This window comes from Apodemus sylvaticus, chromosome 1 (genome assembly GCF_947179515.1).
Source record: "Apodemus sylvaticus chromosome 1, mApoSyl1.1, whole genome shotgun sequence".
Taxonomy (NCBI): Eukaryota; Metazoa; Chordata; class Mammalia; order Rodentia; family Muridae; genus Apodemus; species Apodemus sylvaticus.
The window spans coordinates 182,057,650-182,120,688 of record NC_067472.1 but is presented as its reverse complement, the minus strand read 5'-3'; the positions used below and the strand labels follow the sequence as shown (position 1 = coordinate 182,120,688).

Genomic DNA, 63,039 nt, shown 5'->3' with positions numbered 1-63,039 from the left:
GGCCCTATAACACAGAAAGCTGACACTCAGTTTCTAATACACTAATGGGAGTGTGAGGGAAGGGTTACCAGGAGCCCAAAAGACTCCAAGGGAGCTAGCTGCATAAGGAAAAACCCAACTAACTACAGGGAGCTCTTTGCACAGCTTACAGAGCTCAACGGCTCAAGAAATCTCTCTGCAGTGTTTCAGTAGTGTCTCCCTCTGGGAATCGTTGCGCTAGCCAGCCAGGTCTAGCTGCCTTGGGGGGCCCTTGTCAGAGGTTTAACAGGTGAGAGTCTATGGCTCCTGAGGCACTGTGTGGCTTTCTGTTCCTGAGGAACCTATGCACTCCCTCAGGCAGTGGAACATTTAGGCTCCTGTGTTTGCCTGCGTTCCCTAGAAGTCAGTGAATCCTGTAGAAGTGCTGTGGAGGGTTTACTAGGGAAGACAGCTCAGACATGCCTTTCAGTCAGTAGGGAATCTCTATTAGCTGGCCAGAGACTACAACTGGGTGCTCAGGATCCCAAGGCAGCCCCAAGCCTTTCTCAGGGTGAGTTTTGGAACACAGAAATATTCTGGGTTGACACACTATAGTTAACAAGAACAGTTACCTAGCATAGGACTACAGAGGCCAAAAAGCAAGGTCAGTTTAGAGACCTTCCTGGAAAGATGGGCTTCAATGGATTACGTCTTTGTTTTCGTTTTTGACAGGTGGCGCTGCCTGTGGTACTTCCATCATGGAGTCAGTTGTGCCAAAGCTGTGCTAAGCCCTGTTACAGAAGTTTGGCATAACCATTAGTCTTGGATATGAATCTTGTGTAACCTGTATGGCTTGCAAACATTGACAACTACAATTGTATTCTTCCTGGCATCTGGCATCATATTGTTTCTGATAAGGGTGTAAAAAGTCTAATTGCTTGCAATAAACTTGTTTCAGAGTCAGTCTTGGTGAACCCCCCCCCCCCAACGTGGCCTGGTTTTAATTCCCACAGAGATTATCCGGAGACCTGGCAAGGGCTGAAGCTTACCTCTGTCTATAGTTGTTTACTCTTTGTCTGTTGGGGAGAGGCCCTCAAGAGTCTTCCAAGTTTTGGTTCTCTCAGGCATGTGAGTTTCTATTTGCTCAAAAGCTCAAGAACCCTGGCTCCTTCCAGGAGGGAATCCTTTAGCTGGGAAAAAGTGCAGTTCGGTGCCACACAACTGGCAGAATTAACACCAGCAGGACCAGCATCAGCAGCTGTTCACGTGGCCACAGACAGAAAACAGACGCTATAATTGTAAACTGAAGCTGGGGAATGACCTTCAAAAGTCTGCCCCTAGAGACTTACTTCCACTTTCCAGGCCCCAGGCCTCACAAAGTGCCACAAACCTGGAGCCAAGGGTTCAAAATGGGAGCTTCAGAGGGGAGCATTTTAAATTCAAACCATACAAATCTGCTCAAAGTTAATTTTATTAATTCATTTGATAGTTTTTCTTTTTCTCTTCCATAAACTGTGAACTTTAGGAAAGCCAGGGTCTTGTTGGCTTGACTCGCTGTGTGGCCCTGAAGATCCAGCCTGGGCATAAATCTCAGGATGTTACCATGATGTGATCAGCCACACTGTTCTAATAGCTTACGTTCAGCCTGGGAATGAGACCTGCACAATGGGCAGTGAGTTAACTAGTTCAAGTGCAGGGTGGGGGAAATAACAAAAAGGGCCATTCGCTGTAAGCCAGGATCTTGGTTCAAAGCATCAAACACAAGAGCTTGAAGAACAAGGTGTGGCTGGATAATGCCCCTTAGAGACACTGAACCAATCAGATTTAAGCACTGGAGGCACACCCACTAGACAGTGGCCAATCATAATGAAGTGGTGGGCAATAGAGAGACCACGCCCAGTGACTCAGATTGCCAAGGCCAGGTCAGGGACTGAGAAGCAAAGAGAAGATCTACAGACCTTGAGCTGGTGATTAGCTATGGGCTATGAGGGAGGAAAGTGTGGGTGTGTCTGTATGTGATAAAATAGGATTTAAAAGAAGAAAAAGTAATTGAGAAAGACAGGGAGGGAATTCCAGGGAGCATGGGGAGGGGATACAGGGCCAGCAAAACTATTCCACAGGAACATGGAGGTGTGGTGGACTCTAGATGGTGCCATAGCCCTGGCTTAGGATGGCATCATCTGTGTTTTGTGCCTCATTTGGCTTGGTAGGTCCATTATTATTATTTTTTTAAAAAGATTTATTTATTATTATATCAAAGTACACTGTAGCTGTCTTCAGAGACACCAGAAGAAGGTGTCAGATCTCATTACAGATGGTTGTAAGCCACCGTGTGGTTGCTGGGATTTGAACTCAGGACCTTCGGAAGAGCAGTCAACGCTCTAACCACTAAGCCATCCCTCAGCCCCTATTTTTCTTTCCTTGAGAGTAGGGATTGAGCCCAGATGCTTGCAGAGCTGTATCTCTGAGCCACGCCTCCAGGCCCTCATTGGTGGATTTTAGGCAAAGGTTCTGATGGTGCTGTGTCGTACACACAGCCCCTTCCTGCTACTGCAAGAGTCACATTCTCAGCTACTCACGAACATACGGCTACACATAGCCATATGTTCTACCACCGGGAGAAATCTTCAGCCTCTTTTTAACTTGAATTTCTTTTCTTTGAGGCAGGGTCTTCTTACAAAGTTGCTCAGGCTGCCCTTCAACACGTTTTGTAGATCAGGTGGGTCTTGAACGTCCGGCCCTCCTTACTCATTCCACTGAGCGTTCGGGTGACGACAAGCCACCAGGCCAGCAGGCCTGCCTCAGGCTCTCTTGGGAGCTCAGATGCCCTCTTTACCCTCTGTGCACAGCTTTTATTCACCCAGATCATTCTCCTTAGGCCAGGATCCATGGCCGCTGGGACCAAAATCAAGGACCTGGAAGCTCAGAGCATACCAGGGCGACAGGCCTATCAGAGATTACCCGGGTCAGGGCCAGTCATGCTGATTGCCTTGCCCCCCCCAGCGAAGGATTATCTCTGTCTGTCCATCACCTCGTTCTGCTTCTGCGTCCTGCTGGCCATCCCAGCCCTGCTGTTCTCCCTTAAGGTGGGTACCATCTTCATCCCCGTGTCCCACGGGGGTATTCCCCTCCCTTCTCACCATCCCGCGACTCCTGGCTCCCGCTTAGCTCCACGCTCTCACCCCACGCTCTCACCCCGTGTCCCTCCTGGTTGCTTCTTCCTCACCTTCCAGTCCTGATAACAGATTCTCCAGGGATGCTCCTCCCCTCCCCCTCTTCCTCCTGGGATCCATCTTGCCCGCTTGCCTTCACCTCCGCAGACCCGGGAAGCCAACATGGTTGGGGATTGGAGGCGTGCCCAGAGGAACTCCATGCTGGCCTTGGGTTTCAGCCTCGCCAGCATCCTTGTGGGATGCATTGTGATGGCCAGCTCTATTACATTAGTCTTTGAAAGAGAGGATACGACATCCTCCTGAAGGCTCGCCCACCTCCGTCAGGGAGTCCGGACTGTTCTTGGAGCCTCTGACCTTGGACATCAGCAGCTGCCTGTGCTGAGGGAGCGCTCGGTCAGGCAGCGTGCTAAGAGCAATAAAGCTTTTGGGCTTTCTGTGCTTCCGTTCATCTGCTGCATGTGTGCTGCATGTGTGCTGCATGTGTGCCCTGAGGCCCCTTAGAGAGTGAGTGGACACTTATTGGCGACAGTATCAGGTTCGGTCCTGAGGCAGATGGATGGGGTGCCTCTATGTTTGGTTAATGCAAAGAGAAGACAGGCATGGCGGCTGGTTTAGCATCTCTTCTGCTGCAATCAACTCAATGACCAGAAGAAACTTAAGGAATAAAAACTTTGTTTCAGCGTTCTGGTTCCGTAGGGAGTCTCTATGACAGGGAAAGCAGGGCATGGGGGAAGCAGGAAGGCAAAGGTCCTATTTTTATCTGTATGCAAGAAGTGGGAGTGGGGTAAGTGGGAGTGGGGTGGGTGGGGGCGGGAGGGAAGAGAATGGGGGAGATAATGAGAATAAGCCCTCCTCAGCGCCATACTTCCTCCAACGGGGCTCCGCCTCCTAAAGGTTCCAAACCTTCCCAACCCAAGGCCACCAGCTGGGGACCAAGTGCTCAAATACAGGAGCCTGTGAGGGTCATTTCTCATTCAAACCACAGTGATCTGTAATCCCTGTATTTGGGTGCCTGAGGCAGAAGGATGGTGAGTTTAAGGCCAGCCTGGGTTATTAGACTGTCTCAGAAAACCAAAATAAGTATAATGTAATGCCAGCACTCGGGAGGATCATGAGATTGAGAACAGCTTGAACTATAGACATTTCCTCAAAAACAAGCAAAAACCTAAAGTAACACAACAACAACAACAACAACAACAACAACAACAACAACAACAAAAACCTCTTTCCTCTACGGGTTGGGTTAGCCTGGGCAAGGCTCTGAGGTCCGTTCTCAGCTCCGTAAACAACAAAAAAAAAACCATAGCTGCCCATGGTTATTGCAGAATATTTGGTCACATTGTGAACCCCAAGATTGTAAACAAGTAGTTGCCGTGTAGCTCAGCCCTAGCACACCCCTTTAATCCAAGAGCTAAATAAAGTCAACCCTAGGTTAAGAGCAAGCAACCAGGGAGCATAAGAGAAAGGAGCGTCTTTGAGTTGAAGGGGATTTAAGTAGCGTGTGACCCGCCCAGCGCTCGGATCGCTGGGCACGGCGGACCTGGGGGTGCAGGGGGTGGGGGCGGTGTTAGAGTTGGACTGCACGCATTCCCACGGAACCGCCAGACGGGTGTCGGGCTTTGAGAGGCTGCAGAACCCCGCTCTGGGGATGGGAAAGGGCAGTCCTTGGGGTCGCCCAGGGAGCCGGCAGGGCGGAGCTTGAGGGTGACAGTCTTGGATACTATGGACTCTGCGGGATGTTGAGGAAGAGCAGAGAAGCCGGTGGTGGTCCACAGGGCTGAAAGGGGCAGGGGAAGAGCTTCAGCTGGGTCCCACCGGGACGAGAGCGCTGGGAGGCCTTCCAGCGGGAGACTAGACACGGGCGTGGCTCTTTAGAGGAAGTCCTGCCCCATTGTTCCATCATGGCTGGTCCAGAAGAGAAGAGGCAATCCATGGTTTTAGCGTTTATTGTATTATTGTAGAGAAGGAGAGAGAGAGAGAGGAGAGAGAGAGAGAGAGAAGAGAGAGAGAGAGAGAGAGAGAGAGAGAGAGAGAGAGAGAGAGAGAGAGAGAGAGAGAGTATAGAAGCAGAGGCCTGCCATGGCTACTTGGAGAGGGAGGAAGGGAATGGGGAGAGAGGGTGAACCAGGGGCAAGAGAGAGAACAAGAGAGTAAGAGAAGAGAGCAAGAGAGAGGGGAGGGGGCAAACAGCCCCTTTTATAGTGGGCCGGGCCTACCTGGCAGTTTCCAGTAACCATGGGGAGGAACACACCTAGCTGTTACCAGGTGACTGTTGGGGTGGAGTCCAGACAGAATACCAGGGGCTTGGGGCGTTGCCATATGTTACTGATGGCCAGAGAATTATGGAGTTGAGGGCCTCGTGTCAGAAGTCTAGTGTCTGGGAGCATGGCCAAAGGGCCCGTCCCTTGTAGAATAACTACTGGGTCTCCAGAGGTTAAGCCTCACTCAACCAGAACACAGACTGCCTTTCACAAAATCCCACGGAGATGGAGAAGGGACTTTTTCCTTCTGGGACATCAGTGGAGTAGGAAGGTCAGCTGGGTGCTTTCTCTGCCGCGCGGAGCTGGCGGGTATCCACCCCAGCAGCTGGCTCCTGAGTCTTCATTGGCAAAATCAAATGGCTGGGATTTTTGTTTTTAAAACAACACATGACTGTGTATGCTTTTAATCCCAGCACTCAGGAGGTTGAAACAGGCAGATCTCTGATAGTCTGGGCCAGCCTGGTCTATGTGGCAGATTTGAGGCCAGTCAGAGCTACCTATGAGACCCTGCCTTGAAAATGAAGAAACCAAACCAAACCAAACAGCCTTATATGACATTGAGAAAGAATGAAATACAAAGTCACTGGCTTGTTTGACGTCATCCTGTCTAACAACTCTTCAGTGACAGGAGTGTTGTCTGTTCTGTCTGGTGTGGGAACCACTAGCCAAATGTGCCGGACCTTGTGCAATGTAGGAGGGCAAGCTTTGGTTTTGTTGAGTTAAAAGTCAATTTAGCTTGTTGTGGTTGGAAGCTACCATAGTGGATGGTGGTTCTGGAAGTGGTAGTTATGAAAAACAATGAAACCAGGAGGCCAGAGTGGCTCCAGGGAGCCCTGATGGGCAGCTAATAGTTGGCCTGAAGAAGACAGAGCCATAAAAACATCTGGGGTCTGGGGGTGTGGCTCCATGGCTACAGTGCACGCCTAGTGGGCAGGAAACTCTGGATTCTATCAGTAGCACCCTAAAACTGGATGTGGTGGCCACCCTGTAATCCCAGGACTTTGGAGATGCAGGGTGGAGACCCAGAGGTTCAAGGTCATCCTTGGCTACATAGAAGTTTGTAGCTAGTTTGAGACCTTGTCTAAAAGAAAGGAAAAGAAAATGTAGAAGACCCAGGGCAGTGGTGGCGCACAACTTTATAAATCCCAGCACTGGGGAGGCAGAGACAGTCAGGTCTCTGAGTTCGAAGCCAGCCTGGTCTACAGAGAGACAGGCTAGGTCAGCCAGGACTACACAGAGAAACCCTGTCTCAAAAAACAAAAAAACAAAAAAAGAATTGTGTGTGTGTATGAGTATGAATATATGAGTGTACGTGTTTCTGTGTGTATGTGTGTGTGTGTGTGTGTATAAGAGTATGAATGTGTGTCTGTGTGTGTGTGTGTGCTCGTGTGTGCAGGCACATGCATGCATTTAAATTTAAGGCAAGGTCTCATGTAGCCCAGGCTGGCCTCTACCTTTCTACATCGCTGAGTATGCCTTTGAACTTTTGATCCTCCTGCCTCTACTTCCTGAGTGCTTAGGCTACAGGTATGTACCACTATACCTGGGTTATGTGGTGTTGGGAATTAAATCCAGGGCTTCATACCTGCTCCAGCAACTAAGATGCACACTCAGCCCAGAAATAAATAATAAAGTATACATAAATATTTATTTATTTTTGTTTTATGAGTGTGAGTATTTTGTTTGCCCATGGATGTACCCAGGGAGGCCAGAAGAATGTGTTGGATTTCCTGAAATTGGGAGTTATGGATGGTTGTGGGCCATTATGTGGGTGCTGGGAACTGAACCTGGGTCCTCTGGAAGAGCAGCAGCAAGTGCTCTGACCCTCTGAACCATCACCAAGAAGTTCACATTTTATTTATTTATTTTTGGGTGTAGTGAAATTTATTGATGGTATTCCAGAGAGTAGGGAGGGCTCCCTAGATCCCTCCTGTTATTATGGGGATCTGGGATGGAAACTGCGAGGGAGCTGCTCAGTGTGGGGGGCCGAGTTGGGACAGTGTCTCCTCAGCAACCCAGAGCCTCTCTCTTGTTCTCAGTGTCCTTGCTGGGGTGGGCGGTCCAGGGCTTCTTACTCCTGGGAGGCCATGTAGGCCATGAGGTCCACCACCCTGTTGCTGTAACCATCATTGTCATGCCAGGAAATGAACTTCCCAAAGTTGTCATTGAGAGCAATGTCAGCCCCAGCATCAAAGGTGGAAGAGTGGGAGTTGCTGTTGAAGTCGCAGGAGACAACCTGGTCCTCATTGTAGCCCAGGATGCCCTTCAGTGGGCCCTCGGATGCCTGCTTCACCACCTTCTTGATGCCACCATACTTAGCAGATTTCTCCAGATCCACAATGGATACATTGGGGGTAGGAACATGAAGGCCATGCCAGTGAGCTTCGTGTTCAGCTCTGGGATGACCTTGTCCAAAGCTTTGGCAGCCCCAGTGGATGCAGGGCTGATGTTCTGGGCAGCCCCACGGCCATCACACCACAGCTTCCCAGAGGGGCCATCCACAGCCTTCTGAGTGGCAGTGATGGCAAGGACGATGGTCATGAGCCCTTCCACGATGCTAAAGTTGTCATGGATGACTCTGGCCAGGCAGGCTAAGCAGTTGGTGGTGCAGGATGCATTGCTGACAATCTTGAGTGAGTTGTCATATTTATCATGGTTCACACCCATCACAAACATGGGAGCATCGGCAGAAGGGGTGGAGATGATGACCCTTTTGGCCCCACCCTTCAAGTGGACCCCGGCCTTCTCCGTGGTGGTGTAGATGCCAGTAGACTCCACGACATACTCAGCACCAGCATTGCCCCATTTGATGTTAGCGGAACCTCGCTCCTGGAAGATGGCGATGGGCTTCCCATTGATAACAAGCTTCCCATTCTCAGCCTTGACTGTGCCATTGAATTTGCCATGGGTGGAGTCATACTGGAACACGTAGACCATGTAGTTGAGGACAATGAAAGGGTCATTGATGGCAGCAATCTCCACTTTGCCAGACGCAGAGCAGAAGGCAACCCTGGTAACCAGGCACCCATTACGGCCAAATCTGTTCACACCGACCTTCACCATTTTGTCTACAGGACGAGGCTAGCACAGCACAAGAAAATGGGACTGTCTCTGGAACAGGGAGGAGCAGAGGGCCAAGTTCACATTTTAAAATAAGTTTGTTATATCTTGTGTGTTAGTTCCCAAACCCCAGAGGACAGTGACTCTAGAAGGATTGCTGGTGGCATTCCTCAGAAACCTGGGAGATGGGTTTCTGCCTACCAGAAAGGACCACTTCCCTTGGCATGGACCTGTGGATCCATATCAAAGTTCCCTGGTCTTTAGTAACATGTCCTTGTTGTGAATATCAGAGCCCCTACGCTAGCCTCCTGTCCCCTCCCCCTCCTGCCCCTCCCCTCCTGCCCCTCCCCTCCTGCCCCTCCCCCTCCTGTCCCCTCCTAAGCCCCCAGGCTGTTTCAGATTCCCTTCCCATCCCCATTCTTTATGACTCAAAGGTTTTTTTTTTCTGCCTTGATCATCTCTCTCTACTCTTCATTCAGCTCCCAAGACAGCCCTGGCCCTGAGAAATCTGCTCCCCTCTCTGCTTCCCCACCGGAGGTAGCCATGGCATCTCTGGACTCCCCAGATGCCTCAGGCTGTTCTCTCTCCTGTGTATACCTGGACTTCAGAGGCACCCAGGGAGTGGCCCAGTTCATGGTTTCACTGCCCTGTCAACCCAGCAGGACAACTGACAGAACAATTCACGGGAGGGAAGATTGGAAGGGTATATTTCCAAGTTTCAGAGAGATTCGAGGCTGCGAAGGCAGGCACAGCTCTGCCCACTGCAGTGGACGTAGGGGTAGCAGGTGGCCCACACGGCCCAGACTAGGAAACAGCATAGGCCTGGACCAGGCGCAACCTTCTCAGTTCTGCTCCAATGTGATGGTTTATATATGCTGGGCTCAGGGAATGGCACAATTAAGAGGTGTGGCCCCATAGGAATAGGTGTGACACTGTGGGGTGGGCTTTAAGATCATCATCCTAGCTGCCTGGAAGTCAGTCTTCCACTAGCAGCCTTCGGATGAAGATGTAGAACTCTCAGCCTTTCCTGCCTGGATGCTGCCATGTTCCCACCTTGGTGATGATGGACTGAACCTCTGAACCTGTAAGCCAGCCCCAATTAAATGTGTCCTTATAAGACTTGCCTTGGTCATGGTGCCTGTTCACAGCAGTAAAACCCTAACTAAGACACCCAAGTCTCCCACTTCTCTTGACCAAGCTCTACTTCCTAACTTCTCCACAGTCTTGAAGACAATGCTACAAGCTGAGGACCAAGTGTTTTAAAATGTGAACCTCTGTGTGTGTGTGTGTGTGTGTGTGTGTGTGTGTGTGTACATCCCAGATTCAAACCACAATACATTATTTAAGATAAACATGGGCTAACAAATTGGATCAGTGGGTCAAGGTGCACGTGGTCAAGGCTGACAGCCTGAGTTTGATTCCTGGAACCTACACTATGGGAAGAGAGAATCAAGTTCCACAAGTTATCCTCTGACCTCCTCCACACCCGTGCTATGCCATGCATACACAATACACATAGTAAATAAATAAGTGGAAAAACAAACAAAACTCAATTTTTGATATATTTTTTTTGAGACAGGTTCTCACTATGTAACTCTGGCTATCCTGGAACTCATTAAGTAGACCAGGCTGGACTTGAACTTAGAGATCTGCCTGCTTCTGGAGTGCTGGGATTAAAGGTGTGAGCCACTATACCTTGCTTCAATTTTATTTTTAAGATTGTGTTACTATGTAGCCCAGGTTAGCTTTGAACTTGAGATCCTCCTGCTTCAGCTTCCCATGTGCTGTGGTTCCGGGCAAGTCCCTCTGGCAGAATCTGTATTTTGTAAAGATGTTGAAGAGCTGAGGATACCAGGGTACCTTTAACTAAACAATGACAGGGAACCAGAGGCCTTTTTCTGCTTCCGTGTGGGAACAGCGTCGGGAAGGCTGAAGTGGTTGTAGAACAGGAAGAGGGGACCTAGAGGCAGGGGCAAAGAGGCCATGTCACTGGGTCTTGGGTGCTTGGGGACTTGGGCTGGGCAGGTGAAGTCAGAGCAGGGCTCTGAGCATGCAGTTCTCTGAGTCCAACATTCACACGCTCCCTCTGGTCAAGTCTGGGGATTAGAGTGTATGGGGGTAGGGAGTAGGTTGCTGGGTTGTACAGACAGAAAATGGTGGAGGCTGGACCAGAGTGGGAGCAGAGAAGGGAGGCAGAGCTGGAACGACGTAATCAGAATTCTGGTTTCTTTGGAAAACGAAATGAAACGAAACAAAACAAAACACGGAATTCCAAACATCACATAATCACAGAAACTCTCTGCTGTTGGCAAAATCTTTCAGAGGTTATCTGGATGCTAGGCCATTGCTGGTTGGTTGCGGTTTGTCACATAGTCGTGGGCAAAGAGACAAGCAGAAGAAATTAGATACCCTGATGTCGACAAAATACCCCAAAGAACTCGGTGCCCCTCATCAGCAGGAAGTAGTCTAATGATAATGTGGTCCCTTTCCCGTGCCCTTTTCTCTATTATCTAGCGACAGGGGGTCAAAAGGGTGGAAAGGGGGCGATAGAAGATGTCTAGGGTGTAGAAAGGGGAAGGAGAGGAAAGAACCCACAAAGTAGCAAAAGACAGATCTACAGGTAATGACCTTGAGACTCTAAAGCAAGGGCAGCCCAGCAGTTATCTGAGGAAGTGGAGGGCTCGGCTCAGGACCTGTCCAATCTGACTGAAGGTGGGACAGGAACAGGATTCAGGGACCTTGACTGCTGGATTCACAAGCTTGGGGGGCAAACCTTGCCCTCTGTTCTTTCACCCACCACCTATGCCTGTGACTGTTCTGAGAAGGAGTAAGATGTAAGATTCTTCCTGGGCCTGCAGCAGCCTGGAGTGAAGGGCATGCCTGGGCCCTCTATCTTATCAGTAAGTCTCAAACGCTGACTGAAAGTCAAGGTCACTCTGAGGTGCACACACTTAGCAAACATTCCCTGGGGCCAGCCCAACAAGGCAGAACACAGAGTGCATACTGAGATATCGGGAACCTGTCTTCGTGGGTGCACAAAGTGGGAATGAATCAGCTTGGGGCCTTGGTGGAGAATGGCGAGGCCTGGAACGTTACTTTTGTGTTGCTGTGACCAGATACATGACAGAAACAAGCTACTGAAAGGTCTCTTTTGACTCATGGGTCAGAGGACCCAATCATTTGCTGCTTGCCCCCCCTGCCCCCCTCCCCCCCCCCGTGGGCTGGGGCAGAAAGTCATGGAGGTGGGGTGAGGTGGGGTGTGTGGTGGGGATGAGGAGGGGGCTACTGAGTTCAGGACCGAAGGAGAAAGCACCTGTAAAGAGACCTGGAGCCAGCTATAACCTTCAGAGACATACCACAGGCCACCTACCTCCTTCAGCTAGGCCTCCTGACATTTCTAGAACCTCTTCAAACAGTGCCAGCAACTAGGGACCAAACATTCAAAACATGAGGATTCAACAAATGGGGAGGGGGTGGTTCAGATTCAAACTTAACAGTTGGGATGGGGAGAGAGAAAGCAACAATGAGGGCGGAAGAAGAGAATGAGAGAGGGAGTGAGATAATCAGACAGACAGACAGACAGACAATTAATATGGGCTGTGGTACAGAAACTGAGGGAAGTCCTTGATCCACCCTGGGCCAAGAATGGTCTTAGAATGATCATTTTGTTAATTATGTTTTATTTATTGATCTGTTTGTGTATGTGCACACATATACACACATGTACACCCTACATGTGTATAGAGGCCAGAGAGAGTGTTGGATCCTCTGGAGCTGAAGTTCAAGGCGGCTGCGAGCTCACCCAATATGGGTGCTGGGAACTGAACTTGAGCCCTCTACAAAGCAGTATGTGTTCTTAACTAGAGTCATCTCTCTAGTATGCTGCTGGTGTGTGTGTGTGTGTGTGTGTGTGTGTGTGTGTGTGTTACTGTGCTATCAAGAATGAAATCCAGAGCATTGAACATACTTGGCATTGAACCACACACTCCAGCTCTCACTGGGGGATTCTAGGCAGGGGCTCTACCACTGAGCCACGCCCCCAGCCCCTCCCTGGGGGATTCTAGGCAGGGGCTCTACCACTGAGCCACGCCCCCAGCCCCTCCCTGGGGGATTCTAGGCAGGGGCTCTACCACTGAGCCACGCCCCCAGCCCCTCACTGGTGGATTCTAGGCAGGGGCTCTACCACTGAGCCACGCCCCCAGCCCCTCACTGGGGGATTCTAGGCAGGGGCTCTACCACTGAGCCACGCCCCCAGCCCATCACTGGGGGATTCTAGGCAGGGGCTCTACCACTGAGCCACGCCCCCAGCCCCTCACTGGGGGATTCTAGGCAGGGGCTCTGTAGCTGAATCTTCAGCCCTGAAATGAACACTTGAAAAGCAGAGGTCCTCACTTTCCTGAAGGTTCCACTTTTCTGAAGTGGAAAACGGTGAAAGGAAGAAGGCAGCAGGAGTCTGAACTTTATCAGGCCTAAGAAATGTATAAATACAGGAAACTTTTTGTCAAATTTCCCCTATAATCCACTTAATATTCTCTTTCTATTTAATTGTCTCTCTCTGACTCTTCTTTCTTAAGGACAGAAAAATACATTCACTTCTGACCACTGTTCTCAAAGAAGCCTGTGGCTTCCGGTGAGCCTTAGGCTCAGTGAGACATGCAGTGATTGATGCCCACCGTAGGGGCTGCATCCTGCACACCTGCCATTCGAGAAGGCTTTGCCCTTGAACTGTGCCAGAAGTTTCCCATCAGCCTGAGGCAGCATTGTACAGCACCTCCATCCGCAGCCCATGGGCTACACGGTCCGTCCAAGCTACCAGACGTAACTAGATACTTCAGCTCAGTCCACATCCAGCCCGTAGGTAGAGGCCCATGTGTTCACCACCTAGAGACGGCATTAGTACTGCTTATACAGATGATTTAATCAATCAAGACATTCATCCCAAACGTGCAGAATTTGAGTACTGTCTGGAAGGCTGCATAGTCTGAGAAGCTGTGAAACTGACCTTTAGTATGTCTGGCCATTTGTACATTGAGATGAACAAGGCTATAACGTTGGTGCAAATTCAAGCTGGCTGTAGCAGACATTGTCTTTCAGTGGTTGGGTGTCGGAGGTTGGGAATGTTGGAAGAAAGTATGTTGGTTTGGACACTGGCTATCTAGCGACAACATCAGGCAGTAACTGTGTGGGCTCAGGCTGAGGCATGTAGGAGCCGTACAGATTCAGGTTTAGACCATAGTTGTATAGATGTGTAGATTCAGGCTCAGCTGATGACTGCATTGTGGACTCAGGCTCAGGTAATACACATGTGAACGCAGGCTGGGCAGTGGCTGTGGGCATGGGCTCAGGCGGTGGTTATATGCATTCAGGTTTTGGTAGTGACTGTGGATTCAGGCTCAAGGCATCCCCAAATAGGCTCTTTACAGGAGCTCAAGGTACATGCCAATTCATGTAAAGTGACATCTGGACCAGATCCCAGACCGCAAGGACTAAAGTGGGAAAAATCGTGGAATTGAAATACGTTCTCATACTTGGATAAAACTAACTTATTTCTGTTAATTTTTTGAAATTGTTCATCTGATTATTTATGTTAAAAAATGACTTTATTCATGGGCAGCTACCTAAAGATAGTTAGAAAGAGTCTTGTTTCTCGACGGGCATGGCCCCAGCTTTTAGGAGATGGAGGCAGAAGAAGGGTTAGGAATTCAAAGTTATCATGGGCTACAGGAGAGACCCACAAACCCCAAACAAACTAAAGTTTCTGGCTATAAGTCTTCTAAATATTCAGTCAGAACAAAGTAGAAAGCTCTTAATTGGTTGAGCAATCCATCATTCTACTCATTCTGCTAATTTGGAGCTCTCTCTCTTCCTCTCCCTCTCTATCCCTCTCTGTCTATATCTACGACACACACACACACACACACACACACACACACACACTGATATATTGATATCCATCTATTTATCTTTCATTTATTTATCTACAATCTACTCCTCCATTGATCCATTGATCTATTTATCTAAAGCAAATGTGCCAAGCTGCTGAATTGGATGAAGAGTAAGGTGAATGCTCATTTTCCTGTTTCTGTAACATGCAGCTCTGAAATATTTAAACATCAATCAATGTTAAATTAGCTAATCATATTAAAATTTACAATAGCATAACACCAAGTCTTGAGAGAGAAGAGAAAGCCACTGAGGTAGAGGCCAAAGGGGGACACTCTATGTTGGCAGAGGTCCCCAATGTATCTTAGTGAGCCATCGGCTGCCACTGATACTGCTGGTCTCCCAATCTGTGACATTGCTTGCAGACATGACCCCTCACCTCCCACAGCTTCCCCAGGCCCTGGGCAGATGCTGGATGGCTGGGGTCAGGGTTTGAAGATGCCGAGTTGCATCCAAGACATTCCCAAAGGCTAAGGGTTCCAGAGAGCCTGCCTGGTGCCCCAGGCTTGTGAATCGATGCTCACGCCCACCATTGAGCCAAAGCCCATCCACACTCAGTGACAGTGTGTGGGTTACCAAAGGCAACCAAATCCCAGCCTTCCTCCACACAGAGCCTGGTGATCAAATGGATAAAACACAATGCCAGATTGGAACAGGAAGTGTGGTCAGGAGAACGCTGCGGTGCTGCAGGGAGAACTAGCAGAGAAGGTGACATTTGCAGGAGACTGGAAGGAGACAAGGAAGTGCCATACAGATCTCTGGGAAAGGAAACCAGACAATGGTGTTGCAAGAGCCAAGGTCCCGAGGCATGAATGGCTTCAGTTTGTACAAAGCATAGAACTTACTGAGGGACCCTGCTCAGGACTGAGTCAGGGAAGCCCTTGTGGGTTAGTGAGGAGCTGAAAGCGTGTGAGTTGAGGAACCACACAAACTTTTGCATGCTTGGCTCAGATGAGGGTCATCCGTGTTCCTGGGATTTTAGTGCAGTGGCTGTCATTGCACCTGTCTCTCCTTGGGGTTCCTGAAGTGCAGTTGGGACCCTCAGCCAGCTGAGTGTTGGGGAGCTCAGGCTGCCTGCCCTTTGCTTTCCCAGGTGACCTGCTCCCAAGGAGGACATTAGTAAGGTGACTACCTTATCAGTTGCACCTACATATGCCTTTGGAGACATGCCCATTAAGGGAGGCCAGTGTAAAAACCATATCAAAGGTCCTACCATTTTCCCACTGCTGCCTCAAGGGATTCCTGACTGGGATCACGGGGGAGGGGGGTCTCTCACACTCTCTGGCACCTGGCACCCAGCTCAGGTGAGGGCCCTTAGATACAGCCTTTCCCCAATATGCGCCACTGTTTATCTGAGCAGATTGGGGTGGAGATAGGGGAAAGGTTGGGAGCTGTGGGCAAGCCAAGCAGCTAGCGGTTAAGCGTACCAGGGGAACCCTGTCGAATCCCCAGAGCCTCAGTTTCCTGTCTCTGCATGGTGGGAATGGTGGATATAACATGATGTCAGAGGGGACTGTGCCCATACTTTAGGGCTCACAAGAGGACGCTGTGCAGGTGGTGATCTGTCTGGTCCTGACTCTATCCTGGTCTAGACCAGGGTAGAGAAAGTGACAGGCTCTCATTTCCCCACTTGTCATGGGTACTTCTCACCTCAGAGGGATTCTGGAAGGTTCAGTGAGTGAACCTGTGAGAACCCCTCATCACATTACTGCCCTGAAGCAGAGATCCTCAAGAGCTCCGTGTTTGCTTCTCTTCTTGTTACTATGTAGCTGTTAGTCTAGGGGTTCCTGATCTGAGGGACAGGTGACAGTGGAGTTTAGATAGGTTGGAACCGCTCAGTAGAAAGTATCTGATCTGTCCAAGCCTGAAGGTTACCCCAAGGAGTCTCATAATCAGCTGTAATCAGCTGGTTCTGCTCCGCCCCCACCTAACCTGGGTATATCAAGCCTGGTCCAGACCCAAGTGGGCTCTGTAGACCAAAAAGGGTAGAGCACCAGGCACCATGGGGAAGGCAGTGAGTGGCATTCGGGGGATTTTGCTGCTGGGGGGTCGGGGGAGCAGAAGTTCCAGCAGCATCTGACATCGCCTTTGTTCCATCCCAACCCCAGGAGAATTATGAGTTGTACTCGGTGGAACTGGGGACTGGCCCTGGTGGAGACATGGCTGCCAAGATGAGCAAGAAGAAGGGGGGAGGCAAGAAGAAGGAGAAGCTGGAGAACATGAAGAAGGAGATGGAGATTGTGAGCATGGGGGACGTGGGGCCTGGGGAAGGATTGAGGTGGGGTCCGGAAGCCAGGCCTTGGGCAGGGTGGGGCTGGGAGAGCCAGACAGTGAGCATCTTGTTCCATCATCCCCAGAATGACCACCAGCTGTCAGTGTCTGAGCTGGAACAGAAGTACCAGACCAGTGCCACCAAGGTGAGCTAGGAGTGGGTGGGCATGGTGAGGGGATGATGGACAGGAAAGAGGAGTGGGGAGAGAGAAAGGTGTGAGAATCACCAGAGAGCGATGCGTTGGTGGGGGGGGGGAAGTGGGAGTAGACAGAGCAATAGAGGAGAGAGAGGAGGAGGATCATGGGGAAGAGAAGAGACATATGCAGAGGACCAGAGGAAGGGGGAGAGGGAGGGAGGGGGAGAGCAAGAGACAAGTTAGAGCGGGGCGGTGGTGGCGCACACCTTTAATCCCAGCACTTGGGAGGCAGAGGCAGGCGGATTTCTGAGTTTGAGGCCAGCCTGGTCTACAGAGTGAGTTCCAGGATAGCCAAGGCTACACAGAGAAACCCTGTCTCGGGAAAAAAAAAGAGAGAGAGAGAGAGAGAGACAAGTTAGAGATGGGAAGGAGAGAGAGAAAGAAAGGGAAAGAAAGATGGAGGGAGAAAGTGGGAAAGAGAGAAAGGAGAAGAGGACGGGGAGGGAAGGAGAGAAAAAAGAAGGGAAAGGCTGAGCGAGGGAGAGCAGAGCAGATGGGTGAAGTCGAGGCCCTGGAGCCTCCACCGTGACTACCCCTGCCTGTTCCCAGGGCCTGCGGGCGAGCCTAGCGGCTGAGCTGCTGCTGAGGGATGGACCCAATGCCCTCCGGCCACCTCGGGGCACTCCTGAGTACGTGAAGTTTGCCCGGCAGCTGGCAGGCGGTCTGCAGTGCCTCATGTGGGTGGCTGCTGCCATCTGCCTCATAGCCTTTGCCATCCAGGCCAGCGAGGGCGACCTGACCACTGATGATAACGTGAGTGGGGGCCGTGTGGGTGGGCCTGGGACACGGGGCGGGGGGACGAGGACACGGAACCCAGGACTTAAAGCAGATGGGATGTAGAATGAGGGAATGGACACACAAAGATGCGGCTCTGAGACATGGATGACATTGGGCTATGGGTCAGACCTGAGGACATAGGTCACAAAGGACGCTGAGGGTGACTCTTGGGTGGGTAGGAAACAGAACTGCAAAATCTAAGCTCTGGATCCGAGAAGAGGAAATGAGGGCACAGGACAGACCAAGGACACGAGGCAAGGACATAGGGGACACTTAACACCAGACACAGCACACAAAGACACAGACAGTAGATATAAAAGCACTGATGGAGGGAATGGAGATGTGCAGAGGACTTGTTGTGTCTCAGGGTGTACAGAGGACATGGGTGATATGGTCCTGGAAGGGACTTGAAAAGCCCTAGGTCAAGTGACATGGCACTGGTAGTCAGAGGTACACAGACTTGGCTTTTGGGAACATGGAGATACCAATGATGGCATGTTAGGTCTGCAGCGCAGACACAGCAGGGCAGACACAGCAGTGCAGACGTGGAAGTGTGAGATGATATAGGGTCTAGTAGAATTTTGGTTTCTTTAAGAAGCAGAACTATTATAAGAATGTGTTAGCTGGGTGGTGGTGGTGCACGCCTGTAATCCCAGCACTCTGGGAGGCAGAGGCAGGCGGATTTCTGAGTTCAAGACCAGCCTGGTCTACAGAGTGAGTTCCAGGACAGCCAGGGCTACACAGAGAAACCCTGTCTCAACCCCCCGCCCCCCCAAAAAAAGAATGGCCTTTTAATCCCAGGCCTGGGACACAGGGCTGCTTCAGACCGTCCACAGCAGCTGACTACGATTTGCCTCATGCTCTAGCAGGGGTGTGATTTTTGCCAATGGCAGAAAGTTTCGGTTGTTTTGTGATGTCTGGAATTCTGGGGACTTTTCAGAGGGTGTATAAGGCAGAGTTGTGGTGGACTGTTGGTTGGATTGGATGCTGTGGGTTTTGGTTTGTTAAATAATATGCAAACGAGAAACAACAATAAGAAGAAATTAGATGTCCTGACCTCAAAGATCAAACTTGCCCCAAGGAACTCAATGCCCCTAATCAGCAGGAAGTCATCTAAAGATAACGAAGCTCTCTTTCCCCTGTATCTTTTTTTCTCTCTCTCTCCCATCTAGTGCTGGGAGGTTGAAAGGATGGTAGAAGAAAAAAGAAGCCATGAAGTAGCCAATAGTCCGGCTCTATGGATCACATGGGGTGATCCATATGTGATATCTATGGATATCACAGGGGTCAATGGATTAGAAAAAAAAATATGAAATGTGGGGCATAGAAACAGGAAGACCCATGGCAGACACAACTTAGGGGAGGCGGGAATTGATCAAGACCCATGGAATGAGAACCATTTGGGGACATGGAGATCAGGAGCCAGGGACTATGGGATTAGGTATGTGAACACAAGACACAGAACATGCAAGGAAAGTGAATAGGGCATCTGTCGACCGTGGGGACCAGGACTTGGACTGCAGGAATAGCACAGGAGGCTTCCTGGTAGATTGAGGACATTCTGGAGGTGACCCCAAGAGGACCAGGAGACTCTGAAGCAGAACAGTGGCCTTGGGGAGGGGGCTCCTAACTCCTACGCATACAACCGGTGTGTCTCGCTGCAGCTGTACCTGGCGTTGGCACTCATCGCTGTGGTTATGGTCACTGGCTGTTTTGGCTACTACCAGGAGTTCAAAAGCACCAATATCATCGCCAGCTTCAAGAATCTTGTACCCCAGGTGGGTCCTTTAGCCTGCTACCTCTCTGTTCAGATTCCATCTCCAAGACACCTCAAGCCATTGCCTGCCTTCTCCAGGGTGCCCGTGCCATCCGCCCCAATCTATCCTTATTGATGGCTTCCATTTCCCCTGCTAGGACTCCAGCTCTTCCCAGTTTTCACCTTCCCATATCTCCATGACACTAAGCAACTTCTACTATCACCCCTGCCCCTGCCCTACACAGCAAGCCACCGTGATCCGAGACGGTGACAAGTTCCAGATCAACGCGGACCAGCTCGTGGTGGGCGATCTGGTGGAGATGAAAGGCGGGGACCGTGTGCCAGCAGACATCCGCATTCTGTCAGCCCAGGGCTGCAAAGTGGACAACTCCTCGCTCACTGGAGAGTCTGAACCGCAGACCCGCTCGCCCGAGTGTACACACGAGAGTCCCCTTGAGACCCGCAACATCGCCTTCTTCTCCACCATGTGTCTGGAGGGTCTGTGAAGCGCCGTTAACCTGTCCTGAAGCCACACAGACTCCGCCCTCTCCACAATCGCTCCTTTTCTGCTCTGTGCGATGTGTGCCACATGCCTCCCCACCACAGAGCACCTTTCTGATGCTGCTCGCCTCAGCCTGAGCTCTCCTCTTGTTGCCACTGCAGGAACGGCGCAGGGCTTGGTGGTGAGCACCGGCGATCGCACCATCATCGGGCGCATCGCCTCGCTGGCCTCGGGTGTGGAAAACGAGAAGACTCCGATTGCGATTGAGATTGAACATTTTGTGGACATCATCGCCGGCCTGGCCATCCTTTTCGGCGCCACATTCTTTGTGGTGGCCATGTGTATCGGCTACACCTTCCTTCGGGCCATGGTCTTCTTCATGGCCATTGTGGTAGCCTATGTGCCTGAGGGGCTGCTGGCTACTGTCACAGTGAGTTGGGGAGACGGGGGAGGTGCAGGGAGCAGAGAGCTCTGCTTGTCCAGCCATCCCACAAGACGTCCCTCCTAGCTGTCCATCCATTCACCTCCCCAGCCCTCACCATCCGTCCATTCAGTGAGCGTTTATCAGGCTGCTCTGGGCTGCCCCCCCCCCTCCCCGTGTCATACACCAGAGCTCGCAGGTGAATAAAAAAGGTCGTGGACCAAGGAAGATGAGGTTACTGTGGGAAGTCAGCCCAGGCTCAAGATCCGCCCAGAGGAGTGAGGCTCAGTAGTTCATTTTAAAATTTTCATTGTGTTGATGTGAGCTGGGGCACCTCAGAGAGAGTATCTGGGGATACTGGGGAAGGCATGGGCTGCAAACAGCTTGGAGAGAACGAGTCTGTTTTGTTTTTCTGGTAAGAGGAATCCTGCACTCAGTGTGGTGGCCGTAGTACAGGAAGGCCACGTGGGGCTGGTGGCAGGGCCTGGCCATGCCTGTGTCCTTCTATCTCTCTGCAGGTCTGCCTGTCACTGACGGCAAAGAGGCTGGCCAGTAAAAACTGCGTGGTGAAAAACCTGGAAGCAGTGGAGACCCTAGGTTCCACGTCAGTCATCTGCTCAGACAAGACAGGAACTCTCACTCAGAACCGCATGACGGTGTCTCATCTGTGGTTTGACAACCATATCCACACGGCGGACACCACAGAAGACCAGTCAGGTGTGGGGTGGGAGGGGAAAGCGCAAGGACTGGATGCAGTTGGTCTGATGGGGAGCCTGTGGCATGTTTTCCACTAGCGAGACAGATAGCAGGTCCTGGGTCCTGTGAGGGACAGGTCTGTGAAGGGAATCTGGTCTTCAGATGGCTCTCTAAATGATAGTTGGAGAAAGCTCTCTGCCTTGGGATATGAAAAGGAAATGGTGTACTATCCACGCCTGGGGAGGGGACCCGGTTCAGCCTGGACGCAGTAGGTAGGGCTCAGCTCTGGTTTGGGAGATCCATTCCCTCAAGGTCCCAGCTCGGACTCCTGGTTTCCAGGGCAAACGTTCGACCAGTCCTCGGAGACGTGGCGGGCGCTGTGCCGCGTGCTAACCCTGTGCAACCGCGCTACCTTCAAGGCGGGCCAGGACGCCGTGCCGGTGCCCAAGGTGAGAGACCGGAGGACTCCAGAGGGTGATGTCTGGGTGATGTCCTCCGGTTTCAATTCTCACACGACCTTGCTCACAGCGCATCGTGATCGGAGACGCGTCAGAGACTGCGCTGCTCAAGTTCTCGGAGCTGACGTTGGGCAACGCCATGGGTTACCGGGACCGCTTCCCCAAAGTCTGCGAGATCCCCTTCAACTCCACCAACAAGTTCCAGGTGCGTTGCGGTCTGAACTTTATTCACAACATGCTACACCAACTGTGGGCAGTTTATCTCCTGAGGAGGAGCCTCAATTCCTGGTCCATCCTGCTCACAACCCCGCCCACGTGTGACCAGACCACGCCCACACGAGAGTTTCCTCCCAATCAAGATCCACCCACAGCCTCTAGGCATAGCCCAGGGGCAACTCTGTGCCCTCAGGCCCCGCCCCTCGTGTAACCCCGCCCCCACACGTGTCTACGCCTTTGGATCCTCCAAGCTTGATCCAGCCCGTAGCTCCGCCTCTCTCCCCGCCCTCAGCTGTCCATTCATACCCTGGAGGATCCGCGCGACTCCCGGCACCTGCTGGTGATGAAGGGCGCCCCTGAGCGCGTGCTGGAGCGTTGCAGCTCCATCCTCATCAAGGGCCAGGAGCTGCCCCTGGACGAGCAATGGCGTGAGGCCTTCCAGACAGCCTACCTCAGCCTGGGAGGCCTAGGTGAACGCGTTCTTGGTGAGAGCTGCCGTGGACCCGGCAGTGTGTCAAGAAGGGTGGGCATGGACCCCTCCAAACTTCCTGGCCCGGACCTGACCAAAGGGTCAGGGGTTTTTTGTTGTCGTTTTTGTGTGGTCCTGAGGATGGAGCCCATGGCCTTTTGCCCTCGTGTGATTTAGGCAAGATTGTGATTACTAACCCTAATTCCTCCCACCTCTGGTCGAGGGGCTGTTCAGCCCCACCTCTCACCCTTGGTTTTCCTTTCCGTGTCAGTCCTGACCCGTGTCCCCTCTTTTTCCGGCACTTGCTTTTATTTTACTATCCTATGTCCTCTTGACCTTTCGATCTTTTCACATTCTTTGTCTCCATGCTGGACATCCCCCAGTCCTGATTTTTCTGAGCCAGTTTGGCTATGCAATCCGGCTGTCCAGAACTCACTCTGTAGACCAGGATGACTCAGAGACCCTCCTGTTTCTGCTGCCCAAGTGCAGGATTGAAGGAGTGGGCTACCATACCGTCCTTTATCCTTACTTTTGATTCTATTCGACTTTTGTCTTCACTCAAACTTTCCGAACCCCTGGAAACTATGGGAGACAAAGACCCATTGGTCAATTATGCCTTTCTCTTAGCTGTGAAAGAAATGTTTCCTCCCTAAGCTTCCATCCCTCTATTCTCCCTCCCTCCTTTCCTCTTCCTTCTTCCTTCCTTTCTCCCTCCTTCCTCCCTTCTTCCCGCCTTCCCTCCTCCCTCCATCTTTCCCTCTCTCCTCCTTCCCTCCTCCCTCCCCCCTCCCTCCATCCTTCCATCCTCAATTCACCTTCCTTCCTTCCTTCCTTCCTTCCTTCCTTCCTTCCTTCCTTCCTTCCTTCCTTCCTCCCAACAATAGAATGTAGCTCAGGTTGGCCTGGAATTCCTGATTCTCCTACCTCTACCTCCCAAGAGCTCAGATTGCAGGCCTGGCTCTAAACCCCAGTCTCCTTATCTGCTCAGTGGGGATGCACCTTATAATGTGGCTGAGGATGGATTCAGGGTCTGGCACCCAGGGGTCTGGTTATTTCCTGACCCTGCTGGCCCTGTGAGCACAGTGTCTACCCAGCCACCATTCACCTCCCCGTTTTTCTGGTCAGGTTTCTGCCAGCTCTACCTGAATGAGAAGGACTACCCACCTGGCTATGCCTTTGACGTGGAGGCCATGAACTTCCCGAGTAGTGGCCTCTGCTTTGCGGGACTTGTATCCATGATTGACCCTCCCCGGGCCACCGTTCCTGATGCCGTGCTCAAATGCCGCACGGCAGGCATCCGGGTATGCCAGCTAGGGACGAGGATGGCAGATGACAGAAAACCACCTGTAACTGTCACGAATTAAACTACACTGGTTCATGATTCAGCAGTGCTGGGGAGGGATGCTTCCCGTCTGGGCTGCGTGCAGGGCACAGCATAATCAGGGAGTTGCCGTTTTTGTGTCTTAGCTTCCTTTCTGTCTCTCCTGGCTTTAATCTCAAGCAGTGAGTGCTTCAGTGTGAGCGTGCAGAAATGACCATGTGCCTCCACTTGGATCTAAAATCCCACCTGCCCTGCTCGATGGGTCCCATCTCCATCCCTAAACCAGCTTTGGTGGCTGGGGGATAGACTGCCTTGATTGGCCACGTCTGGGCTTACGTGCTTAATTGTGACCAGGGAATTCCAACTGCAGCAGGGGGCAGGCCACTAAGCTGTCTGCCTGGTTTTAACCTGTCTCTAGGGTGCTGTAGCATCAGCAGCTCGGCCTATTCCTGCCCCAGGACCTTTGCACTGACTCTCCCTTCTGTCAGCAGTGTTCTTCCCACAAGTGTCTCCACATAGCCGACTTTCAGTTTTAGGTCTCGGTTCATTATGTCGCCTCTTCCGTGAGGTTTGCTTGTGCACAATTAAGCCACTGCCTCCCTCCCTGAGCTTATGTTCCCCCTCTTAATGTGCTATACAGTTAGTTCACTTGCTTATCTTGAATACTTTTATCTTCCTGCACTGGAACGTCAACTATGTAGAGACTGGGACAGTTGCCTCTTTTGTTCTAGGCCCAGCAGATGGTCATGCTTGCCAAATAATGATTGTATCCACAGATAGCTTCCAGGGAGAATGGGGACATTGCTCTGATCTGAAGGGGTGAAGGGTGTACTGGCTTTTCCACAGGTGATCATGGTGACCGGTGACCATCCCATCACAGCCAAGGCCATCGCAGCCAGTGTGGGCATCATCTCGGAAGGCAGCGAGACAGTGGAAGACATTGCTGCCCGCCTCCGAATGCCTGTAGACCAGGTTAATAAGAAGTAAGTGCCCATCAACCCTCCCCATGGTTCCCCCACACAACCCACACTGACTGAGACCCCAGTGAGACCCTCTTCCTCCTGCAGGGATGCCCGGGCCTGCGTGATCAATGGTATGCAGCTGAAGGACATGGACCCATCTGAGCTGGTAGAGGCACTCCGCACCCACCCTGAGATGGTGTTTGCTCGAACTAGTCCTCAGCAGAAGCTGGTGATTGTGGAGAGTTGTCAGCGACTGGTGAGACCCTGCTGAGGAGAGTGGCAGATGGGCCAGGCTGGCCCAGTGTGTGTGTGTGTGTGTGTGTGTGTGTGTGTCTGTCTGTCTGTCTGTCTGTCTTTCTAACCACAGACTCATCTGACCTACTGCCCTCAGGGTGCCATCGTGGCTGTAACAGGGGATGGTGTGAATGACTCGCCAGCCCTGAAGAAAGCTGACATTGGTGTAGCCATGGGCATTGCTGGCTCAGATGCTGCTAAAAATGCTGCTGACATGATCTTGCTGGATGACAACTTTGCTTCCATTGTGACGGGCGTGGAGCAGGGTCTGTGCCCTGCTAGGGAGGGGACAGGCCATGGGGCTGGGGGGGAAGCTAGTTGGGAGGAGGTTAAGGTACCTACTCTTCCCCCCACAGGCCGACTGATCTTTGACAACCTGAAGAAATCCATCGCCTATACACTGACCAAGAACATTCCAGAACTGACACCCTACCTTATCTATATCACTGTCAGTGTGCCCCTACCCCTTGGGTGTATCACCATTCTCTTCATAGAACTCTGCACAGATATCGTGAGTCTCCAGTCTGATGCCTGGGTCCCCACCCCATTGTGCCCCCACACATACACTCATAGAGAGACACAATGGACCAAGATCACTATAGTTATTTTTAGATGGACAGGCATCCAAAAATAGATGCAGAGGTTGGCAGGAAGGTGGACAGGGAGAGAACCATGGATTCAGAAGACTCATGGGCACTCAGACAAACAGGAATCAGTTAGGTGTAATGCCTGTAACCATAGCACTTGAGAGGCAGGGATAGAAGGATCTCAAGTTTGAGGGCAGCCTGAGCTACATAGTGAGACCTGCTCAAACAAACAAACTAAACAAACCAAGAATAAACAGATGTTTGCAGACATGGGTATCTAGTCACTAACGGGTAACAGACAGATATCCCGCAGCAGACAGACAGCAGACCTCCTTGAGATGCAGCCCCTAAGGCAGCAGACATGAGCTGCTTCTTAACAGGTGTGTTCAACTATTCACACAGTGCTGATTCAGCTGGGCCCTCGATAACTTAGCTAATTGACTTAATGTCCCCATCACTGCCCTCAGGACAGGCTTTCTTCTTGCTGATCTGAGGCACAGACAAGCTGAGTGGCTTGCCCCAGGTCCCTCAGCTAATTAGTGGTCCCAGCTGGGAATCTGAGCTCAGGCAGCCTGTTCCCTAGGGCTGGTGCACCCGATCAGTCCAGTGTGCCAGCCAGCAGTGACTGTCCCTTCACTCATCACAGACAGGAGCAGGGAGGGGACAAAACGAGCTTGAGAATGTGCACATGTACACACACACACACACACACACACACACACACACACACACACATGGTGGGGGAAGAGAGAGAGAGGGAGAGTGAGAATCAAGAGACTGGATCAAAGAAATAGAGCAAGGCTTGGTGTCATGGCACATGCCTGTGATTCCAACACTTGAGAAGCAGAGGCAGGAAGACCATGGAGTTCGAGGTTCTCCTGGGCTACCCAGGGAGTTCAGAGTCAAAGCCCTTAGAGAGAAAGGTGGGTGAGGGGCAAGGGAGAGAGCAGGAAAGAGAGCCCCAGACTGGACTCCCACAAGCACCAGAGGACAGAAACACAGAGAAAGGGGAAAAGAGGGAGCCAGCCAAAGGGGCAAAGCTCGTGGGCGTAGAGCAGACATTTGCCCAGCGTGGTGATGTGCACCGGCAACCCCAGCCCTAAGGACACTTGGGAGGAGAAGGCTGAGAGATCAGGAGTTCAAGGCCAGCTTAAGCTACACGAGACCCAGTCTTCAACAAAACACAAACGCAAGGCAGACATTTGTAGGGAGATGGACACTAGGAGACATGTGATCCAGACATGAAGCCTGCACCCAGGAAGTTGAGCCAGTGTGGCTGTGTGGCCACAGCAGGGCCTCCCTCCTGTGTTTACCTAGAGGTAGGGGTGAGGGGGGTGGGGGTTGGCTTCAGAGTGGAAGGAGTCAGTGGCCCAGGCTACCCTCAGCCCTGCTTCCTTCTGCTCCTGGCTAGTTTCCATCCGTGTCCCTGGCGTACGAGAAGGCCGAGAGTGACATCATGCACCTGCGTCCCCGGAACCCTAAGCGTGACCGGTTGGTCAACGAACCCCTGGCCGCTTACTCCTATTTCCAGATTGGTAAGCCCTGTGACCCCAAACTGGGATGCCCTCCTCTGTGGGCCTCCTGGCTGGGGCTGGGAGCTTGGTTACTCCATGTTCCTGTCTATCCATGGCGGCCTCTCTGGTCTGAGTGTATTAACTCTGTTTCGAGGTCAGCGTCTTAGTCTTTGGGGTTCTCTCTGTTCCTGTCTGCATGCACTTGGTCCGTGTCTTTCTTGTACGTCTGTCCCGTGTCCCTGTGCTCTGTGTGTACTTGGCGTTGTGTATCTGTCTCCATCTCTGTTCCTACACTCCTGTGTCTCACCGTCCCCAGGTGCCATTCAGTCATTTGCCGGCTTTGCTGACTACTTCACGGCCATGGCCCAGGAGGGCTGGTTCCCTCTGTTGTGTGTGGGGCTGCGGCCACAATGGGAGGACCACCATCTACAAGATCTTCAAGACAGCTACGGCCAGGAATGGGTGAGCTCCCACTTCCTCCTACGCAGCGACAGGCACCATTGTTGACAGTTCAGCTAGCGCGTCTGGCACTCCCACCTGTGGTTGCTGGGAGACTTTTGCTCACCACACTTGGCTCCACCTTCAGCTTCTGAGGCTCCCAGATAGGCGTGACCCTCTCTCTTGCTGTCCTGACAGACCACTTCATCTCCTGTTCAAATGGCCCGTCTTCTGTCAATTTTCCTAGTAATGTCATTCACAGTGTTCTGGTGCGTGGCACCTGTTTCACTGAAGGGCAGTGTGGCCAGCTGTGGCCAGATGTGTTTAGTTTGTCTTGAAGAGTAGCAGGCTCCAGAGCAAGAAACTCCCGCAAACCACTGTCACAGTTAAGAATGCAGAGCCTAGAGCTAGCCTGGATTCAAGGTCCCACATCAGTCCTGCAAGCTGTATGGCCTGTCCCTGCCTTCCTTCCCAACCTGTCATCTAAGAATTCATTTGAAATGCAAATTCTCAGGCCCCACCTCAGGCCTGTGGTCAGAAACTCTGGGAGTGGGGCCTCCTGGGGAGTCTGACACCTGCCACGGGGATGTTTTACTGGATGGATGAGAGATGTTACAAAAAATACTTGGAGCCCAGGCAACACCTATAGATATTAAGATGAGTTGTAGATCTCTGTGAGTTCCAGGCCAGCCTGTTCTTTACATAATTGAGTTCTAGGCCGGTAGGGACTACAAAGTCACACATGCGTGCGCAACACACACACACACACACACACACACACACACACACACACAGCAGTTGTGCCTGTGTGAGACAAACATCTTCTCTTGTCCATGTCCCTCCCTTGCTACTCCTTGGTCCCCATCACTTTTTTCTGAAGATCCTCCATTCCCCTTCCCGGGCTCCTAACTTGGTCTTCAGGAAATTCCTTCCTGAGAAAACTCCATGGTCTACCTGTCAGTTCAGGCACAGCTACCGAAACCCTTCTAGATGCTGGGGTCCTGCAGCCCAGCCTGTGACTCCATTCGAGAGGAGGGAGTTCAGGGACTCAGTGTGCAGTGGGTGGCAGAGACTCATCACCAGACTCAGGCTGCCTCTGTCCCCTCCTGGCCTGCAGACATTTGGTCAGCGCCTGTACCAGCAGTACACCTGTTACACCGTGTTCTTCATCAGCATTGAGATGTGCCAAATCGCCGATGTCCTCATCCGCAAGACGCGCCGCCTCTCTGCCTTCCAGCAGGGATTCTTCAGGTGTCCCCTGCTGGCCCAACTCTGCCCCCAACTCCCCGGTGCCAGATTCTACCAGCTCCCCAACAGCAAATGCCAGCGCCACGTGTAGTGAGCTGGTTACAAACCATGGGAATAGGGCCCAGCTCCTGCTCCTAAGGTCGGCCATTCTGAAGTCATGGGTCTGGCACATTTGACCTCCCTAAGTTCCTCCTGTCCTCCAACTCCACATGGTGGGTTCGTCTGTTCCCAGCCTGCCTGAGCCTCCCTCCTCCACAGGAACAGGATCCTGGTGATCGCCATCGTGTTCCAGGTCTGCATTGGCTGCTTCCTGTGCTACTGCCCAGGGATGCCCAACATCTTCAACTTCATGCCTATCCGGTGAGACGCTGTGAGGCGCTGGCAAAGGGATGGGGGACGCAGCACACTAACCTGGGCACAGCCTTGAGCCTGCCTTCCCTTCTCCCTCCCTTCAGGTTCCAGTGGTGGCTGGTCCCCATGCCCTTTGGCCTTCTCATCTTTGTCTATGATGAGATCCGGAAACTTGGAGTTCGATGTTGCCCAGGGAGTGAGTGTGGAGGCTGGGGGCCTGGGGGTGGGGACTGAATGGTTTAGAGCAGGTTTCTGACCTCTGACCCTTCCTATATGATCCAAGCCCTCTAAACCAAAGCCCTTCTGCCTGTAACCTCGTTCTTGCTTGTGCATCCCAGCATTGGGTTTTGTCTCTCCTCTCTCCTCCAGGCTGGTGGGACCAGGAACTCTACTATTAGAAGGATAATCGTCTCCCCATCCACTATCAGCTGGGACTTATGGGTGTCCATCAAAACATCTATGTATTCAATTCCCAGCCCTATGGCATTGTACCCACTTCTGCAGCCCGTGCGTGACTCCACTGGAGGGACTCTACATTTTGCCCTTCTCACCCCAAAGTTCCACACCCTCTTGGAGCAGCTGCACCCCAGCAAAATACTGAGGTGGGAGGGGTTAAACTAAGCGGCTGGCAGTTCCTGTGGAGGTGTGTCCATCTCAAGGACTCCATTTGGACAAGAAGGTTGTCTGGGGGCTCTGCTACCAAGCCCTCGTGTTCTGCTGGACAGTAATAAAGCCATGCCATTTCTCCTGCACAGTCTTCAGTGTTTACCCTTGACCTCCCACAAACCTCCCACATAGGGACTAACGTTCAGGGCTGCAGTGTCTGCAGGGCCTTTTGAAAGCGGTCAGACTTCCACACCGAGTAGCAAGTTGCCACAGTCCAGAGTCCTCGCTGATTCTATGTGCTGGTGCCTGTGCCCCGTGTTCTTGAGATTATGGAGGCTCCCCACAAAGCCCTGGCTCCTGGCGGCCAACTCCTCTAGCTGCTAGGAGTGCCCTTCCCTCTGGCCACTCCCTTCCTGGTAATCTGTCTTCCCTCTGCCTGGAGCTTCTCTGGCTAGGCCTGGAATTCTCCTTCCTCTCGTCTATCCCTAACCCTAATGCTTCAAGCCCGGAGGACTTAGTTTCACGGCCATTATGCCCACATCTGTCTCCAGTCTCCTGCTGGACTAATGGGACCCACACTGGCCTTCCCATCACTCCCGACCTGCTCCCGTTTGCTGTCCATCTGATGGCAGGGTAGATCTCCCTAGGAAGGGCAGACGGCTCTTGGAAGCTGCCAAACTCCAAATGAGTGGCCTCCTGGACTCTTGCCCTCTTACTGACGTGTCATCTCCCACTTGCTTCCTACTGACCAACAAAACCAGTCACCACACTACTTGGCTTCAGGCTAATTTCCCACCCTTGCTGAGGGACTAGTCCACTACTGCCTTCTAGTTCCTGTCCTTCCACACCACCACCACGGACAACTTCCCAAACCCCAAACCAACTCTGGTAGAACCCCCCCTGCCCTGGTCAACGTATCGAGCTTTAGGTGCTGCTACTAGACTATGTCTCAAGCCCTGTTAAACTGGAAACAACAGTCCGATGCTTGCCAGAAGTCAGGCCCTTATACCCGTCTGGACACTTCCTTTTCTCTGCTTATCCCACTAACTGGTCCGTTAGATCTCAGCTGATATATCCTCCCCTGAGCCTCCCCACCTACAGGGTGGGCAAAATAGTTCTGTGTCTCAATAAACATCATCTTCCACTCAGACCTCTAACCCCAGCCTATGCTTCTCCATCAGGGACAGACAGGCCATGAGATGGAAGTCCCAATACTGCCCCACAGACAGCGCCCTGTTTACCCCCCCTCCCCCCCCACACACAAAGTCAAGGCTGTTCCTTACTCTCTGTATACAAATTTCGGGGATACTTGGCACCAAGGAAGGGTAGGGAAGGTCAGGTTCATCGGATGGAAACTGGGCCTTCTGTAAACAGACTATCATAGTGAGTTTAAAGAAGCTGTCCTTTCCTATGTCTAAGGCTAAACATCTTAAGAGCCCAGTGAAAGAGGGGCATAGGCAACTGTCCTCCTCCCCAGGGGGGTGGGGAGGCATGGCAACGCTGGGCTGGGCACAAGGCCGAGAGGCGCCCTAAGATAGTAGGCGCTCCATATAGACACATCCACCTCAGGGAGTGTAACAAGGAAGGGCACAGCCATAGTGGTGGAGTTAGCGACATCCAGGAGTCTCCATGTTGGTGGGCTCAACTGCAGTATTTGATTGTAGCTGACCTAGAATCCCCCATCCCCCAAACCCAACACACATACTGAGACACTTAGGCCAGGATTTAATCTGAAGGCTGCAGGACTAGTCAAAGCATGGAGCAGCTCAGAAACAAGGAACTCTTCAGAGTGGCCTTGTGGCTTGAATGGTGGTAGGAATTTGACTAGGGAAATCATTCCAAGGAGTGGCTCCAAAGTATGGCGGGCAAACGGCACAGCCTACTGTCACCTTTACTAGGTAGCTCCACAGAGGGTTGCAAGTGGAGGATGGTGACCTAGACAGACAGGTTTATATGAAGTCCCCTAGCTCTCACAGGGTGGATGGACCAGAGTGGCAAAACTGGAGGTAACCAGCTTAGGGAAGACTCCACATGGAAGGAGTCAGGCCATGCTGTAAGGAGAGGAGGAAGAATTCCCCTCGACCCCAAGCCTCCCTCTTGAGCTCTAGCGTGCCCATTCCTTAGCCCGCTCAATGATGACCAAGCCCCTGGGCTCCCATGGGAAACCAGGAAGTCTGGCCAACATTGCAGCTTGATTACCTGCTTCTGAAGCCAGACAGGCTCTGTGGGACCTAAGTCCGGGGATTCGGTTTCCGGGAGAAAGAAATGGACACACCAATAACCTTTCCAAACACTGTTTACTTTACTAAAATCTGGAGAGAGCCAGTGAAAAGGGACGCCAACACCTGGGACGTCGAGCTAGGAGTGCACATTGACAACAGCAACATACAGGGCCAACGTGCTGAGGGCCAGCAGTCCTGTTACGACCGCCCGGGCGAGCAGGGCTGTCCAGCTACCCAGGGAGCAGAGGTGGACGAAGGTCCTGCAGGGAAACAGCACAATGAGGGAAGGAAAGAGAAAACACACCCGGATTTGAACCCAGCCTCACACCCCACCCAGCTCACTCCATGACAAAGGCCTTGTAGACACTAAGGAACATCAGGAGGAGAACGGCAGGCCGGAAGGTGTGGTACAGGTCATAGCGTGTTATCATCCAGACCTGAGCCGAGGCGACAATATAGTGGACCTGCAGGGAGGGAAGGACACAGGAAGTTGGGGCCAAGTATGGCTAACAACATAAAAGTAGGCTAGGGCTAGACTACATACCAGACTGATGTTGGAGTCAATGCTCATCTGGATATATTTCCAGTCAAATTCAATGCCTCGGGCTCCCACCCAGAGAGGGATACAGCTGAGGGAGGCAAAGGGAGGTAGTCTCTAGTACCCAGACTCCCTGACCCCCCAACACCCAGCCTCTGATCACCTCCCCCCAGCACCCTTGTGGGACCCAGCTGTCCTTCCCCACAAGTCTGGGCTCCAGGTTGCTCCACACACCGGGACATAATGAGTTCAGCAGTGGCCCAGCCCAGGGCAGCAACCATAATCTTGTACTCCCCCTTGCCTGCATTCCGGGACATGACAAGGTTTAGGCCTATCAGGTCTGCCACATCCACACTGGCCTTCATGAATTCCTGTGGATCAGGTAGAGGCTCGAGTAAACACAGGGACCAGGTGAACCCATGCCTGCACTCCCCTGTCCCTCCCTGTTCAACTTACCCCAATGAAGTCATAGATGCCCCCTTCCCAGGTGGGGAAGAAAGTGGCCAAGAACAACATCTGAGATCAGAAAGAGAGGTCACCGGTAGGTGAGGAGATATAAAACAGAAACAGCAGCAACAAAAACCCCTAAGTGGATAACGTGGAAAGTGAGGGAAAGAAGAGGGCATGGTGCTGAGTTCTGGGGGTCATTCTAGGTGTAAGTGGCAAGATCACAAGATCGGGGGAGATAGAGGGCAAGTGCCTGGTTTCTAGAAGTCTGGAAGTTCACGGGGGAATGTGATGTCTAGCAATGCCGAAGTGAATGCATGCGTAGCATAAGCAGCCCCATGCGACACCCTGTGGGTGAAATATCGCACTAAGAGGTTTTCTCATTTTACAACAGTGCTAAGAAAAAGTTGCATCAGGGCCCTCCCGGGCTTGCATTCCTTCTAAGGTATTCGGGCATAGTCCCTAAGCGTTGTCTCGAGTTTGGTCCTATGGAAGGTGACAGTCGGGCCCCTGAGATCTGGAATGCCCGGAGGCCAGACACGTGGAGTCCGGGAGTCCCTCACCTTGCATAGCTGCACAAAGAGGTAGGTGACCCCGGCCTGGACGCATTTCCAGAAGGCGTTGTACTCAGACCTGAAGAAGCCGACGGTGAGGGGTCGGCCCGGGTCCCTCACCCTCTCCACCCCGTGCCCGCCCTGCACTCACAGGCCGCTGCATTTGTACGTGATGAAATAGGGGAAGTAGGCGAGGGCGAAGCAGTTCCCGAAGTGGAACAGGGTCATGACGCCTGCCGCCCGGTCCCGCCAACGCGGGACTCGCCAGGCGCAGCGTCTCCTCTACTCGGCCTTGCCGGCACCGGGGCCTGGCGCCCACCTGCTTACCGTGGCCCGCGCACGGCCTTATGGGAACTGTAGTCCGGCCTGCTACGTCGCGCGCCGTGACGTCAGAGCGCCCAGCGCCGGCCCAGCTGCGGGGACAGCCAGAGCCCAACGCTGTTGGAAGGCTGGTTGGTGTTCAGACAGCGCTAGCCCTCTTCTACCCGGCTGGGAGCCAAGCGCCACCTCTCCTCGCTCTTCCGGTAACCTTGAACCCCGCCCTGAACGCTAGGTGATCGGCGCAGAGACAGGAGGGCAAAGCTGTGCGCACTCTGGTTTTTATTTCATTGTTGACCCGGCGGCGGCGCAAGAGCCGCACGCCCTCCTTTGAGGGGGAGCCGAAGGCAAGAACACGACGTGCGCAGGGGAGGCAAGGAGGGGCCTTTTGTGTTACTTCTCTCGGCTAAACATGTAGCGGAGGAGGTCGACCACCCGGTTACTGTAGCCATATTCGTTGTCGTACCTGGGGAGGCGAGGAAGGAGGCATCAGTGTGTGTGAGTGTGTGTGTACTCGTGCGTGCCCTCTTACCAACTTCTCCCACTATCCTTTGGCATCTTTCCCCTTTACCAGGAAACGAGCTTCACGAAGTTGTCATTGAGGGCAATTCCAGCCTTAGCATCAAAGATGGAAGAATGGGAATCGCCGTTAAAATCCGTGGAGACCACCTGCGTGACAATTTCAAAGATACTTGTAGCCTAACAAGGATCTCCAGGAACCCAGACTTCGACTCTCAGACCGTATTGTCAGTCACTCATCTGGTATACAGGACAGAGACCTTTTGTGTTGGTGACAGAATATGATCAAGGCAGGTGGAACCTTTCTCTCAGGGACACAGCTGGTGGGGGTGGGGTGCTCAGTGGTTAGAAGTGCTTGTCACATAAGTATGAGCATCTGTGTTTGGATTCATGTAGAGGCTGGGCTGGTGATAGATACCTATAGGCCCAGCAGTCCAGAGATTAGCTAGTTGTCAAACTACAGTTACAACTGGCCTTGGTGACAAGTGGAGTTCGAGGGAAGAAGACATCCATCTCGTGCCTTCACATGTGCATCACCTGTTCCTGGTGTACCTGTACACGCACGTTACATGCACCCCATGCATCCACACGTATCCACAGGGAGAAGAGGATACAGATCACAATACCCTAATGCTGTTCCAGTACATGAGGCTGGGACTTAGAGGGTGGAAAGAGCTACAGGCACAGACCTTGGGGGCTGTAGCCCTTAAGGACACAGGGAAGGGGGTTGGCATGGGGCTGACTTGATCTGACCCATTCCAATGACAGCTTGGCATTTGAGAGTGGACTGTAGGAGCCAATGCAAGGGAACTTCAAGGTAGAAGTGACCTTTTTAAAATTTTGGATACAGGGTTGCTGTATGGCCCTCATTATGTAGAGGGCTGCCCTCAAATTCACAGAGATCTATTGCCTCTATTATCTGAGTGCTGGGATTAAAGGCCTGTGCCCCCACCTCTAGCAGATGGCACTTTTTAGATAGTTTGCTTTCAGGAAAGGTGTCTGACCTTTCCTGAGCATGAATTCAAAAAATGAGAACTGGTTGGTGTCTTTTCAGGAAGAGTGTATTAAGAACCCTTTGGGGCTAGAGAGATGGCTCAGTGGTTAAGAGCACTGACTGCTCTTCCAGAGGTCCTGAGTTCAATTCCCAGCAACCACATGGTGGCTCACAATCATCTGTAATGGGGTCTGATGCCCTCTTCTGAAGAGAGTAATGGTGAATACACAAAATAAATAAATTTTTTTAAAAGAACCTTCTGAATGGCTCTGGGTAGGTAGTGGAAGCTCTATTTTAGCTCTTAAGTCCCTGTTTTCTTGGACAGTATGTGCTAGGGGTTGCATGAGTGACTTCCGGTCACCTTAGTGAGGAAAAGCAGCATCATTAGCTCAAAGAAGCATACGGTCAAGACCCTGAGGCAGGAAGACCCACTTTCCCAGGCCTGCAGGTTTTGTGTCTCTGTATTTTGAGACAAGATCTCATTATGTAGTCCTGGCTGGCCTGGAACTCAGAGACCAGCCTCATTGGGTGTGAACCACCATGGACAGCAGGTCTGCAGGTCTTACATTGGCCCATGCAGAATAGCTTCTTGGTGAGGGAGGACTCCCCAAGTCCCTCTCCCGAGCGAGCTTTCCCCCAAGGTGTCCTCAGTCCGTACCTGGTCCTCTGTATAAGCAAGGATGCCAGCCATAGGTCCCTTGGCTGCGGCTTTCACAGCCTCCTTGATAGCCGAATAGGAAGCAGGCTGGGCCAGGCGGCAGGTGAGGTCCACGACTGAGACATTCGGGGTTGGCACCCGGAATGCCATTCCTGTTAACTTCCTGGAGAATTTCAGAGTAAGGATGGGAGTCAGCCCAGGGTCTCCTGCTCTCATTCTCCCTAGGCCTTGGGGCTAGTGAGGTTTGCCTAGGGCGTGTCCCCACCCTGGTTCCTGCTTTGTGTCTACTTACCCATTGAGCTCTGGGATGACCTTGCCCACAGCCTTGGCAGCTCCAGTGGAAGACGGGATGATGTTCTGGTGAGCGCCTCGGCCACCTCGCCAGTCCTTCTTTGATGGCCCGTCCACTGTCTTCTGAGTGGCCGTGTAGGAATGGACTGTGGTCTTGGGGAACAAGAGGACCAAGATGAAGCCTTCTTGCTCCTGACCTCTCATTCCTCTCCCTTCTAGGACTTGGGAAGGTGACTGAGATATATGGAGGCTACCAGGGCAACACCACAGACCATAGGAAGGGTACCTGGAGGCCAGGGCCTGTCCTTGTCATAGTGTTCCCAGTGGTGTCTCTACTATGGGCTTCCTTCCCAAACTGCTCTCTCTGCTTCTCCATGCCTTGCACAAGGCCTGGGAAGAAGGGGCTGGTTCCCTGCCATCCTTCCTGCCCCAACTCACCATGAGTCCTTCCAAAATCCCGAAGCGTTCATGAATAACCTTGGCGAGGGGGGCCAGGCAGTTGGTGGTACAGGACGCATTGCTGAAACGGCCATAGCAACCCAGATAAGCGGCAGAGCCACCCTTCTCCATTAACTCTTACTTTACCAGGTCTGGTTCTGTGAGATGTGAGCATGGGGGTGGGAAGGCGGCTCCCCGGACATGTCATTGGAGGAGCCTTGGAGGTGCCACTGGGGTATATTCAATACCGCCTAGGCGCGTCCTCAGATAGTGAACAGGCCTAGTATTGTCAGGGTTACATTAACATGCTGACTCGAGACTTAGGAACTGATGGGCGGGAGCAAGTTGATGTGAAAGCCGTCCTAGGTCTAGCGGGATTGAGGTGGGGAGTGTGTCCACTGCACTACATCCTGGCATGTCTGCTGTTGCTGCCCACACCCCGGAGCATGGCCGCCATCCCTGGTACCTGACAATGGTCATGGAACCAGGGTTATAGTCCTTCTCATTCACACCCATGACCAACATGGGCGCATCGGGGGAGGGTGCAGTGACCACCACACGCCTGGCACCAGATGAAATATGTCCCTAGTGATAGAGCACAAGGTTAGGGTCTCCAAGCACCACTGCCCCCACCTCCCAGACAGCCCTGGGCACTCTGCCCCACTTACCGAAGCTGCCTCTATGGAGAGATATACACCTGTAGACTCCACCACGTAGGGACTCCCTACAGAGCTCCAGGGGATTTCTTTAGGCTCTTTGCTGTGGAGTGGTGGGAAGGCTATGTCAATTTCCCTTGCTTGGGTCTCAGGCTAGCCAGAGGTCTTGGTACCTGATGTGCTAACACCTGCTCCCTAACTATATGTACCTACCTGATCCAGGTTGGTGCCGTCCTACAAGCCCATATCAACCACTCTCCTTCCTTATGTGCTATACCCTGCTGTGTCTAGACAGACTTTCACATTTGCAGCTCAGGCTTATATCTCCCTCAGGAACCATCCCCACAAATGTCAGACCAGAACCAGAACCGTTCGCATCACATGCTCAGAGCATGGACTCCAAGATGGTGAGGCTGCCAGGGCTGCCCTTAGGCCCCCAGCTCTGGCCACCTCACGTGAGCCCTTTTGGCCTTATCACCACTGAACTGTTGTTGGGGAGTCCCCAAAGACAGACACATCAGGTGACAGCTCAGGGAGGTTTACAGCTGAAGCACCTGTGAACAGCAGGGACCAATCACTGGCAGTAGCAGAGCTAGAGAGAGGCTCTCTGTGCCTGTATCAGCCTACGTTTTCATTTGATTTTTGTTGGTTGGTTGGTGGTAAGTGTCTCCTGTTTGACCCAGACTGGTCTGCAACGTCCACGACCTTCCTGCCTCAGCTCCCTGAGTGCAGGGATCACACCAGCACCATCATGACCAGCTCTGCCCTGACATTCTAACATGTTTGTGTCTGAAACTTGTCAGACACCCATCCTTGGTGTTTTCTACCTGTGTCCAGCAAGCAGACTCTGTGACTGCTGTCTGGGCTTGTTTCTCATGGGACTTATCATGTCACTGGAAGATTTCTTCTTAGGATTGCTCCTGGCTCAACTTCTGGATAGTTCCACACCATAGGTCTGCCACCTGTGAATGCTGGGAATTGAACGTGGGGGCGTCCTCTGAAAGCAATTTGCGATCATAACTGCTGAGCTGTCTCTCCAATCCCAGTAAATGCGTATTCATTTAATTTTTGCGGTCCTGAGGACGGGTGCCAGGGCCTCACATGCTGAGGAAGGTATTCTACTACAGAGCTTCACTCCTAGCCTCAGTGTCTGTCTTTTAGTCATTCTACACATGTGCTCTGAACTGCCTTTTCTCTGAGGTTTTTTTTTCTCTTCTACAGTGTCTGTAGAAAACTGATAACCACCATAACACCAGCACACTTAACACTGTGTTCATGTTTCAAAGAAGCCAATGTCAGGCAGTGAAGGCAGCGTGCAAACCTAGGCCTGGGTTCTGTCCTTGGTTAGGAATAGTGTGGGAATGAATGAGTGCAGAGGGTTAGGTGCTTCTCTGTTAGCAAAGTAATGTAAGTGTTGCTGGATTAGGCTGTTTTGTTTCTATGTAGATGCAGGCTTACCTAGAACTTGAGGTAATTCTCCTGTTTCAGCCTCCCAAGGGCAAAAGTTACACCTGGCATGTTACTGCCTGATACACAGATTCAGAGTCTTAACAAATAGTGGGGCTTACCATAAGAAGCCATGTGAAATGGGCACTGGGAAGTCAGCCTTTCTGGGGTGTGAGATGCAGCCCAGTATCCCCAGGGGTGATAACCAGGTTTGGCAGATGAGACACTGCAGGGTGGGATGCATACCGCACCAGGGACTGAGAGCTGGAGTAGGAACATTGCAGGAGAGGGTAGAGGAGTACTTTGGCTCAGTGGAGTATCAAAAGGCCCCAGGCTACTGGGTAGGAGCTGCCTCAGTTGCCATAGGAAGGTGTCTGGTGACTTAAGAAGCAGCAGGGATGTGGCACAGTGAACCCATATGCCGCACAGAACACGTGCAGATGTGCATTATAAAACATGTAAGAACCACGTGCAGTCCTGAAGATGAGTATCCTTGACTGTTTTAGAAGCCAGAGACCTTTCTGCGACCCTCTCTCTAAGGAGCTCCTAGAGGCATGAGCATATGGTAGAGCCGTGGGGTCACATTCTGTCCTTACCACTGGAACACGTTGATCTCAAGGTTGTCCACTACTAGTCGTCCATTCTTATGTTCCACGGTTCCTTTGTATCTCCCATGTGTGGAGTCATATTTGAACATGTATACCTGCAGTAGACAGAGTGGGGTCCTGGTAGTAGGCTGCAGAGTGAGCAGCCCTAGACAAATCCCCACTGTGGGCAAGCTGTTTAGGTCTGTGTAGCATCCAAGAGCCTTCTAGGTAGCTCTTGGAGTCCTCTCCCAACTCAAGTGCTGTGCTTGCTGGTCCCTCCCTCCCTCCCTCCCTCCCTCCCTCCCTCCCTCCCTCCCTCCCTTCCTCCCTTCCTCCCTCCACTCACCATGTATTCTGGATCGATGAATGGGTCATTCACTGCTACCACCCTAATGCCCTTCTCCATGCAGACTCGCAGCACCAGACGACCAATACGCCCAAATCTGTCCAATCAGGAACACAAAGGAAAGAGAGTGGGTGTGAGAACCAGAGTGACAGGGACTTCATGGTATCAGTGCCCTGCCAAAGTTCATGTTCACTTTGAACCATTGGGGGGTATTATGAGGTGAACTCTTGGGGCTGGCGAGACAGGCTCAGTAGGTTAAGGCTCGGCTGCGAAGCCTGGCACCCATCATTCTCTCCTGCTTCAGCCCCCCTTGCTGCCAGTGTTACAGGCACACTGCCATGCCTTGCTAATAATGTCCCTCATTCTCACTTCTATAGCTGGGTAGACCCAGGGAAGTGCCACACATCTCCACGTGAAAACCACCTCCCCCTCTCAGGTAAATGAGATCTATATTCCTTTCCATGGTGCTTCAGGTCTTAAAGGATTCCCTCTCCCGCCTCCCCTTACCCCCAATTTCTTAGAGCTGTGAAGATTTCCTGGCTGTCTTTGTTTTTTTTTTGTTTGTTTGTTTGTTTTTTTGTTTTTTTGGATTTGGTTTTTTTCAAGACAGGGTTTCTCTGTATAGCCCTGACTGTCCTGGAACTCACTCTGTAGACCAGGCTGGCCTCAAACTCAGAAATCCGCCTGCCTCTGCCTCCCAGAGTGCTGGGATTACAGGTGTGTGCCACCACGCCTGGCTTCTGACTGTCTTTGAATGTAATAAACATGTCTCTTCCAAGCCAGAGCACTTGCTTGCCCCACTACCTCAAAAATTTGCCCCAGTAGAGACACAGCTGACTTTCTTGTCAGCCTGTCTTTCGTGCCTCTTTCCAGAGGCCTTCTGTGGCCCAGAATGCACTTAAACTACTTCCAGTTCTTTATCTGATTGTTGTCTCCTAGAAGGGAGTTCTCTGAGGGCTGGCCTGACCAGGGAGAAGGAAGATGTCCCCAGCCCATAGTAACCCAAGGAGACCACAGTGTCACCCTCTGGGGCTGGCTAGCTCCAGCATCACCTGGGGCCTGACATACTCACCCATTGATACCCACTGTCAGCTCTTTAGCTGGCTTTTGGGGTGGCAGAGGAGGGGGAGGAGGAGGGGGAGGTGGTGGTGGTGGTGGTGGTGGTGGAGGTGGAGGTGGAGGTGGAGGTGGAGCCTCTTCAAACTTGTCTGGCTCTATCTGGGGCGGTGGAGGTGGAGGAGGTGGTGGTGGTGGTGATGGTGGCGGAGACGGTGGTGGCAGCTGCGGATCTTCAACCTTAGGTGGTGGTGGTGGTGGTGGTGGTGGTGGCGGTGGTGGTGGATCCTCAACCTTGGGTGGAGGCGGAGCTGGCCTGATCACTAGAGAGCAGAGAGTTCAGAAGGGAGGGTGTGAGCTGGGTCCCTCACACAAGACATGGGGACGCTGAGACAGCTCGGTGGGTAAAGGTGCTTGTCCCAAAGGCTTATGACCTGAGTGCCAATGCTGGACCCCACATGGTAGGAAAAACAAACAAACAAACAAACGTCCACAAATTGTCCTCTGACGTCCACCTTCACACACATACGAAGGTGTGAAAAAGTCTTTACCACACAGAACCCCTTGGGCTTTGAGCCCTTAGTGGCCAACTGTGGCTTGGGTTCTGTTCCCTGAGCAGAGAGCAAGCAAGAACCCTGAAGTTAAGATATGTGAACTTCTGTTTAAGAGTCTGTGTGTGTGTGTGTGCGTGTGCGTGTGCGTGTGCGTGTGCGTGTGTGTGTGTGTGTGTGTGTGTGTGTTTAGCCATTACATGAGTGTCTGTTTTCTGTGCTAGGTTCTTATACTGTGAAATAAAACATTCCACACACTGTGCCTCTTCCTCCTTCCTTTCCTTCCCTTCCCTTTTGAGACAGAATCTCACTTCTGAACTCCCCCCTCCCCCAGTGTACACCAGGCAGTCCTAGATCTGTGTACTGACTAGGCTGACCTCAAATTCAGAGACCTGCCTGAGGGCCGGGATTGGGGGCGCGCCCCCCCAGCTTCACTCAGCCCTTGGAGCACTGTGCCTCCGCCTCCAGAACAGCAGGATGACAGGCGTGCCATTAAGGATGAGGGATAAACCCGGACACCTTGTCTGTTAACCAGCTGCTCCCCACTAAACTACACTCCTCATTTAGAATATTTCAGAGACCATTTCTTGGTGCTGTCTGATAATGGACCCAGTTCTATGAGCCCCAAATTACCCCGGAGATGGACTCATCCTGGGAGGCCTCTTTAAGAAAAACCAGATTAAGGTGAGCAATACTGAAGCCCACGGATAATCTGTCTCCTCTACTCCTTTTCTTCCTTGGGAGAGGGTCTTCTTATTGTAGCCCATCATAGCTTCAAGCTCACTATGTAGCCAAGGATAGCACATCCCTTGGTCCCAGGTGCAGGGGCAATCACACTACCATACCAGGAGGGAACACTGTTTTTGGCTGCCAAACTGAGGATGGAATAAGAGGCGATGGATCCTGAGGCTCCAAGGACTATGTCCATCCTACGAGGGCAAGCCTAGGAGAAGGCTGGAGTCTGCAAATACCAGTTGCCACAGGCAAGACCCTGTCTCCCTGCAATCGCTCTCCTCAGACCTGAGGCCTGGGAATGGTCCCTGGGAGTTTCCAAGTGAACCGAGAGTCCCTCAAGGTGTCAGTGTTTAGTGCTGGCAGTGACCTTGTGCTCACTGCTGACCTTGAGGATATCTGCCTTCCCAGAGTGTCCCTCCATGTGCTCACAAGAGGGGGAGGTTGGGCCAGTGAGAGCTCAGAGGGAAAGGGGACTTGCTGAGCCTGGCCCCCTGTCCTGATCCCCAGCCCCATGTGGAGCAGAGAGGAAACCATTCTCCTAATTCCCCCTCTGCCTCCACGCTTGTGCTGTGACAGCTGACAGCCACACAAATGCCTGTAAACCTTCGAAAACCAAGGAGGTAGAGGGATGTGTTCCTTCAGAGCTCTAAGTGGGGATCGGCCCTCACTCAGAAGCTGTTCAGAGGACAGCAAGGCCTCCCCTCCCTGCACCCATCTCTCTCTCTCTCTCTCTCTCTCTCTCTCTCTCTCTCTCACACACACACACACACACACACACACACACCTTACAGAAGGGCAGGGAACCCAGTGGGCACACGGCAAGTCCCTGCTGCTCTCTGTCTGTGACTGTGTCTTACAGGGAGGATCCTCACAGGCCCACCCACTTGTGGGACGTGAGACCACCAGAGGGAATTGGGGCTTGCCTGCCCAGAAGCCCTGGCTTCCTCTGACTTCAGCACCTGAAACAGCCTCTGCCTGGGTTTGCCCAGCAGCTGGCAGCAGGTTGCACAGAGACTGAGCCCTTGGGAGATTCCCAGCTCCACCATTTCTCCCTTGGGAAGTGGCTTGCCCTCTCTTGCCCTCTGCTGGCCTCCATAGAATGGGGACAGTGCACACCCAGGCCTCACCTGGTGGCTGTGTGGCTCAGTGAGCACATGCCTCCCTTGCTGTAAAGGGAGCAGCCCTGCCCTGGAGGGCTGCAGGCACCCTTGCTCCTGCAGCCCAGGGAGGACCAAGCCCACCAGACCCTCTGTCACTGGCCACCAGGGAGGTCAATGAAATGCAGGGAGCACCCCCACCTAGCCCTGTCACAAATGCTCCTCCCTTTCCAGCCTCCCTGCCTCCTCCTGGCCTCTGCCTCTCCCCTCCACTGTTAGAGCCCGAAGCTCAGTCAGTCCTGGGGGCGTAGCTCCCAACCCCCAACCCCATCCCAACCAGAAGCTCTGGGGTGAGGAAAGACGTGCTGTGGGAGTGGGGAAGGATAGAGGCCTGAAGGGCCACCCTGGCCTGTGTCTTCAGGATACTTAGACAGCATTCTGGTGGGGGAGGGTCTCAGGGCTCTGAGCACCCTGGCTGAGGGTGTAGAGACTCCCAGACCACACTTTCCTTCTCTTCCCAGGGGCACCCCAAAGGCTCTCCTTACCCGGGCATGGACATGGACATGGGTCCCGCCGTAGTTGGACGACAGTAACATTGGTAAGGATCACATCACGCCTCGACATGGCCTAAGATCTCATGGCCTGGCTGCCTTGGGCCCCTCCTTGGTGTTACTGAGGTGTGAAGCTCCCAAGGTCCTGGTGGCTCCTGAGCTCCTGATGATGTCACATTGCCCAGTGACATCACAGAGGGGGTGGTGTGCAGGGTGAAGACCTCAGCTTCGTCTCCAGAAGCCTTTGAGTCCTACCCTGAGGATTTCAAGGCCACCCTCTGGTTTCTGGAGTGGAACCCATTAGGATCCCACAGAAGCTCGTGGCTGCTGTCTCTCTTCCTCCCTCCCTGGTCCACCTGCTCCTTGCCGTTCCTGCATCTTTGAGGAGTTTCCCTTGGTCCCCCAGTGTGTGGAAATGCTAAGAAAGCCTCTCCCAGCTCTCCCCTTGGCTGCCTGGGATCCTTCCTCTCAGATGCTCTCTATAACTGTGGTGGGCCTCACATGGCAGAAGGGGAAGCAGAAATATGGTCTAGAAAAGCCTGAGGTGCGGATGTGTGTGTGTGTGTGTGTGTGAGAGAGAGAGAGAGAGAGAGGAGGGAAGAGCAGCTGTAGCTGCCTGCATCAGACCTGCACAAGATCGCGCCAGTCAGCCTTCCAGCATGGAGGGTAGAGGCTCACAAGCACCCTCCTCTGCCTGGGGAGCTGCCAATAGCTGGTGACTTCTGGGAGAGGGAGAATCCCTTTTCTTTAAGGCCATCAACTGTGGTCCAGTGGAAGGCCCCAGACCATGTATGCATAGACCAAATTGAGTCAATGGAGTATCAAAAGGAAACAAGAAAACCCCAGGAAGTTGGGAGGAAGCTGGGAGTGTTGAGAGTGATCAAGTGTGGAGTCTCTTATGTTTCAATAAACTAGGACATATTAAAAAGCCAGGTGTGATGGCTTGCATCTGTAAGGTCAGACTCTGATGGGTCAGCTAGGCAGGAATACAGAAGGCTGCAGAAACAAGAGAGCCCCTTCACTTTGTAGAAGATACTGTATGACACATGAGTGGCCTTACACATAAACATTAATAAAATCCACTTGCTGTGCAAATCTGACAACACAAGTTCAGGTCCCGGTACCTTACAGAGAAGAGACTCCTGACTGGTCCCTGTGACCCATCCATGTTACACACTCTCACCCCAGTCCCCAAGCATGATCATCCAGAGAGTGAACCCTCACAGTGAGGGAAAGGAGAGACACTCAGCCGTCAAGAGCCCTTGGGACCCTTGCAGAGGACCCAAGTTCAAATCCCAGCACCCATCGAGTAACACAAAACTTTGGGTAACTCCAGTTCCAGGGGATCTGATATCCTCTCTTCTGACCTCCACAGGCATCGTTAGCACAGGGTGCACACATACACGCAGGCAAGCATTCAGACATAAAAAGAAATTTAAAACTTAGACCAGACTGGAAAGATTGTCAGATGGTTAAGAACATGCTCAAATAGAGACCTGACTTATACTTCCAACTCTTAGACCAAGTGTCTCAACCTCTAGCTTGTCTGTCTCTATATACCTGAACTATACACACACACACACATACACACACTGTATGTGTGTATGTATATATATATATATATATATATATACATACACATACATACATATACATATACATATACATATACATACACACATACATACACAGACACCCTGTATGTGTATATATACATACACACATACTTACATACACATACATATACATACACACACATACACAATCAACTAATAATCCTTTAAGGTCCTGAGGGCCTGGGCTGTGGCTGAATTGCAGAAACCATGTTCAACAGGCCTAAGGCTCTGGGTGCGAACTCCAGGACTGAAAGAAAGGAAAGGAGAAGCAGAGAGGCAGCTGTTCACGCTCATCTCTGCCCCGGGCTCCCGGATAGTGCGTGTGCGGCAGGTTGTTCGGGTGTTGAGTGGAATCCCGTCTTGTAGCCCAGGCTGACTGAAACCTCAGAGCCACACTCCTGCTCCCAGCTTTCCTGCAGCTGAGATTTTGGGCATGCACCTCACCACCGTTTGTTTCTGGGAGTTTATTCAGACAGGATTATATATATATCTGATTATATATGCCTGGCTGGCCTTGAACTCCTTGTGTTGGCTAGGCTGGCCTCAGTCTCACAGAGACCTGCTCCTGAGTGTTGGCACTAAAGGCATGGGCCTGGCGAATCATGGAGTTTTTAAGTTAAGGTATGTGTAGGCTGGGGCATGGCTCCGTGGAGGAACACAAGGTCAGTGCTGGTGAGAACATGGATTCAGTCTGCAATGCATGCATGCCTCTGCCAAGAAAATTAAAATTCCACGTGCTTGTAATTTTTTGTATTAAACCTCTTAGATATTTAATAGACTATAGCATAATGTAAATATAATTTCTGTGTCTGTAGGATTGGGGGCAGGTGTTTAAACCAGATCTGGAACAGTTCATTTTAGACAGGTGTCTACAGCACTCTCTCTCTGTGTATGAGTGGTCCAAGGACAGTTCGCAGGAGTCTCTTCCCTCCTTCCACCATGTAGGACCCAGGGATAAAATGCAAATCCTCATGTTTGATGCCAAGTCCTATCAGCTGAGCCGCGTGTAGTGCTGGAGCAAAACCCAGGGCCCCCCACATGTTACAATTGCTCTCCCACTGACCTACACCCACCCTTACATGTCCAAGATCATTTCTTGACCCTAATAATGGATCCAGTTCTGGGAGCCCCAATCAGTTACAGCCAGAATCACCCACAGAAAACTTGTTCTAGGAAATTCAGACACAGCCTGGCAATGGCGACACTGAAACCCAGGAATGTTGCTTCTTCCTCTGTGTGTCTCTCCTTGAGACAGGGTTTTCTCATTGCAGCCCAGGCTGGCCTCAAACTCAGTTTGAGCCCTTGACTGTTTGTGCTGGCACGACAGCACTACCACACCTGGTAGCAGTCCAGTTTCATAGCAGCACTCTGGTGATACCAGCCTGAGTGACATTTAGGAACCTGGCACTGTCTTAGTGGAAACTCTTGGCTCCTCTCTCATGCACTTGAGGGGATTTACCAGAAGAGTGCTTCTGTCTGAACTATGACAGGCAAGGGCCTGAGAAGGGAGGGAGAAATGGAGACAGCATTTAGAGGATCTGGCTGTCAAAGTACAGCCTTCTGGGATCCAGCCCTGACTTAGCCACCTGTGCCTGTGTGGACTTGGACTAGTTAATGGACTTCTCTGCCCTGTTTTCCAGATGTTGCACCACATTCCATCCAGAGGCTTCACAGATTCTGTGGGACCTAAAGACTCACAAATAGAGGTGATTTTGGTGGAACAGGGCAGGAAGTCTAATGTTCAGGGTATTGAGGACAAGCCTAGAAGGCTGGAGTCTGCAAAGGGAGTTGCCACAGGCAAGGGAATAAGGCAGCAGGAGAGGTGAGGGCTGGGAGCCAATGGCCAGCTGCTCTGTCTCCTCCTGACCTGTGTCTGCTCCTCAGACCTGAGACCTAGAAATGGTCCCTGGGAGTTTCCAAGTGAACCGAGAGTCCCTCAAGGTGTCAGTGTTTAGTGCTGGCAGTGACCTTGTGCTCACTGCTGACCTTGAGGATATCTGCCTTCCCAGAGTGTCCCTCCATGTGGTCACAGAGGGGGAGGTTGGGCCAGTGAGAGCTCAGTGGGAAAGGGGACTTGCTGAGCCTGGCCCCCTGTCCTGATCCCCAGCCCCATGTGGAGCAGAGAGGAAACCATTCTCCTAATTCCTCCTCTGCCTCCACGCTTGTGCTGTGACAGCTGACAGCCACACAAATGCCTGTAAACCTTCGAAAACCAAGGAGGTAGAGGGATGTGTTCCTTCAGAGCTCTAAGTGGGGATCGGCCCTCACTCAGAAGCTGTTCAGAGGACAGCAAGGCCTCCCCTCCCTGCACCCATCTCTCTCTCTCTCTCTCTCTCTCTCTCTCTCTCTCTCTCTCTCTCTCTCTCACACACACACACACACACACACACACACACACACACACACACACACACACAGACACACACACCTTACAGAAGGGCAGGGAAGCCAGTGGGCACAGGGCAAGTCCCCGCTGCTCTCTGTCTGTGACTGTGTCTTACAGGGAGGATCCTCACAGGCCCACCCACTTGTGGGACGTTAGACCACCAGAGGGAATCGGGGCTTGCCCTCCCAGAAGCCCTGGCTTCCTCTGGCTTCAGCACCTGAAACAGCCTCTGCCTGGGTTTGCCCAGCAGCTGGCAGCAGGTTGCACAGAGACTGAGCCTTTGGGAGATTCCCAGCTCCACCATTTCTCCCTTGGGAAGTGGCTTGCCCTCTCTTGCCCTCTGCTGGCCTCCATAGAATGGGGACATTGCACCCCCAGGCCTCACCTGGTGGCTGTGTGGCTCAGTGAGCACATGCCTCCCTTGCTGTAAAGGGAGCAGCCCCGCCCTGGAGGGCTGCAGGCACCCTTGCTCCTGCAGCCCAGGGAGGACCAAGCCCACCAGACCCTCTGTCCCTGGCCACCAGGGAGGTCAATGAAATGCAGGGAACACCCCACCTAGCCCTGTCACAAATGCTCCTCCCTTTCCAGCCTCCCTGCCTCCTCCTGGCCTCTGCCTCTCCCCTCCACTGTTAGAGCCCGAAGCTCAGTCAGTCCTGGGGCATAGCTCCCAACCCCCAACCCCATCCCAACCAGAAGCTCTGGGGTGAGGAAGGGCGTGCTGTGGGAGTGGGGAAGGATAGAGGCCTGAAGGGCCCACCCTGGCCTGTGCCTTCAGGATACTTAGTAGACAGCATTCTGGTGGGGGAGGTTCTCAGGGCTCTGAGCACCCTGGCTGAGGGTGTAAAGACTCCCAGACCACACTTTCCTTCTCTTCCCAGGGGCACCCCAAAGGTTCTCCTTACCTGGGCATGGACATGGGCATGGACATGGGCATGGGTCCCGCCGTAGTTGGACGACAGTAACATTGGTAAGGATCACATCACGCCTCGACATGGCCTAAGATCTCATGGCCTGGCTGCCTTGGGCCCCTCCTTGGTGTTACTGAGGTGTGAAGCTCCCAAGGTCCTGGTGGCTCCTGAGCTCCTGATGATGTCACATTGCCCAGTGACATCACAGAGGGGGTGGTGTGCAGAGTGGAGTCCTAGCCCCTCCCCCCTTGGAGTCCTTAGAGAGTCCCACCCTGATGATTTCAAGGCCACCCTCTGGTTTCTGGAGTGGAACCCACTAGAATCCCACAGAAGCTCGTGGCTGCCGTCTCTCTTCCTCTCTCCTGTCCACCTGCTCCTTGCTGTTCCTGAATCTCTGAGGAGTTTCCCTTGGTCTCCCCTGTGTGTGGAAATGCTAAGAAAGCCTCTCCCAGCTCTCCCCCTGGCTGCCTGGATCCTTCCTCTCAGATGCTCTCTATAACTGTGGTGGGCCTCACACGGCAGAAGGGGAAGCAGAAATATGGTCTAGAAAAGCTTGAGGTGTGTGTGTGTGTGTGGGTGGGTGGGTGTGTGTGAGGAGGGAAGATCAGCTGTAGCTGCCTGCATCAGACCTGCACAAGATCATGCCAGTCAGCCTTCCAGCATGGAGGGTAGAGGCTCACAAGCACCCTCTTCTGCCTGGGGAGCTGCCAATAGCTGGTGACTTCTGGGAGAGGGAGAATCCCTTTTCTTTAAGGGCATCAACTGTGGTCCAGTGGAAGGCCCCAGACTATGTATGCATAGACCAAATTGAGTCAATGGAGTATCAAAAGGAAACAAGAAAACCCCAGGAAGTTGGGAGGAAGCTGGGAGTGTTAAGAATGATCAAGTGTGGAGTCTCTCAGGTTTTCAAAAAACTAGGACATATTAAAAAGCCAGGTGTGGTGGCTTGCATCTGTAAGGCCCAGACTGATGGGTCAGCTAGGTAGGAATACAGAAGGCTGCAGAAACAAGAGAGCCTGCTTCACTTTGTAGAAGATACAGTATGACGCTTGAGTGACCACAAGTTCAGGTCCCTGCATCTTACAGACAGAGCAGCGACTTCTGACTCGTCATTATAGCCCATCTGTGTGTGCTGTTACACATTCACCCCAACCCCCCAGCATAGGGATCCAGAAAGTGAACCCTCCTAGTGAGGGACAGGAGAGACTCAGCCATCACGAGCCCTTGGTGCTCTCTACCAGACCCAAGGTCAGATCCCAGCACCCATACAGCAACACAAAACCTTGTATAACTCCAGTTCCAGGGGTTCTGACACCCTCTTCTGGCCTTCACAGGCGCCATAGGCACAGGGTGCACATATACATGCAGGCAAGTAGGCATAAAAAGAAATTTAAAACTTCAACCAGACTGGAGAGATTGCCGGATGGTTGAGAACATGCTCATGTAGAGACCTGACTTCTACTTTCAACACTGAAATCGGGTGTCTCGTAACATGTACCTTACCTGTCTCTGTAGACACCTGTCTAAAATGACCTGTCCCAGATCTGGTTTAAACACCTGCCCCCGATCCTACAGACACAGAAATTATATTTACATTATGCTATAGTCTATTAAATATGTAAGAGGTTTAATACAAAAAATTCCAAGCACGTGGAATTTTAATTTTCTTGGCAGAGGCATGCATGCATTGCAGACTGAATCCAGGTTCTCACCAGCACTGACCTTGTGTGTTCAGCCACAGAGCCACGCCCCAGCCTACACATACCTTTACTTAAAAACTCCATGATTCGCCAGGCCCATGCCTTTAGTGCCAACACTCAGGAGCAGGTCTCTGTGAGACTGAGGCTAGCCTGGCCAACACAAGGAGTTCAAGGCCAGCCAGGCATATATAATCAGATCCTGTCTGAATAAACTCCCAGAAACAAACGGTGGTGAGGTGCATGCCCAAAATCTCAGCTGCAGGAAAGCTGGGAGCAGGAGTGTGGCTCTGAGGTTTCAGTCAGCCTGGGCTACAAGACGGGATTCTACTCAACACCCGAACAACCTGCCCGCACACGCACTATCCGGGAGCCCGGGGCAGAGATGAGCGTGAACAGCTGCCTCTCTGCTTCTCCTTTCCTTTCTTTCAGTCCTGGAGTTCGCACCTAGAGCCTTAGGCCTGTTGAACATGGTTTCTGCAATTCAGCCACACCCCAGGCCCTCAGGATCTTAAAGGATTATTAGTTGACTGTGTATGTGTGTGTATGTATATGTATGTGTATGTAAGTATGTGTGTATGTATATATACACATACAGTGTGTCTGTGTATGTATGTGTGTGTGTGTGTGTGTGTGTGTGTGGTCCAAGGACAACTTTCAGGAGTAGCTCCTGCTCTCCTGCCATGTGGGTCCCAGGGACAAAATGCACATCCTTGTGTTTGGTAGCAGGTTCTTCTATCAGCTGAGCCACACACAGTGCTGGAGGAACGCCCAGGGCCTCCCACATGTTACAATTGCTCTCCCACTGACCTAACACCCACCCTTGCATGTCCAAGATCACTCTGGACCCTGTCTAATCATGGATCCAGTTCTGAGAGCCCCAATCAGTTATGGCCTAATCCCCCAAGGAAAACCTCGTTCAGGGAAATTTAGACCTGAAGTCTGGGAATGGACCCTGGGAGTTTCCAAGTGAACTGAGAGTCCCTCAAGGTGTCAGTGTTTAGTGCTGGCAGTGACCTTGTGCTCACTGCTGACCTTGAGGATATCTGCCTTCCCAGAGTGTCCCTCCATGTGGTCACAGAGGGGGAGGTTGGGCCAGTGAGAGCTCAGTGGGAAAGGGGACTTGCTGAGCCTGGCCCCCTGTCCTGATCCCCAGCCCCATGTGGAGCAGAGAGGAAACCATTCTCCTAATTCCTCCTCTGCCTCCACGCTTGTGCTGTGACAGCTGACAGCCACACAAATGCCTGTAAACCTTCGAAAACCAAGGAGGTAGAGGGATGTGTTCCTTCAGAGCTCTAAGTGGGGATCGGCCCTCACTCAGAAGCTGTTCAGAGGACAGCAAGGCCTCCCCTCCCTGCACCCATCTCTCTCTCTCTCTCTCTCTCTCTCTCTCTCTCTCACACACACACACACACACACACACACACACACACACACACCTTACAGAAGGGCAGGGAAGCCAGTGGGCACAGGGCAAGTCCCCGCTGTTCTCTGTCTGTGACTGTGTCTTACAGGGAGGATCCTCACAGGCCCACCCACTTGTTGGACGTGAGACCACCAGAGGGAATTGGGGCTTGCCTGCCCAGAAGCCCTGGCTTCCTCTGACTTCAGCACCTGAAACAGCCTCTGCCTGGGTTTGCCCAGCAGCTGGCAGCAGGTTGCACAGAGACTGAGCCCTTGGGAGATTGCCAGCTCCACCATTTCTCCCTTGGGAAGTGGCTTGCCCTCTCTTGCCCTCTGCTGGCCTCCATAGAATGGAGACAGTGCACACCCAGGCCTCACCTGGTGGCTGTGTGGCTCAGTGAGCACATGCCTCCCTTGCTGTAAAGGGAGCAGCCCCGCCCTGGAGGGCTGCAGGCACCCTTGCTCCTGCAGCCCAGGGAGGACCAAGCCCACCAGACCCTCTGTCCCTGGCCACCAGGGAGGTCAATGAAATGCATGGAACACCCCACCTAGCCCTGTCACAAATGCTCCTCCCTTTCCAGCCTCCCTGCCTCCTCCTGGCCTCTGCCTCTCCCCTCCACTGTTAGAGCCTGAAGCTCAGTCAGTCCTAGGGGTGTAGCTCCCAACCCCCAACCCCATCCCAACCAGAAGCTCTGGGGTGAGGAAGGGCGTGCTGTGGGAGTGGGGAAGGATAGAGGCCTGAAGGGCCACCCTGGCTTGTGTCTTCAGGATACTTAGACAGCATTCTTGTGGGGGAGGGTCTCAGGGCTCTGAGCACCCTGGCTGAGGGTGTAGAGACTCCAAGACCACACTTTCCTTCTCTTCCCAGGGGCACCCCAAAGGCTCTCCTTACCCGGGCATGGACATGGGCATGGACATGGGCATGGGCATGGGTCCCGCCGTAGCTGGACGACAGTAACATTGGTAAGGACCACGTCACGCCTAGACATGGCCTAAGATCTCATGGCCTGGCTGCCTTGGGCCCCTCCGTGGTGTTACTGAGGTGTGAAGCTCCCAAGGTCCTGGTGGCTCCTGAGCTCCTGATGATGTCACATTGCCCAGTGACATCACAGAGGGGGTGGTGTGCAGAGTGGAGTCCTAGCTCCCCCCCCTTGGAGTCCTTAGAGAGTCCAACCCTGAGGATTTCAAGGCCACCCTCTGGTATCTAGAGTGGAACCCACTAGGATCCCACAGAAGCTTATGGCTGCCGTCTCTCTTCCTCTCTCCTGTCCACCTGCTCCAAGCTGTTCCTGCATCTCTGAGGAGTTTCCCTTGGTCTCCCCTGTGTGTGGAAATGTCTAGAAATCCCCCCATAGGTCTCCCCTTGGCTGCCTGGTTGTTCCAGATTTAATAATGGCTCTTCTCACCAAGGCGGAGGAGAGGAAGAAGATATTGTAAGATCCATAGGTCTGGTAGGACAGCAACAAAAAGTCCCCTGAACATGACTGGACAGCTGCTCTGCAGAGCTCACAGTAGGCCTGGGTCCCAGCCAAGACCAAGGCTGCCAACATTCTCATGGGTGGGGGAGGGGCTTGGGCGCTGTAGACAGTTGATGCCTGCTGGGAAAGCTAGAGCTGGTTTTTGTTTAGGTTTGTAAAGACACTACTGGGTGACCCCACTTCTGTGATCTTATTAGCAGTACAAATCTGTGTGCTTAAAAATAAACAAATACATAGCGGAGCCCTCTGGACTGGAGAGAAGCCAGTCATTAAGAGCTTTTGCTGTTCTCACAACTGACTGGGGTTCAGCTCCCTGTATCCACATCTTGGTTTTCAACCATCTATAGCTGCAGATCCAGGGAATCTCCTGCCCTCTTCTGGCCTTCGTATGCACTGCACCCATGTGTTACACACAGGAGCAGACAAAACTGTAAGATCAAAACTTTAAAATTTTTCATGAAATTGGTCGGGAGATAGAGGGGATCTGGGAGGCATGGGAGGTCAGGTAGGGATGGACATGATCAAAACATTTTATTCATATAGGGAATTCTCCAAAAAATTGAAACAATAAAAGTAATATATAAACATAAAAATAACAAAAATGCAAAAAAAATTTAAAAAATAGAATTAGCACATACACATGTGGGTACATGTATGGGCACGTGCGTATGCGCACACACACACACACACACACACACACACACGCACATTCATCTGTAGTCCTAAAAAGGCTTGTGACCAGCTAGCCTAGAGTATAGAGCACTGCAGAAGCAAGAGAAGAAGAGATCCAGCCTCCACAGGAATCCCTACAAACTGCAGAAGGGTGGAATTTTGTCTTCTTATTTTTACGTGTATGTCCCATTGACTTCAAGTGTGACACATTTTTAAAATTCTAAATTACATTGATCTATCGTGTGTGTGTGTGTGTGTGTGTGTGTGTGTGGTCACACATGTGGTCAGAGGAGGAAGCCCCTCCTTCCATTTACTCTATGGGCCTTGGGGACTGAATCCAGAGCTTGGCCAGCACGGACTAACCAGCTGGACTGTCTTCAACCCCGTGTTTAACTTAGAACTTACTCAGTCCATAAGTAAAACACCTTTGCCTTGCCCATTTTTTATTACGGAAAGTAAATTTCCACTAGTTTTCATTTTACACTCGAATTTGCAACTCTCGAATATTCTTTAGTTATTTAAAGTTTCACATAAAAACGCTGTCCCAATATTATGGCTTCCATTTTAGGCCACGGAAATGATGCAAGTATTTCGGCCAGATGAACTGCAGGTCCCCCTCCCCCACGGTGCTCTGGTTCTGCCTGGGGGTTCTGACACAGTGGCTGAGGGCCTTTGCTGCTCCTGTAGATGACACTAGCTCTGATCCCAATACTGCTGTGGTGTGGATCACGGCCCCATGTGACTCCAGCTCCAGGATTGCTGACCCCTTCGCCTGACCTCCAGAAGTACCTGTGTGGTTCCAGATTCTGTCTCTCCTCCTGGGGGTGTCTGGACTCTGATGTCTGGAGCGGGTGGGGGCTGCAGTCTGCCTTTCCCCTCCAGGGCATCAGACGCCCTTGCCCACCAGGGTGGGAGGGACAAAGCAGGGTCAGGGCTGAATACTTCTGTTCTGTGCTTTCTACTATCTTCCTCGGGGTCGGGTGTGGGGGCTTCCCCAAGAATCTAATGCTGTGACTCTTTTAGGCGACGGCCTTCTCTGACTATCTTTAATGAAGCAGCTCTCTGAGATGACCTTAGCTTGCTCATATTTCTTTTTTTGGGGTGGCCTTGAACGCATACAGTTTAATTGGGTGATCCAAGGGTTATATACATATAGTTTTGGAGAACTATATCCAGGGAGGGGGAAAGGTCGTTGGTTCAAGGCTGAGGGTACTGAGATCCCTCCTTTGCATGGCTGTGAATTCCAGGTGTTATACTATGTGACTGACTACCTGTGACTGCCTGGTGGGAGGTCTCAGGCCTGTGGATGACATGCTCTGAGGCAGGACCGGAAATAGGGAGGGAGTTATCCCACTCCAGCTGGTCTCAGGATGAGATTCTAATCTCAAACGTTTTGAGATTTCCAGGGTTTGGAATGCTCCACCTCTCCAGTTCTATGCCGCACATACTTGTGCTCACACTTAAATAAATAATACATTTATGAATAACAGATTAAAAATAACAATACCATTTTTTTTTAAAGTTTTGGCTTGAGGTTGAGTCACAGAGCACTTAGCTATCGTGCCTAATAAGAATTCTGTTATATTAAACTCGTAACCTATCTGACGCTCATGCCTGGGTTCTTACCATTGGCTGAGTGTAGGAGATTGAATCCAGGTTTTCACATAGGCTAATCATGTGCTCGACCATAGAACCGCACTCCTGCCCACACAGACCTTAAACCACACGACTGCTAACAACTGCTCCCGATCATCTATGCTGTTGAAGACATGGAGCATGTGCTGGCACTGGGTTAGCACAGATGTTCAATGTATTAAAAAAAAAAGGTCAAGTACCTGGGGGATTGATGCAGGGGTCCAATTTGGGGCCAGCCTGGACTACATAGGCTAGCCTGGACTATTCAGTGAGACCCTGTATCCAAACAGACAAGGGACTGGCGCGATGGCTCAGTGGTTAAGACTGTTTAATGCTCTTTCAGAGGACCTGGGTTTGATTCCAGCACCCATAGGGCAGCTCACAATCTTCTGTAACTCCAGACCCAGGGCATCTGACGCCTCAGATACACACTGACATCCATCAGGCAAACTAGCCATACACATAAAAAATAAAATTATTAAGAACAAACAAACCCATCCCTCAGTATCTAGGGAGCACAGGTAAGTCAGGTGTGTCTGAACGTGTAACAAGCACACCTGGTCCCCCATCCCCTCAATTCTTTTCCTTTATTTTCTCTTATTTGCTGGAAATCAAACCCAGGGCCTTGGGCATGCTAGGCAAGTTTTCTTCCACTGAGACACTCTCTGGAGTTATTTTAATTTTATTTATTCTCCCCTCCATTTCTCTGTGTGGATGCCAGAGCACACCTTGTGGGAGTTGGTTCTCTCCTTCCATGCCATGGGTCCAGGATTGAACTCAGTTCCTCAGGCTTCGCAGCAATCACCCCATTACCTACTGAGCCAGCTTGTCAGCTCCTGTGTAGTCTCTCATGCCCAGCCTCGAAGCAACCTCTAAGCCATGTCTCCCCACAGCAGTCTGTTCTTTTCCTTGGTGTTTTCCTGCGTTTAGCACCTCCGTGTCCTGTTGCATGTCACCCTCACCGACTGTGTATCTGGGGAGGTGCTGTATCCAGAGCTATGTCTCCACATCTGGGACAGCATCTGCCACAAACTGGGCCTTCTCTTTCTTTTAAAACAGTACTTATTTTATGTGTCTGAGTATTTTGCCTGCCTACATGTCTGTGCACCATGTGCAATTCTGGGTGTCTTTGGAAGCCAGAAGAGGGTGCTGAGACCCCTGGAACCCATGTGGATTCTGGGAATTAAACTCAGGTCCTCTGTAAGAATAGTCCACACCCCTACCCACTGAGCCTCTTCAGGCCCGTTCTTCATTTCTTGAGACAAGATCATGCTGTGCTGCTGAGGTTGGCCTCTAAGTTGCTCTGATCCCTCTGACCTCGGCCTCCTGGCTGGGATTACAGTTGCATACCACCACACAAGCCTTACAAAGCAGGCTTTCAACAAGTGTCTAGCAAAAAAGCAAGTGAAAAATGTCCCCTCCAGCCCCAGGGCTCGCATGAGTGTCTGTGACTCATTAACATGTGCCTTCACCTGCAGGGCCAGTTGACACGCAGCTGTGACCAAGGGGGTGTGAGGCTTTGCTACAGATAGGAGTCACCATCCTAGAGAGAAGGGTGGAAGCCCAAAACTCAATCAATGACATAACCTCTTCCTTCCCCAAGTCCCCACCGAAGCTTCCTATGGGCTACATATAGAGATCCTGTTGCATAAAACCGAAGCCAGAACCATATCATGCAAGAACTGGCCATGGGACAGGGGTTGGCAAGGCCCTGGAGAACTAAACTAAAAATAAATTGGAAGAGACAGGCATGGATCTGTGATTGCAGCTACTTGGAGGCTGACGTAGGAGGATCATACAGAGTGAGTTCAAGGCCAGCCTGGTCACCTTAGTTTCAGAATAAAAACATTTAAAAAGGTCTGGGTTTTCTGGCACATAGCACTTGGAAGTCAGAGGCAAACAGATCCTGGGAGTTCGAGGCCAACCTGGTCTACATAGTGAGTTCCAGGGTAGCCAGAGCTACAAAGTGAAACCCTGTCTCAAAAATAAAAATGAAAAGAATGTAAAAAAAAAAAAAAGAAGTCTAGGATATCTATAGGCTCGCACACATGAGGGAGCGGTGTGTATGGGGTGGGCCATCCAGATGTTATTGGACAAAGCTTGGTTTTGTGTTGTGGTGCATATGTGTCAACTCTGCCCCTGTGAGGCTGAGGCAGGTGAAGAGTTCAGTGCTAGCCTGAACTACATGTAGAGATCCTGTCTCATAAAACCAAAGTCAGAAACACATCAAAACATCCCCCAGGGCCGGGTAGTGGTGGTGGTGGTGGTGGTGGTGGTGGTGGTGGCGCACACCTTTAATCCCAGCACTTGGTAGGCAGAGGCAGGTGGATTTCTGAGTTCGAGGACAGCCTGGTCTACAGAGTGAGTTCCAGGACAGCCAGAGCTATACAGAGAAACCCTGAAAAACCAAAAAACAAACAAACAAACAAAAACCAAACATCCCCCACCCAGAGGTGGGCATGGTGGTTCGTGCCCGTAATCCTAGTACTTGGGGTGCTGAGGCACGTAGATTGCTGTGAGTTTCACGTCATCCTGGGCTTGTGTGAGACTCTAGCCTAAACAATAATAAAAAAAAAAGGACCAATAACTCCCCCAAACTCTGGTGTTAGAAGTGACAAATCTGATTAATAGAAAGAGAGGAAACAGAGTCACCAGCTCTTCTCCCAACGTCTGGTTTAGATCAATTTTATGGGCAGATCTGCCAGATACCAGGGAACAGAAACATATTCTAGCAGTGTAGCTGCTTTTCTAACTGTAGCAGATCCTAGTCTGAGCTGGGAAGCCCCGGGCAGTCCCTCTGTAGAGGGGGTTCTGGGTAAGGCTATGACACTCTTGGGTGGGCAAACACCACGTGTGAACATGTACTACATCTTTGGGGTACTGTAGCATGAAGTGTGATATCCTTGAGTCTGAGCTTCTTCCGCTGACTTTGTGATGAGAGAAGTCATCATTCCATTGGCAAATGGCGACAGAAAGCTGAGAAGAGGGGCCAGTGGAGGGAGGGAAGGATGAAGAAGAAAATACAGGGTGATGGTGCTTGCCTGCCGCGGCCCCTGAGGATCAAGGCCAGCCTCAGATACTTAGTGAGTTCCAGACCATTCTGGGCTACCGGAGACCCTGTCACAACAAAACAGGAAAGATAGGATACCTGTGTAACAGGGTAAGCTGAACCTATCTATCTTGGGATGGATGGGATTCTGACACCCCCACCTCCACGCCCCTGGCTCCCTTCTCTGCTTGGGCTCTGACTCTCCATCATTAAGGGATGCTCAAGGCTGGAGTGATAGGACCAGGATCTGCCTTTGTCATTGGAGTGTGACCCTGGGAAACAGATTCACTTTGCAGAGCGGTCCTATTAGCCACCTCTGCTGTAAGCTGCCAGAGTTGGGAAGGCACACGCTCCTGGGTCCCTGGTCCTGGAATGTTTGGTTCTGGGTGTGGCTGTTGCTTCTTTGAGGGGACCACCTCATGCTCCGGTTTGAAGCTGACAACACGTGCTGGTTCTCAGCCACACCTGGGCACCCACACAGATAACTACCTCCTCCACTCATGCACACCCGCATTCCTCCATGCCTCAATATCCCATTACTCCCTCCTCGCCCAGCCTCACCTCACCGTTGGCATTAAAACCTAAACATCTACACCACACACACACACACACACACACACACACACACACACACACACACGCGCGCGCGCGCGCACACAGCACCCGACTGTTGCCCACCCACTGACTCTTGTTTGCCTCCCTCTAGACCATCCATCCCCCAGGTCGACATACTGGGGAAGATCCATTACCCGGCCTTTCTTCTAATGTCAGACTTCAGCCCAGGCCTGGCTCGCATGTGCTTCCCGCATACTCTGAGGCAACAGTACAGTGCTTGGGGCTTCAGGTCAGGCCACTGGAGGCCGCAGGGGAGGAAGAGAGGAAGGAATAGGTCCTGGCCCCCAGCCCACATGTTTGAGGCAGCTTCTGCTCCACCTGCTCTCCAAGCCTCTCCCCAGGGCTGCCTCGACCTGCTTTTCAGGTACCACTGCGTCTTTTCCCAGCTCATGGCAATCAGCCCCCAGCCCTTGCCCAGGGATTGGGAGGAGAGAGGCCTGGATGCTGTCACGAGCATGTGATCCTGGTTCCAAAATTTGACCCCAGGTAGCTTTGGGGACCCAGGTAACCCTTCTCGCCAGCACCCTGCGAGATGGGTTTAGGCTTAGACTCTTCCCTTGGCTTCTAACCCAGCCATGAGCTCCATCTATGAATATACTTACTGGGCCTCAGTTAATGTCCTGCAAAATAGGGCCAGAGCAGTATCCAGTACAAAGGGCCTGATTGCTAGAAGTGAACAATCTAGAAGGTGAGACACACTGTTAAAAATTAAAAACAATTTCAGATGGCAATAAGCTCTATAGGAACAGAAGGGTGACGTCATAGACCACAATTATCATCCCTGTCATACCGCGCTGTGCCTGGGGGGTGGTCGGGAAGGGCTTTCTGACTCGCTGGACGTTTGAGCCAGGTGTGGAATGAGTGGAGACAGCTGGGTCACACTCTAGCTTCCAGGCATGTGCAAAGTTCTCAGACAGCCATGGGGGTGGGGTGGGGTGCTGAGGAGCTCGGACAGGGGACTCCCAAGAACAAAGCCAGGCAGCTCCCTCACTCTTGGTGGTGGTGGGGGGTTCTCTTCTCCTTGTCTGCCTTCCACTCTCCACTCTTCCAGAGTTATCCTGTACAGCAAGGCCTCTAAGAGGGCTGACAGGGTGGTTAGGGATGGAGGGTGCCTGAAGGTGCATGCAGAAGGAAGAAGGATGGCCAGTGGGGGGGGAGGAAAACAGGAGGGGGCTGGGCAGGGCACCCCTACTGGGGTGGAGGCCCGAGCAGGTTAAAGAGCAGAGAGGCACGGATCTTGTCTGTGACTCATGCTCTCTTCCTCCTCCTCCTCTTCATTTCTCAATCCCAATGTCTCTGGGAAACACCCCCTGACTGGACCGAAGTCAGATCCTCACAGGAGGACTGAGTCATGAGGGGTGGGGAGGAGGGAGGGAGGGGAAGGATAAATAGTGGCCTGGCTCCCCGGCCTGGCTCTGCATCCTCCCTGCCTTCCCAACAACATGCATCTCGCCAATGTGCTCAGTTCCTGCTGCCTCTTAGTGCTCCTGGGCGCTCTGGCGACCCGGGCAGCCCGTGAAGACCCCGTTGAGAAGGTCATAGAAGGGTTCAGCCGAGGGCTGAGCAATGCAGAGAGAGAGGTAGGCAAGGCCCTCGAAGGCATCAACAATGGAATCACTCAAGCCGGAAGAGAAGTGGAAAAAATTTTTAATGAACTTAGCAACATGGGCGGCCATGCCGGCAAGAACGTGGAACATGGCTTGGACAAAGTAGCCCACGGTGTCAACAGTGGAATCGAAAACGCAGAAAAGGAAGCAACGAAGTTTACCCATGGGGTCAACCACGCCGCTGGACAGGTCGGGAAGGAGACAAACAAAATCATCCACCATGGGGTGAACCAGGGGGCCAGCGAGGCAGAGAAGTTAGGTCAGGGGGCCCACCATGCTTTTGGTCAGGCTGGGAAAGAGGCAGAGAAGTTTGGTCAGGGGGCCCACCATGCTTTTGGTCAGGGGAGTAGTGAGGCAGAGAAGTTTGGTCAGGGGGCCCACCATGCTTTTGGTCAGGCTGGGAAAGAGGCAGAGAAGTTTGGTCAGGGGGCCCACCATGCTTTTGGTCAGGCTGGGAGAGAGGCAGAGAAGTTTGGTCAGGGGGCCCACCATGCTTTTGGTCAGGGGAGTAGTGAGGCAGAGAAGTTAGGTCAGGGGGCCCACCATGCTTTTGGTCAGGCTGGGAAAGAGGCAGAGAAGTTTGGTCAGGGGGCCCACCATGCTTTTGGTCAGGCTGGGAGAGAGGCAGAGAAGTTTGGTCAGGGGGCCCACCATGCTTTTGGTCAGGGGAGTAGTGAGGCAGAGAAGTTTGGTCAGGGGGCCCACCATGCTTTTGGTCAGGCTGGGAGAGAGGCAGAGAAGTTTGGTCAGGGGGCCCACCATGCTTTTGGTCAGGCTGGGAAAGAGGCAGAGAAGTTTGGTCAGGGAGTCCACCATGCTTTTGGTCAGGGGAGTAGTGAAGCAGAGAAGTTTGGTCAGGGGGCCCACCATGCTTTCAGTCAGGCTGGGAGAGAGGCAGAGAAGTTTGGTCAGGGGGCCCACCATGCTTTTGGTCAGGCTGGGAGAGAGGCAGAGAAGTTTGGTCAGGGGGCCCACCATGCTTTTGGTCAGGGGAGTAGTGAGGCAGAGAAGTTTGGTCAGGGGGCCCACCATGCTTTCGGTCAGGCTGGGAAAGAGGCAGAGAAGTTTGGTCAGGGGGCCCACCATGCTTTCGGTCAGGCTGGGAAAGAGGCAGAGAAGTTTGGTCAGGGAGTCCACCATGCTTTTGGTCAGGGGAGTAGTGAAGCAGAGAAGTTAGGTCAGGGGGCCCACCATGCTTTTGGTCAGGCTGGGAGAGAGGGAGGCAAACTGGTACAAGGGGCTAATCAGGGACTTAGCCATTCTGCAATGGAGGCACAGCAGTTTGGTCACGCCCATGGGCATGGCTACTATGCTGCAGGACAGACTTGGCAAGAAGGGGACAGAGTGATGTATCCTGGGGTCAACCAGGCTGGGGAGGAGATGGAACCGTCTGGCCAGGGTGTCCTCCATACCGTTGAACAGGCTGAGAAGCAAACAGAGAAAGTGGCTCATGGGGTCCAAACTGGGGTCAACCAGGCCGGGAAGGAGGCGCAGAAAGTTGGCCAAGGGGTCAACTATACCGCTGGTCAGGCCGGAAAGGAAACGGAGAAGCTGGGCCAAGGTGTCCACCATGCTGCTGGCCAGGCCGGGAAGGAAATGAACAGGTTGCAGCAAGATGTTCATAATGGGGTCAACCAAACCAGCAAGGAGGCCAACCAGCTGCTGAATGTAGGTGAACAGAGGTGGGGACACTGGGGAGAAGGGGGCTGTGGGAGGGAAGAGGCTAAACCTTTGGGAAGCCGTAACACTGGGTTCCCGTCCTTCCTTCTCCACCTCCATTACTACAGAGCTGGTGGCCAGCTGGTTTAGACCATCTTGTCTGCAAAGTTTCCCCCAGACAAGGGGAAAGGGACCTAGTCCTGCTATCAGGGAGCTGTCCTACATGAGGGAACCTAACCTGTTCTCTCTCCTGGAACCAGGAAATAGTTCTGCTCCCAGGCACTGTACAAACAGATAGTGGCTGAGAAAACCCAGAGTTGGGGAGGAGCTTTGGTGACAGGCTCGGCTGTGTTCTGTCCTTGTAACAAGCCTCTGAGGTGGTCAAGAGGAGGGTGCTGACTCTAACATTTAGATAAGGAAACTAAGGCTCAGAGAGGCCAGGGGGACTTGCAGAGGTCAATGAAGAGTGCTCAGTGAGTGAGATACAGGCTGGGACTTTTCTTTCTTCCTTTGCCTTTCCAACTGGGTGGCGGGTGAGCTTCTGGAGGACTCTCATGCCCGTATTTGTAGAGGGAACAGATGCTGGAGACAAGCTAACATGCAACACAGCAGGCACCAAGGAAGTACCTGGGGTCCACCCAGTAGCAGGCTGACTCCTGAATGGCCCAGTTCCCAGTTCTCCACACTCTGAATGAAGAGTTGATGCAATCAGAAAGCTGGACCCTGAGGATGGGTCCAGGTCTCAGAGCCCAGAGCCACATCTGCTGTCTGGAAGGAGCCATGGAGGGCTGGGTGGGGAGGAGGGAACTGAAGAAAGTCCTGAGTGGAGA

At 52.2% G+C, this 63,039-nt stretch overlaps 4 protein-coding genes and 1 pseudogene across 8 annotated transcripts in view; 2 read left to right on the top strand and 3 right to left on the bottom strand.

The window, feature by feature from the left end:
• Positions 1-7,463: 7,463 nt before the first annotated feature.
• Positions 7,464-8,467, bottom strand: LOC127682836 (glyceraldehyde-3-phosphate dehydrogenase-like; annotated as a pseudogene).
• Positions 8,468-16,397: 7,930 nt separating this feature from the next.
• Atp4a (ATPase H+/K+ transporting subunit alpha) lies at positions 16,398-29,623 on the top strand. 2 transcript variants are annotated; one of them, XM_052179499.1, is made up of 22 exons: positions 16,398-16,409; positions 16,504-16,635; positions 16,753-16,812; positions 17,413-17,616; positions 19,305-19,418; positions 19,642-19,894; positions 20,060-20,328; positions 20,838-21,036; positions 21,355-21,464; positions 21,544-21,678; positions 21,982-22,174; positions 23,284-23,459; positions 24,326-24,462; positions 24,547-24,670; positions 24,833-25,001; positions 25,092-25,246; positions 26,734-26,857; positions 27,153-27,298; positions 28,392-28,525; positions 28,781-28,882; positions 28,978-29,069; positions 29,243-29,623. In XM_052179499.1, the coding sequence occupies exons 1-22, from the start codon at positions 16,398-16,400 to the stop codon at positions 29,269-29,271; spliced, it is 3,069 nt and encodes a 1,022-aa protein (XP_052035459.1). In that variant the 3' UTR covers positions 29,272-29,623. The 2 variants fall into 2 exon arrangements, with proteins under 2 accessions (XP_052035459.1, XP_052035450.1); XM_052179490.1 differs by having other exon boundaries at positions 24,547-24,697.
• Positions 29,624-31,757: 2,134 nt separating this feature from the next.
• Positions 31,758-33,603, bottom strand: Tmem147 (transmembrane protein 147). Of its 2 annotated transcripts, XM_052166220.1 has the most exons (7): positions 33,392-33,603; positions 33,250-33,319; positions 32,696-32,755; positions 32,474-32,610; positions 32,246-32,330; positions 32,044-32,165; positions 31,758-31,961 (listed from the first exon to the last, which is right to left on the bottom strand). In XM_052166220.1, the coding sequence occupies exons 1-7, from the start codon at positions 33,466-33,468 to the stop codon at positions 31,838-31,840; spliced, it is 675 nt and encodes a 224-aa protein (XP_052022180.1). In that variant the 5' UTR covers positions 33,469-33,603; the 3' UTR covers positions 31,758-31,837. The 2 variants fall into 2 exon arrangements, with proteins under 2 accessions (XP_052022180.1, XP_052022190.1); XM_052166230.1 differs by lacking the exon at positions 33,250-33,319 and having other exon boundaries at positions 33,392-33,492.
• Positions 33,604-33,951: 348 nt separating this feature from the next.
• Positions 33,952-52,534, bottom strand: Gapdhs (glyceraldehyde-3-phosphate dehydrogenase, spermatogenic). 2 transcript variants are annotated; one of them, XM_052166207.1, is made up of 12 exons: positions 52,387-52,534; positions 46,501-46,506; positions 40,566-40,872; positions 39,494-39,590; positions 39,157-39,263; positions 37,127-37,217; positions 36,925-37,043; positions 36,459-36,540; positions 36,022-36,173; positions 35,730-35,892; positions 34,130-34,227; positions 33,952-34,024 (listed from the first exon to the last, which is right to left on the bottom strand). In XM_052166207.1, the coding sequence occupies exons 1-12, from the start codon at positions 52,481-52,483 to the stop codon at positions 33,952-33,954; spliced, it is 1,392 nt and encodes a 463-aa protein (XP_052022167.1). In that variant the 5' UTR covers positions 52,484-52,534. The 2 variants fall into 2 exon arrangements, with proteins under 2 accessions (XP_052022167.1, XP_052022157.1); XM_052166197.1 differs by lacking the exon at positions 46,501-46,506.
• Positions 52,535-60,376: 7,842 nt separating this feature from the next.
• The window catches only part of Sbsn (suprabasin), a 4,363-nt gene continuing 1,700 nt past the window's right edge, over positions 60,377-63,039 (top strand). Inside the window, exon 1 of one of the 2 annotated variants that reach the window (XM_052179478.1) lies at positions 60,377-60,739. In XM_052179478.1, coding sequence (XP_052035438.1) covers positions 60,386-60,739 — 354 coding nt within the window. In that variant the 5' untranslated portion in view covers positions 60,377-60,385. Of the gene's footprint in view, positions 62,219-63,039 lie in introns of both variants that reach the window. The other variant, XM_052179468.1, reaches the window with a different exon arrangement.

What these genes read in the sequence shown, in the direction of transcription:
- Atp4a (XM_052179490.1), top strand. An exon ending in TAGAACTCTGCACAGATATC is followed by an intron (nt 25,247 to 26,733) that starts GTGAGTCTCCAG and finishes GCTCCTGGCTAG; the next exon opens with TTTCCATCCGTGTCCCTGGC. An exon ending in TTCCAGCAGGGATTCTTCAG is followed by an intron (nt 28,526 to 28,780) that starts GTGTCCCCTGCT and finishes CCTCCTCCACAG; the next exon opens with GAACAGGATCCTGGTGATCG.
- Tmem147 (XM_052166220.1), bottom strand. Translation starts at nt 33,468, where the DNA reads ATGACCCTGTTCCACTTCGGGAACTGCTTCGCCCTCGCCTACTTCCCC. An exon ending in TTGACTCCAACATCAGTCTG is followed by an intron (nt 32,166 to 32,245) that starts GTATGTAGTCTA and finishes CCCTCCCTGCAG; the next exon opens with GTCCACTATATTGTCGCCTC. An exon ending in TACAAGGCCTTTGTCATGGA is followed by an intron (nt 31,962 to 32,043) that starts GTGAGCTGGGTG and finishes GTTTCCCTGCAG; the next exon opens with GACCTTCGTCCACCTCTGCT.
- Gapdhs (XM_052166207.1), bottom strand. Translation starts at nt 52,483, where the DNA reads ATGTCTAGGCGTGACGTGGTCCTTACCAATGTTACTGTCGTCCAGCTA. An exon ending in GAGATCAACGTGTTCCAGTG is followed by an intron (nt 37,218 to 39,156) that starts GTAAGGACAGAA and finishes ACCACTCCACAG; the next exon opens with CAAAGAGCCTAAAGAAATCC. An exon ending in GTCATCCCAGAGCTCAATGG is followed by an intron (nt 35,893 to 36,021) that starts GTAAGTAGACAC and finishes GAAATTCTCCAG; the next exon opens with GAAGTTAACAGGAATGGCAT.